This window comes from Schistosoma mansoni, chromosome 4 (assembly GCF_000237925.1).
Source record: "Schistosoma mansoni strain Puerto Rico chromosome 4, complete genome".
Taxonomy (NCBI): domain Eukaryota; kingdom Metazoa; phylum Platyhelminthes; class Trematoda; order Strigeidida; family Schistosomatidae; genus Schistosoma; species Schistosoma mansoni.
The window spans coordinates 15843605-15915693 of NC_031498.1; the positions used below are offsets into that span (position 1 = coordinate 15843605).

The following is a 72089-nucleotide window of genomic DNA, read 5'->3' on the forward strand; positions in this document are numbered from 1 at the left end:
CTTATGTATCTTTTTACAAAAGACAACAATAATAAACAAATGAAAAGAGATAACAATTTACTGTAGTTAATCAGTAGTCTATTTACTTTTTTTTAATTTCATCTTCTTACCAAAATAAAACCAGTATACATAATTCTTCTTATTTTACTTCAATTAATTGAAAAGTAGTTTAGCTTTATCATCAAACTTATTCACTACATTTTTTCCATAGTTGAGACCATGAGTCAATTGAAACTAGACCACCAAGGAAAACCTGGAAGCACTGGACGGCCGTTTTGTCCTATTATGGGACTCCTCAGCAGTGCGCATCCACGATCCCTCCTCGCGAGCGAGATTCAAACCCAAAACCTACCACTCTCGCTCCAGAACACCTAACCGATAGACCGAAATAATAATCAACTGAAATCTCCACGAAAACCCCTTCTGACTATTCACTACAGTTATTTTCAATATTCTTAAATAAATTAGTACTAAAAAGTTCTTGAAAGAGTTAAATTTTATACTCCATTTAAAGTTCTTAATACAAAATAATCATGTATATATTTATGAAAAGAGCAAATTTATGCTAAGGTATGTAATCGTTATAATCAATATTTGTGGATGAGTTGACCAATAGGAGACCAGCTTAGGATATATATATATGAAACACTGTGATTAAAACGCCTATTACATTGCACACTAGACTAAAACTATTACAGAATTGTATCTGGCAGACATCCAATTACAATAATAATAATAATAATTAATAGAAAAATAAGCATTATCAGTCTTTCTTTTTCCTTCTTTGAACAGTTATTCCATTCAATGTTCAATGTTTTATAATTGATTGATAGTTATTTCTAATAACAATTTTTTTTATTTGTTTATAACAACAATGGAAAATGTAAGTATGGATAGTAAATTGAAAATGATAAATACAAATAATATTCATAATAACATGACAACTTCAATACAACAAGTAATGGAAACAACAGAAAATAATAATATGATGAGTACTAATGCCTTATGGACTGAAGTTAGTTATTATGTTTTATCATTTTGTTTATGTAAATATAATTGATTGATTTTCAATGAAAATCATTTAATATAAAGAAAATTTGATTATCTTTGGTTGACATTTAATTTTTGTTTTTGGCATAAATTAATTAAATATGTCCAGTCACTTTACTTACTTACACCTGTTACTCCCAATGGAGCTGAGGCCGCCGACCAGCATTCATTCATTAATTAATTGTAATCAAATAGTTTACTAAACGTATGGTAAATATTCTGAGGTAGCTAAAGTTTTTTTTGATAAACTCGAAAACATCTTCTTGATAGTTAACAAATTGGATGTTGAAATTTTTGTTTAAGGGCAATCACATAACTTATTTATATTAAAAATGAAGCTATAAGAAACATATTTGTCTATTATCTACACCAACTAGAGTTTGACACTTCAAATGTTTTCAGAGCTTCTTAAACAAATAACTCACCACCGAAAACTATATAACTTGATTTCTTCTGTTTATATGTGTGGATTAACACACACACACACACACTAACACACATGTGAACTAGTTTATGTAGAGTTATATGAAATCACTGTTATTTATCTAATACTAAAGTTTGTGTTGAAGCATTATCTATTATTTTGCTTAAACATTATTAAACTTGACTGAATTAGACGGATTACTTTCACCCTATTTGTGAAAAGAAAAAGTTAAATTTTGACTTTTTATAACCAAAAATATTTGAGTTCCGAAAATGTTACTCGACATTAAATATACTTAATAATTTGACTCGAAATAATTTATGTGAATAAGTTTGGCGTTAATTAAAAAAAAAACACCAATTTCATGTGATTGATTCCTTTTAGGCATTTGAACAAAACCTATACAATAATTGAGTCACCAAATTTTTCTTCGGAAATAAGTTCAGTTTGCAATGTTTAATTGTGAATTAATTTTATTTCTCAGTTGTTGTGCGAATATATTGAAAATTAAATGAACCTGTCATTTTCACTAAAATCTTTCCTTCATTTTTACATTATTAAGTAATTAAATAAATCAAAAGGAGTTTTTTGTGGATTTTTAGTATTTGCATAGTTGAAAGCATTAGTCAATTGAAGCTAGACCACCAAGGAAAACCTGGAGATAATTCCTGGAGTTCTAGTGAGAAGCAGTAACCAGTGGAGTTCAACCAAGTCTGTTGTAGAGATATCAACTAACTGAAGACAATTGGTGAATGGTTGCTCAATTTCGTGGATTGGTTGAAGTTAGATATTAACACCGTTGGATGCCGGCCGGCCCAGTGGTCTATCGGTTAAGTGCTCGCGCGCGAGACTGGTAGGTTCTGGGTTCGAATCTCGTGAGGCGAGGTCGTGAATGCGCACTGGTGAGAAGTCCCACAATAGGACGAAACGGCAATACTGTGCGTATTGCCTCGATATAGCCTAAATTCACAAGCATGGTAAGCAAAGATGGATAGTGGCTAACAGTGGAATCCAGGACTCACGTTTCGTCCTATTTGGGACTCGTCAGCTGGATGTACCTGCATCTTAAAGTTCACGAGCACTTAATCGATAGACCACTGAGCCGGATGGCATCCAACGGTGTTAATGTCTAACTTCAACCAATCCACGAAATTGAGCAACCGTTCACCAATTGTCTTCAGTGAGTTGTTACCAGTTAAGTGGTCTGGCGCGAAACTGATAGGTCCTGGGTTCGAATCTCGCTCGCGAGGCGGGATCGTGGATGCGCACTGCTGAGGAGTCCCATAATAGGACAAAACGGCCGTCCAGTGCTTCCAGGTTTTCCATGGTCTAGCTTCAATTGACGCATGATTTCAACTATTAGAATTTTCATTTTAAATAACTATAATGTGTGATTTTTCTCAGGATTCTAAAAGATCATCATTAGTTTAAAACATATTATACAAACGCTTCTCTATTTCTGTTGTCATGGTAATATCTATGTGTTAACCTTTAGTCGAGAAAAAAACTGAAATTGCTTAAACTAATAACCGTAACAAACTGAAGTATTTTTATGGTATGTTGAGGCCAAATAACAATCATTCATTTTTATTATCAATGTATGAAATTATTGAATTAATTTTCTCTAGAACATCTTACTTTAGTCTAATTAGTGTAAATAATCAAAATAAATAACTATGAAGTTACTAGTCGTGACTGAATTTCTAATTTAAACTTGGTCATTTTCATTTGTATTGACTTAATTGTGTCTAATTTATTAGGTTAGTTATGACCAAAATTAACTTGGTAATAAAGTATAAAAGTTACCATTATCCTATTGAATTACATTTTTATTTACATTACAGAGTAAACAAATAGTGAAGATATTGATTTTTTCTGTAGACAACATTTTTGACTAAAGTTTTTGCCAATACTTTATTTAGTATTTGTTTAATGAATAAATAGAAATTTTGATACAATGTAGCTTTGTATCATTTAGTTAAAATGTTTTTATGAGAATTTCATTGCATAACGATTATTTGTTTAATGATATACCTTTTTTAAATGTTTAAAATATTGAATCATGATTGATTCATAGAGTTCTAGTGAGAAGCAGTAACCAGTGGAGTTCAACCAGGTCTGTTAGGAGATATCAACGCACTGAAGACAATTGGTGAATGGTTGCTCAATTTCGTGGATTGGTTGAAGTTAGATATTAACACCGTTGGATGCTGGCCGGCCCAGTGGTCTATCGGTTAAGTGCTCGCGCGCGAGACTGGTAGGTCCTGAGTTCGAATCTCGCTCGCGAGACGGGATCGTGGATGCGCACTGGTGAGAAGTCCCACAATAGGACAAAACGGCCGTCCAGTACTTCCAAGTTTTCCATGATGGTCTAGCTTCAATTGACTCATGATTTCAACTATTAAAATACTGAAATCTCCACAAAAACCCCTTCTGAAAATTCTACTTAGCTCATAATTAGACTATAGAAATTAAAAAGAAAATTGAGAAATAATTTCCAACAGTTCAAAATATTTTCTTATATTTATGGTTTATATTTTGCTTCCCTTTCCTTACTCTGTGATTTCAGTTCAATGTTGTATTTGTAAAAAAGTGGTTCATTACAGATGATGACCTTTTTAAGGAAGCTGAAAGTATGTGAACTTACCAAACAATGAAAATAATTAACTAATGGTATCAGTCATACTTATATGAAAGATACACTTTTCATCGATCAGTAGATGAATTAAAGTAGGTCATTATAACTATATGCACTCAATGTGGTGAACATACAATGAGTCGTTCTTTTTTGGTAATGTATGTAATTAACAAACCTCATTAGTTTAGTTTGCAAATTTATTGAGCATTCATTTACATTACAAGTCCAAAGCTTATTTGATTATCGATGGATTCTTTAATAGCTACTTTCACATTACTGTTTAAAGATTATCCAACTATGTTAGATATTTCTTTATGAGTAATAAGTTATGACTAAAAACTTGAAAATATTTTGATTAGAATATATCTAGTCATTATTATTATTATTATTACTATGGTTATTATTATTATTTCTGTCATTATTTCTATTATTAAATGTAAGCATACGAGAACGTGACTCGTAACTAATGTTATTCTTTACGGTATTATTAAGTTATCATATAGCCTACACGTAAACATTCATACAAAGAAATAAACTAGTGGGTTCTGTTAAATGTTTTTGAATATAGGATTCTGACATCTTTTCATCGAAGTTTCGTCCTTAATGATGCTTATTTGCCCAGTTTATTAATAACCTAAATGAAAATGATTTTATTTTAGAAGATTGAAATGATATAACTCTATAAACTGTTTTTTTTTTGTAAAATACTGTCACTTAATTATTCAAATAAGGGATAATTCAGTTGTTCACTTACACTACTTTACTACTAGGAGCTAATCAGTGTATTCTCGATTAACCCCTAAAATCAATTATATTCTGTTGATCAAATATTGATTTTAAGCGCTTAGCTAAGGAGTAGTGTTGTGGTTAAATCTTTTTAACTCCTACTATTAAATGAAAAATTCAATGTACCTACTTCAGCTTTGGCAGCCAGCTAGTAGTATCATTAGCACTCATATATAAAATAAACTTCATTTTGGATTATAAGGACGTGTATATGGTTACTGAAATGCCTAGTATATTAATTAGCTTAACAAATGAGCATTTGAATAAGCTGCACAGGATTTCCTTTCATCATAAAAATACAGTACAAAAATTCCTGTATAAATTTAGCAGACCTTACACCAATCTACCTTCAGTAATACTGTAGAGCACATCGTAACTGGTTACTATGTCGTGTACATTGAAATGCTTAACTGTGAAGGCAAACAAACATGATGGTAAATCTTCCTCATTTCTAACTGTGTCGTCGGTAATAGAACGACTATAGAATGAAATTTTCATGCTCAATAACCAACTGTAAATACTTTTATGATTTACAAGTTATCTCTTGTTTGAAACTATTCTTCTTTTCGTAGCTTTAAAATTAATTAGTGTACGGGAAATAAACATGGAATTGAAACATTCAATATGTAATATAGATTTTAATCTGTAAGTATGTTCTTACGTCAATGAACTTAATTTGCTCTGTTCACTAATGTTTACATTGCTTTCTTTTCTTTGTTCTAGTTTATTCAAAAAGCGGCACATATATGGTTTTTTTGTTTTTCTACTTCCATGCTTATGCGACGATTTATAATTATTAACCGATTGACTTTTTCCTCTTGTTTATGATTAACCTATGAAAAATTTCATACAGACCTCTAAACTTAGATATATACTGTTATTTGATTCGCCAATAAATGGCTGATATTGATTTCTATATTCACTAGTAAAACCAATATATTATATAGTTTAGATCATGAGTCGATTGAAGTTAGACTACAATGGAAAACCTGGAAGCACTGGACGGCCGTTTCGTCTTATTGTGGGACTCCTCAGCAGTGTGCATCCACGATCCCGCCTCTCAAGATTCGAGCCCAAGACCTATCAGTCTCGCGCGCGAGCACTTAACCATCATGAATGTTTAATTTCAATGAAACATTTCTTTGTGGAATCTATGTTTTCGTACTATACACCATGAACTAACCTTAGATAACCTTTGATAACTATTGGGATCGTAAATAATCACTATTGAGTCTCATACTTCAATGAAAATTTTTTTTTGAAAACTTCCCGGTTTTTGATCGTTTTCTAAGTAAGATCAGTTCATCATGTTAACTATCAAATTCCACAATCATCAAGATACCTGTACACCATATTTTTATATTTGACAATATAAACATTTAATTAGTAAACACGATAACATTGTCTGTATTAGCTTCATAAAGAAGTCGTCTACATTAAAGATGGAATATCGATGAATATCTAAATCAAAGTTCATTAATAAAATTAATCTATTCTGGTTACTTTTAATAAAAGCAAATTTGATTATTTATTCAACGTATACATTTCTATAGAACCAATACATAATTTTTTATTCCAAAAATAATGAAACTTTCTTATGTTCAATAATAATATTATATTAAATATTATTACTGAAAAATCAACTGACAACTACGATTGTAAAATTTTAAATTACGAAATATTTTAATATTTTCACAATAGGGTTTTGTGGAGATTTTATAGTTGAAATCATGGGTGAATTGAAGTAAGAACACCATGGAAAACCTGGAAGCACTGGACGGCCGTTTCGTCCTATTATAGGACTCCTCAGCAGTGCGCGTCCCACAAAACCCTCTTCTGATACTGATCATGTGCTCACTAGTGACTGGCTCCAAGAGGTATTTTCTGGAATTCTAGTGAAAAGTAGTGACCAGTGGAGTTCAATCGGGTGTGTTGTGAGATAGTAACTCACTGAAGACAATGGTGCACGGTTGCTCAATTTCGTGGATTGGTTGAAGTTAGACATTAACACTTTTGGATCCCGGCTAAGTGGTCTAGAGGGAATATATGTAAAACATATTAGATTGTTAAAGAAAAATCTTTCAAGTCACCTTATTAACTAGTGAAATCACTTATATTGTTCATATATTTTTAGAAAATAATTACAGCATTTACGGAATGTATATTCATATATCAAAACATATTCAATAATGAACAAAATACATTTTGTGGTACATTTATTTTATAAGTTCATTATTTATATAAGACATTACTTGATATCAGTCTCTATCCAAAGTTATATTTAAAATAATATTAGGTAGTCAAATTGAGTGACATAGTGAATATCAGTGGATTGGGCAGTAAAAATCCCTTTTGATTATAATCAGGTTTTGATCACCTCTTATTTTGTACAGTTAACCTTTAAAAAATATAATGAAATATAAAGATATGAACAACATTTGATAGGTTTTTATAGCTGATAAAGGAGTAATTGGCAGTCTTGGGAATAAATGATACTCGATCAGATATTCAAATTTATGTTAACCGGTACAATTGTCATAGACATTCCCATAAGTCGTTTCGTCTAGGGACTATCGATTATCTCCTACAACTTTATACCGACAGAAGATGATGAGCCACAATATCAAATTTGATCGTTAGAATTTAATTAATACTGTTAGAAAACATAACACTGGATTATTACTACTCAGTGACATAACTTAAGTAATATTGATAGTTTGAGAGTTTTGTTAGCAATTGATTCATTAGAAGAGCCCTTTTATAATAGACTAAAAACATTTCAAAATTCTGTGATAAATATTCACATGGTCTTCAATATCATTGTTAAAGAAAACGTGGATACCAATGACCTGTGTAACTGTGAGACTAGATTCAAGTGACAGATTTTGGATCAGTTTTCAATATTATTTAACATATATTAGAAAATAAGCATACTAATGCGTCCCGATTTTATGAAATCCGTTCTATGGTTTCCACTCACTGACAAATTAAGTGACTCTAGAAGTATAATGTATTAATTCATCTTGAACAATAGTTATTCACTTTCATTTTTTGCACCTGATGATTAATCAAAGATAAAACATGAAACACTTGATCGTTTTCTGCACAAAAAGAACAGTATTCTATATACATGTCTGTATGACGTGATCACATGACTTGAGTGGGTTTGAACAAAGGAGATCTTTTCCCGTTCCGGTAAACACTGTTTTTTTTCTTTGAAGATCATTTCTACTGTAAATTATCAATTACTGAACGGCTGTTGTCAAGTGACACTGACCTTTTCAAAAGTAGATAATGTAAATTTTTACATATATGAAATTTTCAGTTTCATACTTTAAAATACAATTTACTGTAATAGTACATTATTAACATTCCAATAATAAGTGTTTTGTTTTCAATTTCATTAAACTAACACATCATATAGCACAGCTGATTTAATTGAACGATGTCATTTGATATGTTTGATCATGGAAGATTTAAACATTTCAATTAAAACTTTAAAACTAAAAAACTCCACTATTAGGATAATCAATTAACAGTAGATAATTGCTCAGAGTGATAGATAATTACAAACAGTCATGAAATAAATAAGTAGTACAGAACCATATAAGTGAAATTTTCTTCTTCAAAACAGTAATACTGAACAGCAAATGTATACAATAATCATGGTTGCTAACAGAAAGAAATGTATACACCTTGAACAATAATTATATTTTCAAATGACACTAGTCTTTAGATAAACAAATATTGTTACAAATGAATGCAATACTAAATATGAATCAATGTGGTATTGTGTGGCAGTCAACGTCGGTCATCAGTATAAGTGATTTAGCATCAAAATGTATATCTGATATTGAATAGTTAAAGGTAACTGATAAAATGTTTTGTATCTAGATTTATTCCTTTCTGTCACTCATTGGAGAAGCTGTTTGAATCTATACTTTATATAAGAAACAAATCTACATCATGTAAAATAGTAGTCGGACACTGACATACATACATTGATAAGTCTCACCAAAAAAACAGGGTAAGTTTAGAATCTTTTGTTGAAGGATGAATGTTTTCAGCTAATGATGGCTAGATAATTTTTTTGATTGACAACTTGCTATATGTCTAACTGGTATGTCAGAATATCTAGGTTTCATTATCTCTCTAACTGATGAGTATTTATTTTCAGATCATAGAATAAAATATAATTTATGTGAACATAAACTAACCAGCTCAGTTTCATTCATTTACAAATCAATACGAGTTTTACTAACGAAACGAACAAATAACTAATTAATACTATGAAGTCTATGATATTTCAATAGTTTAGATCATGAGTTACTTGAAGCCAGACCACCATGCAAAACTTGAAAGCACTGAACGACCGTGTCGTCCTATTTTGGGATTCCTCAGCAGTGAGCATCCACGATCCCGCCTCACAAGATTCGAACCGAGAACCTATTGGTCTCGCGCGCGAGCGCTCTACCTCTAGACCACTGAGCTGGCCGGGATGCAACGGTGTTAATGTCTAACTTCAACTAATCCAAAAAATTGATGGACACATCCACCGTTGCCTTCAGTTGACTCATGATCTCAACTATTAAAATTACTATAATGTCCACAAAAACCCCTTCTGATATAAATCCATGATAGTTGAGACTTATTCATTATAGAAATTTGTCAGTCAAATGGATACAAGTATGATCGTGAGTAAAAGCAAGTAAAACTAGAACACAAGGCCTTTTTTGATTAAAATAACATCTAACACTTTCACTGATACATATTTTATTCTTTGTGTGCACATGTTTGCAAATAAGTTATAATCCTAACGGAGATTCCTCGTCTTATTCAACTTATTTAGTGCAACATGTTCACTGTGAGTTAGGTCTAATTGTTGATTGCACAAAACGCTAATCCTAACTAGATAGAATAACTTATAACAAATTTCTAATGATCATTGTGATTCCTAAGATAATGACTGATCTTAACATCAGTGAATGGTTTGGATTAAGTCTATTGTTACTTTTATTCCCATAGTTCCAATTACAAATCAGAGATTTCTTTCTTCTAGCTATATGATAATCATGGAACGTTATTTCATTCTAAAAAGCTATATTTATGTTTTACCATGATTTACATGCGCAAACATTTTTCAACACAAAACTTCTCATTTGTTCGGTTTGAAATTATGTCTAGATATCTGAGTAGTAACATTGTCTAAGTTGAATGGATATGTTTTGTGATAAGGAGTAACAGTTAAGTAGTAAATCTTAACAGACATCAAAAGTTGTTTAAATGAACATCGAAATCAAATTATAAAACTTTACTGTCTTATTTTAAATTGTTCATTCAATTAACTTTAGTTTCATATTAAACCTATCTTTCAAATTGTTTAATTTCTAGATGTGACATATGGTGAATGGTATATAGTCTTGGTTTTATTTAAGATTGTTATATCAATTGCCTGCGTGAGTGCCATGTTTACATATGAGTGATAAGACCGCATAACAGAGAGCAGTGAATTATCGATTGGAACAGTGACACGCGAAAACCGTACGAGCAGTCTTCAGTACTTATCAGTCCTGCTATCTGCCTAGCCCAGCAAGCTAAGTCCAGAACACCAATACCAGCCTCTGCAATATGAACCATCGTATTTCAAACAAACTGAGTTTATATACCAAACAAACTGACCATATCGTACCATAAAATAGAAAATAATATTTGTACAATATTTGGCCAAATGTGGCTGTGAATAGGAGGAACAGTAATTAATGAACTGGGGATAAGTCAAAAATGATAAATCGTATAATAATAGTTCATAGGTCTAAATGAAGCTTAAGATAAGAGGGACACGAATACGAATAGTTTAGTTACTTAACAATTATACAATAGGAAATATACATATCACATTGGTTCATAAATAGTTCTCAAAGTTACCATTCACAAATCTCCACGGGATACAACAAAGATCTCTACTGAAAATCTTCTTATATATGATTAAGTCCACACTACAACTAACCACTTAAAAAATAAACCGAATTTACCCGTTGTTTTTATGTTTTACTACTAGTTCCGCTCTCAAATATCTGTTTAATTGTTTTATCATTTATATTTTTCTATGCTTAAACATCACAAGTCCAGCAAGAGTTCACAACCTATAATTCCATCAATGACGTTTACTTTGCCTCCATCGATCCATTGTTCTTTTGATCTGTTAGTTTTCTGAATGATTTTCCCAGTTATTGATAAACCACATATTCAGCACGTTGTTATAACAATTTTATCTTCTAGGGTTGAAGATTGAAAAATTCTCTTGTAAAATATCGGTTCTCCTTGTTTTTTTACAACTTACCTCAGTTCAGGTCAATTGAATTATCCCTGTCATATAATATTAGCATTTATTAGGTTTGCATATTTCTTAATTTTTAAGATCTCACTCAAACTGCGCCTTTAGAGACCATTACAAATATTACCAATAATTTTTGTAATGTAACATTCATAGTTTCACTCGAAGATCAGATAAACAAGATCAGGAACATAATACAAATATATAATTGACAATGATGATTTTATGTAACCAGTAGGCAGTAACTTTTTTTTTTAATTGCCATATTACATCACATAATTAATTATTTAGTCTACATTTCCTTTTTCTAAAAGAGAAACCTGAAAATAATTAGCTATCTGAAAGTAATTAATAAACAACGTAAATCTAATATGAACTGCTGGTGATTAAAGGAATACTCTTTTCCAAACTAAGTTTTTTTTTAAAAGCTATTTCTGACATAATATTATGATGTTGTCAAAATTGATAATGAATAGGAGATAATATGTACATCAACAAACTATATAATCCCTACAGTAGTATTTATAATTACTATTACTATAACTATCATTATTATCCATCAATGTAGTCTATATATATTCCCATTTAATCATCAGGAAATGATTATACATAGTAAAAAGTGAGTTATTACTAGCAGTAACAATCAGAATTGAAAGATATGATTAATTGTAATAAAATATCATATAAAATAACAGACTGCAATTATAAAAATAATTTCCTAAACTAACTATGATAAATGCAGTTTGTCTGTTAATGTACTCTTAGTGAAATGTTGATCATGAAAGTAGGCTTCAGAACAAGTTGATGTCATCTGAACAGCTGTTGAAAAATAGAGAAAAATGGTTTGTGAGTCAATCAGTTATTGACAGCCTAGGTTCTGGTATCGATACTTATTGATCTAAGTAGTTACATTTTATATCCTTAGAACAGAAGAGCAAATCAACGAAACAAGAAACGGAAGAGTAGAAATACTGTTCCAGCCAGCTTTTTTTAGTGCTGTGGATAGTGAGTAAACATGTGCAACTCATGTATCAACCTTCTTGGTCCATAGAGGTTCACAGTCTCGGAAAATGAATAATCACTTAGATCTGGTAATATATACCTGAACTTGACTTTACTTATTTGATTATTTCACCATACACAAACAATACTTCAATGATACCTATTATCAAACACCTGTAACTAATGCATATATTTACTTCTTTTGAGTACGTTACATAGTTATAGAATAATAAACAACCGATTGTTCATCAGTATACTCACTCTCTGATAGACGAACGAATATCTCACCTGTAAAGTAAGTCTCTGAAAACCAAGCAATATTTTCGAAACTGAACAATGAATAATCGTTTTGTTCTAGTTCGGGGCGTTTATTCTGTATCTACTCCTCCATTTCTTCATCTTACATTTTACTCTTACTATAATCAAATTTATTCAAATAATTTGGGGTATCTTAATCATAACAAGCTTTAAGGTGATTACGCTTATTAGATCATACTATTGTACTGATAAGAGGATTATCAAAATTTTATATAGTTGAGATCATGAGTCAATTGAAGCTAGATCACCGTGGAAAACCTGGAAGCACTGGACAGTCGTTTCGTCCTATTGTGGGACTCCTCAGCAGTGAGCATCTACGATCCCGCCTCTCGAGATTCGAACTCAGGACCTACCACTCTCGCGCCAGAGCACTTAACCGATAGATCGCTGGGCAGGCCTTGATCCAACGGTGTTAATATCTAACTTCAACCAATCCACAAAATTGAGCAACTAAAATCTCCACAAAACCCCCTTCTGTTAAGATTATTCGTCATAAATAGGCTGATTACTCATCAATAATAAGTAGCCACATTTTTAAAAACAAATTCCGGTAAATTTGAACTAGAAGATAGGGTTCAACTGGAACATCACATTCAATCACAGAAACTATTGACTGATTAGCTAAACTAATTAATTAGATGAATGAATATCTGACCTATGAATACAATACTATTATATTTATTCAACCAATCATTATATTAATTAGTTGATGAAAATTACATAACATGGCTATTTGTTCATTTCTTCTTTCATACTGTTATAACGTGGGAGTGCGTGTGTGCTCTGCTTAATATATGAAGTTAGAAGACCGCCTATCAGGGGAAGTGAATTTATTGATCGCCCAATCATACAAAAAAGTCGTATGAGCAGTCTTGAGTACTTATCAGTCCTGCTATCTGCCTAGCCCAGCAAGCTAAGTCCAGAACACCAATACCAGCCTCTGCAATATGAACCATCGTATTTCAAACAAACTGAGTTTATATACCAAACAAACTGACCATATCGTACCATAAAATAGAAAATAATATTTGTACAATATTTGGCCAAATGTGGCTGTGAATAGGAGGAACAGTAATTAATGAACTGGGGATAAGTCAAAAATGATAAATCGTATAATAATAGTTCATAGGTCTAAATGAAGCTTAAGATAAGAGGGACACGAATACGAATAGTTTAGTTACTTAACAATTATACAATAGGAAATATACATATCACATTGGTTCATGAATAGTTCTCAAAGTTACCATTCATATATCTTCACGGGATATAACAGATATATATTCTCATTACGTTAAAAATGAAACACTTAATGAATTCAATACAACCAAATAAATAAAATTGTAGAGCGTTTTCAGTGTGTTTCAAGTCCGTATTTGTGAAAAACAATGAACAAATAACTTTTATATATGAGAATAGAATAAAAAATAAAGATATTAATTATGTCTTGTCTGAAAAAGCGAAACAAATTTCTTATTTCCTGTAATGGTTTTGTACTCAAGAAGTTTTTTTTCCACATCATATGAAATCCAGTTATTTATTGACACCGTGTTTCAGTGGTAAGATTAAGCGATAGATTTAATATTCATTTATTGACTTCCTCTTATTTGATGTTTTTTTCACCTAGTTGATATATGAAGAGAGGCGAATAACTTATTAGTCTTTATCATATAAGCTTTCCTTAATTCGAAATAAATAATCAGTGAAATTGTAGAATAATTAATTAAAATATTTATTAAAGCATTGGACGAAAGATTTTAGATATAAGGAGCTAGTAGATAAAATGGTAATTAGTACCAGTTAGTTGACGATTACGTTATAACCAATGCCTACGTGTTTGACCTTTTATAACCATCTAATTCAGCCCTAAGGATTAAACAATGTAATATTAATCAATAACGATTGATCATTTAGTAAACTAAGACCACTTTTATAGGAATTGAACTGTAGCTTTTGTATTCAACATTTACTAGCATCTTTGACTATAGTTTTCATCAAACATAAAAAGTCTATATATTGAACGAATCTCTCCCCTTATCTGATTACAAAACGTCTATCAAAATAGTTAAATTATTTTATCAAAATAACTATTTTCCTTTAACCTGTAGTCAACAAAAACACGGGTAAGGACAATCGAATCTATTTTAGCACAACATTACAGAATATCTCAGTAAAATATGAGAACCATATAGTGAACAGTTAATTTGCAAAATGACAATCAATTGTCTCAATCTGACTGTTTCTTCTGCAAAAATCCGTCCATAGTCTGCGATTATAATTGTTCATGCATTTTCGTACCAATTGCGTGCCGTTCCCGTTCTCTCCATGTCGATCTTCTACTGAAATACATTCAATGTCCGACAGTCACCATATACTACTTATGTGGATATCAGTAACCCACACCACAACATTTTAATGTAGAAATACTATAAAATATATTATATCAGATAGCAGAACAAGAATTACAGACTTTTTACAAACCAGAAAATGTGATTTTATTTGCGTAAATTTCTACGAAACCTAATAGCCTAATACCAGAAATTTTAAAGATTCAGTAACACTAAAGAATACATTAGCTTAATTGTTTGAAAAAAATTAGGTTGATTATATATGTAAATAGGTAAACAGAACTAAATAGTGAAGATTACTAAGTAAATAACACCTGAATTCATTATATAATGTGTTACTTAGAAATAAGTCGATCATGAAGAAGATTCATCAAAGAATAGTTTGTGTTTAATATATAGTACGTAAAATGATGAATTAATCTATGTGAATAGTTAAATTACTCTAAGTGGATGAACAAACTTCTTGTGTACACAAATATATAGCTTATTCAAGTTAATATAACTTTATAACTACATCATAGTCAGACTTTAGTTAAACAATCATCGAAAACCAGAAACCTTTCGATTCCCATTTCTTCCTAAAATGGAACTACTTAGGATTGGACACCATAAGCACCAAGACCATCAGAATTTGCAGGATACGAATTACCTTTAGACGATTGAACTGGCATTTAATACTTCAAGTTATATTCTCGATGTTCCGATAAGAAGCCGTGACTAGCGATGTTTAGCTATGTAGGAGATGTGACAGATATCCTGACCAATAATGTGTGCAGATCACACAATATCATGAATTCAGGGAAATCGGGAATGTGAACCAATGTATTCAAAAATCTATGGTTTAAAGATAACAAATTAGTAGTGATCTGTGACTTTTACATAAGATGTCAGTATGCATGGAAAAAATAATTAAATCCGATTAATTTTATATAAATGAAGAGGCACGTGGACAATGGATGTAGATTTAAATCTAAAACCTACCATGAAATTGATCGTCTTCGATACTTCGTAACATAAATAATTAAAACAAGTAACAAAACTCGAAAAAACAGAAAATGTGCTATTTCAGATCAGTAGGTTAATACAAATTAGATTGTTAGAAAGGGGATTTTATGAAGACTCAATATAGTGTTGAGATACATCCGTGATTTGCATTGAGATCATGAACCGATTAATGCTAGACCACCATTGAAAAAATGGAAACACCCAAAGGCTGTTCCATCTCAGTATGGGACTCTTCAGAATTGCACATTTACGATACCTCACTTGGGACTTCAACCCAAGACCGATCTCGCGCGAGATCTCTTAACCTCTAGACTACATTGGTGATTGTTCTAAATCACTGAATCAGCTTCCAATTATGTAAAGTTATGGTTCTCACTGCTAAAGCTAGGGTTCTGGGATGAAACTTCTGACATCATAACGATTCCCGTATTAACCACGAGTCCCAAACTGTGACTTAATAGTTAACCAGCTCCCTTTGGTTTCACTTAAATCAGCTTTTTATGAGAATTATCTATGAATAACATGACTCATTTGTTCATTAACTCTTTTAAAACAGTTTTTCTACTATATGCATATACTGATAGTTGTAAACATAAAATATGTACATGAACTTATATGTGAGTTAATTATTTATGTTTTGTTTCATATTTTCAAAATATCGATATTATTTCAGCCAAAAATTTTTACTTTATTAACTAAACAAAGTACGCCATTCATACTGTTCTTGTATACCTACGTGCACAATTTATTATTATCAATAATAATTTTTATTCTGGTTAAAATGTGAATGTTTGTATTAGCTAATTGCTCACTATTGTTATTATGATACCAAATTTTGTGTAGTTAGACAATATGACTTTTGTTCAAAGTCTTAATTAGTTATTATTATGATTATTATCAATATGACTATTGTTCCTACGATGTTTATCACTCGGTTTAAATGATAATTTAATTCATACTTTGAATGATGTAGCATATAATTGCAAAAGTCATATCATATATAATTCTAGTATATGTATGTTTAGATAGTAATATTATTAAACAGGTTTAATTGTTGATAATCACTTAAACAGTTTGTATATCTTAAATAATCAAAATATAAGAGTATTTTTTGAACCAACAATACTCTAAGATCAAAATTAGTAAGAATTAAAGATCCAATCCACAAAGAAGAACAACAGAATTGTGTCTATGAAATCAGATGTAATGCAACGTATGTAGGTGAAACATCAAGACAACTGAATATGAGGGTGAAGGAACACAAACAATGCTTGAAACGCATTCCTAAGTCCTCAGATGATGTAAGGAAACTGGAGAACAAGTCAGCGATAATATTACACTCAATAGAATCGGGTCATACAATTGATTTCGTTCACACAAAAATCCTTCAAAAAGATTTCAATTCTTACAAAGAAAGACAAACAGCTGAAGCTCTATACATTTGGGCTAATCCAAACAATATTAATAGGAGAGATGGAATACAATTAGCAGTGCCATGGCAGCTAATCATTAATAAGTAAAAAAAACCTGAACTCCTTACCGTTTTTTATCTATCTCTTATTATCTAAATGACAACAATTACATTCAATGATTCTAATCAGTTGTCTTATCGGAATTTGTTAAACAATTAACTGGAACATTAAAAATGACACATACATTCAGTTTCAAATTACATTTTTCCTCTTCAAATTTCACTCTTTTATTTTTATTTTGTTTAATTATCTTCATTCTATACATGCTGTGACATATATGATTCATACCATATATTACAAATTGTATGTTTTCACCACTTACATATATATACAACATGTTATCTCAACACATTTCATTTCACATCACAAATCTCTTACACACTAATAAATATACCCAGTCTAGACATTTTTAACGTTGATTGGATGACCTATTCAGTGTACAATGAACCAGAGAACAACGTACCTATTTATATTCGAAAATTTCGATGTTTGATTATATTTCCTTGAAAAAGCTTGGACCAGATTGCCAGGCAAAACGTTGGATTCATTCGCTGAGATTTTACAAATATATTATTCCTAAATTCAACTCAGTATTATTTGTTTGAATCTTCCCATCAACTGAGATGCAGGTACATCCAGCTGACGAGTCCCAAATAGGACGAAACGCGCGTCCTGGATTCCACTGCTAGCCACTATCCATCTCTGCTTACCATATTATTCCTAGTTTGCATATTTGTTTAATACGAATGTAATTTCATCAAGCATTGGTATCAGCTGAAGAACCAATAATGACCAAGGAATATTAGATAGTTGCTCTATCATAGTTTTGGACTCTTCAACAGACTGGTCAATATGATATTAAGTCTAGAACTTCAGGATTGTACCGTGAGCACGTGTTTACATGGTTTAAGAATATATGTGGATATATAAAACTTCTATTAACATAACTGTGGTAAAAATAAGGAAACGATTATCTTTTTATCAATATATACTTTTGTACAGTTGCTCAGTTTCCTTATTAATTATGTTTTTTTAAAATGTATTTAAACCATTGTTGTTCAAATTCTTGGTAAATCCACTTATAAGTATCAATATGTGAGAATCTAAGAGATAAATACATTCAGTAGGATAAATCAATTGTCAATTGAAAGCAGGATATTAACAATTAGATATTTAATTAAAAAATGCTTTCAAAATAGCACTCTAGAGTCTTCTGGATCATCTGATCAACGGAGAGCTAAATAAAAAATGTCTTTGTTTTCCAAACTCATGTTTACTAAGACTTTACAGTCTATGCTGAAACTAGTTGAGTCAGACTTTTGAATGGACAGATCTACATAGTCTAGCAATCTATAAATACTTGCATTCACAACCTTTGTTTGTCTGATCTATAAGAAATGATTTGTTGATAATCCTAATGTGTATTATTAACAAATTGTAAATCAATTGTATGAAGTGTATCTTCACGTAAATCCTATGCAATTTCTTCCACATATTTATTACTTCATACGTATTTTATTCACTTAAATGATACTAGGAAGCATATTAATGATGATTTAGACATTTAAGATGTGATGTTAGGTATGAATCTACACTCTAGTGAGAAACCCTATGACCAAAATGTTATCATTTTTAACCACTGGAATAAGAGCAGTTAAATTTGTCTCTAAAGTATAGCAATAACCCAGATACTAGCCAGGCATGTGGTGAGTACAAAATTCCAAAGTGTTCTTAATTAAGATACATGGGACATTTATTGATAAAACTAACATTTACTTATACAACTATCAACGTCAATACTATTAATTAACTATTGAGATGAGTGTAATTGTGTTCGGTTTTCACCAGTGTATTAGTTGATTACATCGAGGATAATGCCAACAACGAGAATCAGCCTAAACCACCATGCAACATATTTAATGAAATGTTTACCAAAATTTTAATATAACGTGTAATGTTTCCCTATAACATTTCCAAACTATCTCACTTCTGTGAGCTTTAACGTGTATTTCTAAATAATCTTGAGGGTCAAATGCGGTTTGTAGATCGTAGTTCATTCATTGCTATTCTTGACTCATAAATTAAACCCACATGCAGGTTTAAAACCTCTGAAGTGTTTTAAAAATACTCAATACATAGAGGGGACCGCAGAGTGTTCATAATAATTTATCCAGAACATTTTTATGAGCCTTGCCGCAAACAATGAATTCTTGTAAAAGATCCTGGTAAGATTAATTTGAAACAGTTTACACAAAAGGGCATGATGTTACTCATTAACTACCATTCATCCGATTGTTAACATTGAGGTCTTAATTCCATAGATGAAAGTGTTTAAAAGCATTCGGTCCATTTTTCCACTATATAATAATTAATTAACTGACTCTCTTTCAGTGTTCTCGTTACTGATTATTGTATAATCAAAATATGAATAACCTTGAATTCAGTATACATTTTCTATTCACTTAAGTGTAGGTATTGGCAGTTAACATACCCTTGATATGAGAATACTAATAACTGGAAACTCGCTAACTAATGACTCTATTGATAAGAACTGGCTTAATCAGATATCAACATTTTACTATATTGGCTGATAAGGTTTAAATCCCGATACTTCGGTTTCGATGCATACTACTACGTGGTTCGAATATTCTTATAAGACAATCTGTTCTGTGGTTGAACCAAACACCATAAGCCATTCTTCTTTTGAGTATTTGGATTGGTTAAAACGAAATCATCTAAAAGTTGCATTTTTCACGAATAACAATTAATTCTTTATAGATCATTGAGAAATAAGGTGCCGGCGAAATTCAGTCATATTTATTGTCTATTAGTGCTAACTAATTGGGATTTTTAAACTGCTGATTGTGATTAGTTCATAGTTTCAATGTATCAAATCACTTGGTCACATCAAAAAGCTACAAAATGTAGAAAAAGATTTTAAGTAATCTAATGTTACTGCATTTTTACTGTTGTATAGTAGTGCTTTTAAAGTAATACTGATTACTGTCGAAACAAACTTCTTAAAATAATTTATTTTTTCTAAATTATTTCATGATATAATAGTAATTATTATTGCTGTTCTTTTTTTTCCTCAATACTTTACTTATTTACTTTACAGAAAGAACAAAGGGCTACAGTTATTATAGTCGTAGCGTTAGTAACAATTATCACAATTTGTGTAATTTTAATTATTCTACGAACATTGAGAAAGAAATCAAATAAAAAATCCAGCGGAGTAAGTTAATTGCTTAATTTAGAAATATCTTTATTTTAACTAAAAATTTTCACTTTAAACAGTAATCTTTTATCAAAGTAATTTATTAAACAAACTAATTATTTACATTACCATCTAGCAAGAAGTTCAAAAAACTTATTAGAAATCACTAAGATAGTTTAAAATTCCAGGAAGCACTCTATGGATTGATATTCAGGTTTCGAAATCTCAGTATGCAGCCAAAGACTGGCATTGCTTATAAATTGTATAGTATGTAATAACTCAGCAAACCATGAACGTCAGTGATTGTTTCATTGACAATTATTTCTGATGAAAACAATCCAACCTTAACGTATAATATTCAATAAATGACTACAACGCTATTGCGAGATGAATAGCAGAAAACGTTGAACACATGTTGAGCAACGTGCTAAACACTTGAGTTTGAATTTTACGATCAATTCAAATCTACAGCACTACAAAATAGAAAGAAATGTTTGTTCGGTTCATATGGATATACACTTTATATCTCGATTCATGTATAATTGAAATCTGTTACTTTCCATTTTGACGTTTTTAAACGACCAAAGTTAGATAGCACACATATAAGAGTCAATACATGGAACCGTAAATCACCTTCCTTACAAAGTTGGGAATAGTGGATAAAATAGCCAGTCGCATGAAAATAGGGTTATGAACTGGAATTAATCGACGACGTTTTTGAAGTAAATAACCTATTTACACATATTTTCTGTTTTAGCTTTCGATTAGGAACCAAAAGAAAACATCTCAATCCGATAAAATTAACAAAGTAAGTTTTATATATATATATATATATATATATATATATATATATATATATATATAGCCAGTTGTTGTTGACTACAAATATCTCTTCTATATTGCACAAGGTATGGGTTCAAGAACCTGTTATTCATTACGGAAACTTCATTCAATCTAGTTCACTTATTTGACATCAGTGTATTAACTTGTTGAGCAGCAGGAAAGAAACTCGGGACACGGTCTTCGTAACACTCTGCATTTGTCAGAAAACCTTACGTAGCATATTTGAGCCGCTGTTTTAATAAGATTTAGACCCATAATTATTACCTCCAGTCTTCCACGTCACCATTAGGCTATTCAGATAACAACTTACCTCCTGTAGGACTAAGACATTCACCATGATAGCTCACAGAGTAGCAAGCAAAGTCATGTTACTCTAATTACTTACCCAAATGACCCGGGTGTTTATCCCATAAGTAGCATCAGTTTACTTTCTTGACGAGTCCCATCTAGCTCGAAGAGCAAGTCTAAGATCAGCTGCAAATTATCTCAATCCAACCCAGCATTCAAGCACAGTACATGTTTTATTTCACTCAGACTGATTGCCAAACTGCAACTTGATTAATAGAATTCGATTAAAAGTGTAAAGGAAATGACGTTATTCACTACTCACTAACCAGTCTGTGTAAACACATAAATCTAGGGAGTTTTACTGTAGATAAACTATCGGCTAAGTTTATCTACGAGATTTAATTGCCACTTCTACTAACTAAAGCCATGAAAAAACTGGTCGTCCCATGAAGTTACAATCTGTGCATATTCTTCTAAAACCATGATAAGGTTACTTAACCGCGTACCGACGACAAGTCCATACTTTGAGTAAATATAGGACAGGAGAGAATACGCGAAAGACCGATTGAACTGCACAGACAACACAGGAATAAACAAGTACGATTGTTCACTCGGTACATTATGCTTCACTAACACGAAGAAACATCAGATTACAAGTGACCTTTAATTACAACAATTTACATACATCCCTACACAATACAAAATTACTTTGTTCAATTGATTAATATTGATTGGTAAAAAGAATAAGACCCTTTTAGATTACGTATCCGTATGAGTTGGTATCCAAAAGTATAAGATGGAGTTTAAATCATGTGACCTTATCTTTGACGTAAAGGCAACTAATCAGATATACTAGATGACTCACGATAGATGTACATGTAGCATGTTTCGCGGAGATTAGCAACACAATTTTGTTAAACGAAATGTTGCAAATCAAGATTAATGGAAGTTAAACTTTTTTCTCAACATTGTAGGTAGAAGAGAGAGGGAATTATTCGTGTATACTCAATGATAACCTCAGCGAACCTAAGTGGATTATGCAGCAACAATCAACAGTAGGCCGTACATCTGATAGGATTAGGAAAGTCCCGACAAGTAAGTTTAAGCGTAACTCATAAAGAACATTGGTATCTTTTTTTCCGATAGGAAACCCCGAAAATAAGAAATGGTACGATTCAGCAGCAATTCCTTTCATGGATGACGTCCATTCATCGATGGACAACCTGCACACAGATCAACGTAAGAATCAACAAATATGATTAGATGTATATAGTTTCAGTGTGTAAAGATAATTATTAATAACGTAATTTGTGCTACTTGAATCTTCTTTTATTGATTTATTTATTTAAACACATAAATATTGGTACAAGGAAGCACCAGATACATATGCGCCATACAAATCTCATCCGATTTGCTTGAGGGCTGTGATACTGCCCAGGTGCCCAAACTGAAGCAGGTGGTTTTCTTAGGGGGCCACACCCCGAGCCTTTGAACGAAAGGTCTGATCCACAAGGCAGTGGAGCATCGTGAGGAGATGCAGTCCCATGGTAGCCGTTGACCAGCAGCAGGTTCATTCGCCATTCGTTCCATCAGGATACTGGAGCCCATGTGCACCATTGGTTTGGAATCAGGGTTTTCCAACTCCCCTAGGTGGACCCTCCGTGTGAGCTCTCCCCACTCTCGGCCATACCAGGGCATTTGGGGGATCAATGATCAAACGTTTTTGTAAGGTAAGTTATTCGCATGAGAAACCAAAATTTGATGTGTGTATTTTATTCCAAAAAAAAGAACTATATTGTTACTGCTTATCGAGAAATCACAAATGTCTGTATTTTTTGGAAGAATATTATCAATGAAACAGTCAATTACACAAACTTGGATGTCTAACGAACAACGATCTTCATACAGAGAAATGTAAACTTAGCTAAATGCCGTAAGAGAATAAACAAGAGAAATTATTATACACAAACTTTAAAGAAGTCGTTTTAAAACTAGTCGATATGATTTTTCTCTTTAAATTCATTCATGTTTGATTCATTGACTTGATGATCTGAAATAAACGTCCGCAAATCCTCTATGCATCGTTGGCCTCTTTCATGTAAGATTTCTTTGAGCATCGGCATAAGACGGCTTTCGAGATCTTGATCTTTGCTGAAACAAATATAGATAGTAAAGATTAACACCTTTTCGGATGGGAGGAATAATCTATATTTAAAGTACAACCAGTTTTCTGGTAAACAAGTTAATTTCAAACATCTAACAATCTTACCATTATAACAGGTCACTAGAAAAGGAAAAATTCTGAATTCGTTATAAACAAAACAAGTTAATTGACTTGCAAAGAGTCGTGTATCAGGCTGGATGAGAAAATATATGGCCATAGTATGAATGTCGTCGTCCGAACAATGAGAAACTCAAATGATAAAAATGATGGGAACTCGAAAAACAACGATTAGAGTTTGAATACTAAAAACTAAGAGATATTCAATCATATAGTGTTTCACATACAATATAAGTTAGTACTACCCTAAAATATGAGATACACAAGTAGAAAAGCAGAAAGAACATAGGACCTGAGACAGGCATATTGGTTAAAGATGCTATAAATCACATCTTGTCTCAACATATCATAGAAGGAAATCAACAAGAGGGAAAGCAAAGAATTCGAAGAAATAATAACTAGTAGTAAACTGAGAAAAGTGAAAGAGTACAAAGAATTAGAGGACTTGTGTTGTAATATTACGATCAAGTTTTAAATGGGGATAGAAAGTAAGAGTGAATGGGTAACTGCAACCAATCACGAAGTCTGAATTTCCTAGCAAAGTTTGGATTAGTAGCCAGTAATTCAACACGAACACAACTTTTTAGTACCATTTTTTTAACCCACTTCTCTTACGTCAGTCAGCATAGCGAAACAGGGTGAGAGACGGTTGACCAGACGTAACCACCCATTTAATCTAGCATCCACAAAGTTACTAAGTGTTTGATCACTTTTATGCAGTACTCTACACCTAAAATTCAGGGTTTCTCATCAATTCCATAATAGGTTACCAATGCTGACTACACTGATAAAATAATTTTAAGCACGTTCTTCAGGTTTACAAGCCATGACTCACATCAGTAAGTTCATGCAGAACACAGCGCTGAACAATGTACTCGAACTTTGTCCGGATGTAAACAAATGTGTGCACTAAATATTGGGCTTAACATTGTTTGACATCACTTAGCTGAGTATATGACAGACAATACTGGTAGGAAATATCTTCGTTTATAATAGGTCACACCTACCACAGGGGTGGTTGGTGTTAGTAACTTTGATGAGCGTAACATAAAATACCATAGGTAGATTTAAAAATACGAATTGTAATCCCCAGGAATTCGGATTTTTGTCAAATTTTGTTTACGAGTTTAAAAAAATATAAGTGAATCGTCTTTGCAAAGGGTGATTGAGCATTGGAATTCATTAAAAGACTCAGCAATTAGTGCAGAAACTTTTCATTTACCAAGTGCAACAAGTATAGCCTCATGTTAATTAGCGATATACAGGCGTAGGAAGAGACAGCTACTGCGCAATGTAAGGAAAAATAAAAAAAGAATCTAGCCACTTACTTTTGTAGAAAACAGTAGTTTTACACATTGACATTAGAATAAAATGATTAATGCATAAAGTAGACAATGGATGGCGACAATTCAATAATTGCAGCATCAGAACGAGCAACACGAATAACGTGAAAATCATCAGCCAATCGAGGTAAAATATACATTATTGCCAGGTTCGATAAAACACGAACGAGGATGAAAGTAAGCACCCAATCAACAATTGTCTGACCAATCAAAACATTCTACAAAAGAACAAACGCCAACTGGAATTGTAGGCGTAGTTGAGTGTATATTTAAATTACACAACCAGCATATGGCCCGTTAACAGGTAGGCACCGTACGAGTCTCAGACATATTGGCTGGCATCTAACGTAATTATTCATATTAATATCCATTATTTATAAATCAATTCACTGTTCCATACTCTGAGGGTAAGAAATCAGCCCTTATCCGTAGGCAGAGAATATTGCCATGTAATGCTAAAATTGCCAAAGCACAGATTTATATTAGATTTAAGCGTAAGAGGAAGGATACATTACGGACGCAAATAAAAATTACCTTATTAGCATGCGGACGACTGTAGTGAATGCCTCGCAATCCCGTTTATAATCCTTTTAATGTATTAAAGCGTTAAAAGTAAATAGTTACCTCTGCCAGCGCATCTTTACGATCACGAATCAGATTCATTACATCATCTGAACAATCACCTGACTCATTTTCTTCATTATTGACGGATGATGCAGAGCCGACGGTAACTGACTGATTGTTATCTAGAATTCGAAAGCAATACATGGCACATCAACAGTCAATCAATAATCTGGTAAATAACACTAATTCGTCTCGAACGTTAGTATCAAGTCTACTTAAAAAATAAGAGACCCACCACCCACAATAAGATAAAGCACCAAACTTCTCGAATGTATACCACCAATGAAAACTAGTTTGATAATGGAACTAACTTAGTGGTGAAAACATTCGACCTTTAATCACTATCTCACAGGTTTTAACCAACTTATTTACTTCATTTAGGTAGTCATTTAGTACAACCAATTCCTACATTAAGTGTAGTTTGAAACTGTACCTGGTAAATAGGCTCATTAGATCATAGGTTTCGATGTGATTTGTGACGCTTAAAAGAAAATTTACCGATTAGATGTGCATTTTATCTTGAGGAAAAAAAAGTAGGACATGAAAATCAGATTGTCATACGATGATTGATAAAATATTATAGGGAAAATGCCTTGGAACTACAGCATTTGATACGACAGGAGATACTATTATATATTTATGTCCATTTTTATCTAGTTAATTTATAATGGATGTGGTTCTTTGGAATAATTTTTTATTGTGTAATATACAGCACTTTCATGGAACTGGGGAGTTTTGTGCATGTGCATACACACATGTTACTTAGGTGCTTAATGGACTGAAACGAAACGAAAACTGATGCAAATACGCACTGAATATTAAACTTAGCATTTTTTGTACGACAGGGAAATTGAGTGTGGCTTATATCTTGCTGAAATTAGTCAGTCATTTGGTTGTCTTATACACCGATGAATTTTATTGTGATATTATGGGGAACGAATTGTGACTACAACGAGTCAGATGTTAATCATAAACAACGCAACCTAAAAACGAGAGTTTAGTTCGTTTAAGATCAGAATATGCAACCATTTTACACTCAACAAAACTTATCGGCACAGTGTGTAAACATACAATAGCTAACTTTCGAATTTCTACTGGTTGACTTACATAAGTAGACAGAAAATCTGAAGGTCTACTGTGTCTATAAAACCTACCGAATGAATATTTCAACGAAAATTGCCATACATATTGCATGTTATATAATGTACGATTGAGTGCAGTACAAAATAAAGTACTGATAATAAGCTGCATATGCATTGATTTTCCTCTTAGTATAGATGAATCTAGCTTGATTTATAAACAAATAAAATTTATTTAATCAGACATCAGGACCAAAGTATCCGTTCATAAACCATTATATGAGGTATCGGATCCACTATAGTTTATTTATTTGGTTAAATGCACTGACCAATAACAGAGGTTTTAATATATTCTTGTTAATTTCCAACTGATAAATATATTTGATTGCAGAAATTTGAAAGTGGTTGGAATTTTGTCCTGCTGATTCTCATAAATGCTATTGTTCAAGTGAAACGATTAAAATACTAATGTTTTTAAAGTTAAACAAAAAACAAAGACCAAAAGTAATAAATGCTTTGCATCATTTCTGACAAAATATAGTCTAATTTGGAATAAAATCGAACTGAGTGGATATTAGTGGACGATTCGTATATTTGTTACAACCTACATCTTAATCACGTGAAAACTGGTTCCTATCTTCGTAGCTAACTAGGCAAATACATATTTGCAGAACAGGTTGTCATTTGTACACTAATTTGCAAAGAAAATCGTAGGTGAAAAAGGTATTGGGCCCATATTTCGTAAAATTAAATACTAATTAGATATACCAATTGGTTAAGCACCATCGATATTAAATGACATCGAAAGTATAAAATATTGTCCTATGATCATGTAATTACAAACTATGGTATAGATACGTCGTGGATAGTGTGTTATAATAGCACATTAAGTAGCTGAACAAATGATGCGTAGGAGCCTTTTGTTTAACTTTGAAATAAATTAATTCTCGTAGAATTCTATGCATTAACAATAGATTTCATGGTTTTGGTAATCAGGGTAGTTTGGCGAGATTTTTAAAGTCAATAGTTGCTACTAAATTGATGACACGTTGTTTGTCCGAGCAGAATCAAAATACCCTGTTTTAAGTAGTGAAAATAGTTTCCATCTGCTTATGTAGTCGATTATCATTAAAAAAACACTTCCTTAGGAAACTTCCGTCTGATTAACTGGAAAAACTTAATTATTGCTGTCAATCAAATAATCAAGTAAAGATGTAGGTATGTAATCGCATATTTCTTTGGGATACACGAAACAAACTGTTTTACGTTTCCTGCCTGAGATAAAATACTTATAACTTGAAGTGAGGTTGTAAGTTTCTCTTTTTAGGAAGTGATATCAGCCTTTGTTCTAATAAATTATCGTAAACAGAAAGGAAACCTGATTTTGGGAAATCTCGGGTTTTATACAAAAAGAATTAATCTTACGATGAAAAGCAAAGTAGTCAGATGTCTACAGAACAGAATATTTTGTATTCCAATAAAAAACTCAGGAGTTAATTGAGATCCTTGAACTACAATCACAAGTGTAAGGAAAACACACAACACGATATCAGCACAACTTACTGTTTGAGGATGAACTGGACTTTTTAAATAACGGTTTCAGAGATTCCTTTGCTGTTACATTGTTATTTCTTGAGATCGTCACTTGATTACCATCAACTTTCGAAGTATCAGAGTGATCATTGTCGCTAGAATTATTTGCAGATGAAATGGCAGACTTTTTCTTTAGCTTAGCCAATTTGTTGATAGTTGAGGGCCATTTTTCCTCTTTATGGAGATGGTCATCGTTGACTTCATCTTCTGGAGTTCGCCAACGTTTGGTTTCACGTGATGTTAAAGAGAGTGGAGAACGTGCAGTATCCGAGCGTCGAGAATTGTGACTATTCTTCGAAGTACTTTTTTCAATCGTTGGGGGAGAATCTTTAGTTGTAGATTTTTTATTTGCTTTGGCAGCACTCGGTCTCTGTTTCCGATCAGCATTTGCTTGACGTATTGTTGTTGAGTTTTCGGTTCTCGATGTTTTTTGAAGACTGGTTCGTTGAGTTTTACTCCGAGTATGGGGTGGCTCAGAGAGAGATTCTGTGCTGCTAATGAATTTGTTTAAAAACACGTCATAAAAGATCCGCGCAAATAAAACATAGTTAAGCCAAGGTATAGTACAATAAAGTGATCGACAACGGTTCATATCATACCAAGTATATCGTCGGAGTATACCAGCTGTTTTTCCTAGAGATGGTTTTACTGACGGCTGACTTTTATCCCCTGGTTCATCAAGCACCAATTATTGCTGATGCTTTTCCCATCTCTTTTACTTCTGTTGCCCACATCGTTTCACGGCCTTTGCATAAACCTAGTGTTAGACTACATTTCTTTTTATCGTTTCCCAAACCTGCCAGGATTTCTCCAAATAGTAAAATCTACTGGTATTTCCAAAACTTTCAACTAAAGTTGCAGACAGCAACCACTTTTGTATCAATCTGTTAGGATATCATGTCAAACATCAGAGATGAAGTCTCTCTTTCAAACATATTCTTAATGTTCTTGTACTTCAATTACGAGCTAAGGTGTTTTTACTTTTATGTTGAAGCAAGTGGAAACGTGTGCTTTCAGTAAAGCATTATCAGAGTCCAAACATGTACTTCCGTAGGACGAGAAGTCAAGCCTTTCTTATGATAGCTTATTTCTGGTGACACCCTATGGGTAGGCAGTTATAAACTCAACTATCAGTCCATCCCAACCTTGTGTGAAAATGTTTTACCTGAAAGTATTTGCTTTAAATTGATTTGATAAGTTATTTCAAAATCTTTAGAAAACTACCGATTAAACCCCTTAAAACTTATCTCCCTCAGTGATCATCACAGTTTATCCAAAGACAGTAAACTATCATAAGTTTGCCGATGATTCAGTCAGAAAATTTGAGAAAAGCGTCACGACAATTGGGGCACAAAATCTGATGTGAATGTAATAAGTTGAGGGAGATCTAGAAAAGCATTTAGAATAAATGTACATTAAAATATGACACTGATGTAAGACTTAATTGAATTTAATTACTTGTTGGCTGGTGAATGGGCATTCCTAGTTTTTCTACGTTTTTGAGATTCAACTGCAGGTTGGTCTTTTTCATCGCTATTTGAAGCGGCTTCAGCCTTGGCCTTGGAAGTACGATTACGAACGTCATTATAGGGCGGTGAAATCGAATGCACCCGTTTGCGTCCACTGCGATTTCTCGGAGAATCAAAAGCACCATTGGAACTGGCGACCGAGGCACCTGAGGATGAATTTTCTGAAGAATGTCGTGTTCTTCTGGAAAAACTGCCATCTCGGACAGATGCCTGTTCAAAACCCTGTCGAACATGGCGTCTTAGTTGTATTAATCCACTTACCAATGAAGATCCATCTTCCGGATTGGGAGCAGGAGCATTTGAATAAGCAAGGTTTCGTTCGCTCACTGAGGGTGACCCTAGAGAATGCGAGAAAAATTATTTAACGTAAAGTGAGTGGTGTCAAACTACGAAACAAAAAACATTGCTCAAAATGAGCAAAAATTGAAAAACCGAGGGCATTTGCTGAACGTTAATCTGAAAACACCAAAGAAAACTTGCTTGAAACTCGCTGGTTTCTTCGCGTTTGATAGTCTGGAGACGAGTTTTCATCTGCGCTTTGATCATATTGTTCATTATTTCTATTTGACGAGCGACGTTTAGATGAACCTTGACGCTTTCGCCCCTCTGAAGACCGACTACTGCTACTACTTCCATCATGAGAACGGCGAGAGAGATTGCGAGAAGCACGTCGATCGTCGTAAGCGTGACCATTGAATTCTGATTCACTTGCATGCATTGAATCACCCGGATTTGAAGGCAAAGAATGCCTGGAAGCAAAATATTCTTATCAGTAAAATCTTGGGACACATAGTAACATAATCACTAGTTTTTATATTACTCAAAATTCATTAATCTACTAAGTCGTACAGCGGTACTCCCAGAATGAAAAATTGTCGAAACATTTTACGAAGGTCGTGACATGAATTGACAATTTTCTTTCTCCCAGGCGGACTAGCTATAACATAGATCTGTAAGTTACCTGAATAGCTCATTTAGAGAAACTAATTAGTTTTTACATTTAGTTTCTACATGTGGCCCACTCAAATAAGTATGCTTGAGAATATTTGACATGGTATTCAAGGGATATAAACAGCTTATCGATGCCGAGTATTGGTAGGAGGGACGCGTAAGCTTTTGCACGAAGTATCTCTGGTGAGCCAAAGAATTACCATTTGCGAAAACTGCCTATGTAAACATGCTGACACCAAGAGCTATTAGTTTCAAAATAGCGAAGTATATTTCCGTATACGATTTTTAGTGAAATTAGGTTTTGTGTGCTAACACGACTTCAGTATGTTACTAAATCACCATCATGTTTTGCTGACAACCTTGTCGACAGAATCTGATACCACAAGTCAATGGCACAAACAATTCAACTAGTTTAATGTCGAGATAGAGGGCATCAGATTTTATTACAACTTGAATCAACTCATGACTTTCCTCAACCTACTACTGGATTTTCCAACACACATTCAGCACCTGCAACTCTAAATACTTCAAGACCACTGCTAACAAATTCGATCAATAAAGTCTAAGCAAATTTTTTTTACAACACTGACTTGTAAACAGATATACTGTTCGTACCGTACTTACGAAAATAACTTAAATAAGCGTCACTCAAAGCATACTGCTAGTTACTAAAACCATCCAGGTCTCCCGATGCAAATTACATACACGACTGGTACCACATGAAGTTGAAGTGTGTACGACAAATAAGCGAGACAAGTTACCTTGTACGAGATACTGATCGTGACCGAGATCTGCCCGAATTACTAGCGCTCCTTGACGATGACCCTGTGAATGATCGACTTCTTGATACACTTCTTCGTTCCGTGCTTCTTCTATCTGTACTTCTACGATCCATGCTTCTGCGGTCTAAGCTCCTACGATCTATGCTTCTACGGTCTCTGCCATTATCTCTATATCCTCGACCGCCTGAAGAGGAAGAGCCCGTCCGGATCCGTCTAGCATCACCATAGTTCCCAGGAGATGGGATACTCTTTTCTGGGCCTCGGAAACCCCGCTGGTTTGGAGGAAAACGTCTAACCTGACGCCGCTCTTCATACACTGGAAAAGCAACTTCGGATGAATTTTGCAAATTACTCTTTGCCCTAGCTTTTTTGAGGTCCTTGAACCAAGTTAGCTCTACAGGGTAACCAAACATTGTTTTGCCGTTGTGTCTGAAAATTAGATGAATGTAAAGCTTACCGACGAAGCATTTCGCTGGCAATCTCGTGGGACTTGAATCGTATGGCGACTGAGAATCTTTTCTTATCTTCTGAAGTAGAAAAAAACTCCACAGAGCACCTGGAATTTGTTTCATTACAGAAAAAGTCCCTGAACATTATCTAGGAAATAAGTGTCTTACTTCACTTTAGTTACGTCTGTCGTCCCTGGAAGCCCTCTAATAAATAGGGTGTGTCGACTAGGGAGGACATTACGAGGATTGAGTCTATCAAACTGCGGTCTACGATACATTCTTTACAACTTCAATCAGCAGCCAGTTATGCCGGAACGCATTAAAACAAACTCAGGGGATAGTCTTTAAAAACACCAAACTTTGCGGAGCGAAATTTCGAACCTTAAAGCTCTTCTGAGTGGGGTAAAAGAATACTTCCTTGTGTTCTGTGTAGGTGCTCCTTCCATATTTGTTGGTGGAACTTATTGGCTTATCTGGACGTTGAGTGATGATATGCCCTTCCTTACTTTACATCCAGTGATTGCACACAACCTGTGAACCAAATAGCGATGATCATTTTTGCTATGTTTTCCCATTGTTATTTTTTTAAAGATCATCAGACTGTTCTGTTTGCTTATATTCTATCTTTCCCTGTTCGGATACATTTATATTTTGTGGATGGTATGTTATGTGTCCTATTAGCTATAATTGTGTTTCTTTAGGACAACCTTTTAATGGATATGCACACATATTTGTTTTTATGATCGCTATTTCTTTATTCTTACGATCATTTCTGAAGAGACGATGCAGCAAACATTCGATTACAGCTTTCATTTAGACATTTGATAATCGGCTATCGTTTTACAACTATGATGGGATTATAATTATCAAAATTATCTATTATTACTGTTTGTGATTTCCAACCAGTCGTTAGCTGATTGCTCGTTGAGTGCTTGTATGTCTGCTTGTAGTTGCCTGACCCAACTCTTCTCATGAGCTTTTCGTATTTGAAGCTCGATTTCTATAGTGTCATTAATCGTTCTCCCTATGTTGGTATTCTTTCCTTGATCAGCTGTGTGCCATACGTCCAGTTTATTTTCTTTGATTTTCCCAAATAAGTTTGGTCGGTTAATGTAGTCTTTTGATTCATCTATTTTTTTGAAGGAGACTACAATTCATGGAGAAAACGATCAGATTGAAGGTAACAGATTTTGGATTTTGTGGCGAAATCAATTCATTCATTTGACTGAATAGAAATCAATTGCTATAGCTGATGTAAGTTCGTGATGAAAAATCCAAATGCAACTGTAAATCCGAATTCCTCACATCAATTTATAACCCCAGTTTAACCCTAGTACGAAGGTGGACATTCTAAAGATCACTTTAGGGTCACTCAAAGGTCGTCCATCAGTTGTAGCCTTTTTGTGCTGGTGGGTACCCCTCGTGACATCGATAGACGAAAACAGACTAGTGGTGAATAGGTCTTTATTTTGACCGTCCAACTGAACAGTTAGAGTACAAGGTTGCCTTCTTTATACGAAACGTCTTTCAACACTCAGTATATAGTGCCTATTGTTTGCTTATTGTTTATTTATTCGACCACACAGTATCCCAGAATATATTTGACTAATCGTGTCTGCTAGGAAAATACTTGTGAAGTAGTTTGGGTTCGTTTTATTCCCTTTACTTTTACATAGACTTATGAAATCTCCATCAGCCCAGCACTGTAGTAGGGTGCCTTGGTTTTTCGAGAGTTCATTCATTTTATGTAGAACTATCTCATTCAATATATTTCGCACTCTTTATACCATTTTAACAGTTACATCATTGTTTCACAGAGCGTTGTTATTCCTCATTTTCTATGGAAAAAAGCTTAGACCGTATTGCCAGGCGAAACGTTGGATTTACTTCAAATTCATTTGCTGAGATTTTACAAATATATTATTCCTATTTAATGTCTTACATCAACTCGGTGCCCAAATACTGTAAAACTATTCGCTCTAATTTAGACGAAAGTTCTTATATATTCTACGGACTTTGTTCCAGACCACTCAACGTGGGGGGAATGCCGTTTAAACTCGTTTTACTGTTTATTTTTTAAAATAATTCCTAATAACAATTTCTTAATTTCTCTCCACCTATCACTTGATGTACTCTTACAAATTCATAGCTTCCATTTCTGACAGTCGTTGGAGTAATGTATAGTTCCTTAAGTGAGTCATGATCTTTGTGTTGTTTGAAAAATATTTTGAGGTCTCCAAATTTATGATCCATGTATTCATCTTTTACCATCCTTATCTTTTAGGTGGCCTCATATTTTATATTAACTTAGTTTTGGCGTTTGTCTTCTCTGAGGTCATCCAGCCACTTTTCCTTTGATGGTTTTTCTCTTTTATTTCCTCTTTCGGCTGTTCGGCAATAATTATCTGCCACTCTACTTGGCGGTTTGTTTGCCTTCTGTGAGTTCTCCTTTGTCGTTTAATGATCCACTGCCTTGTATGTGATAAGCTGAATTCATCTTCTATAAACGTCGCTATGGCATGCTCAAATTCTGACTTTTTCCGAAGATTTTACGCACATGTTCGACGTCAGTTTGATCTTGTACGCAACTTTAGACTTCTCTTTAGATTTCGGCGTTTCGTTCTCATTTTTCGCGATTACACTTACAAGGTAGTGATACGAATTCGTTTAAGATATGATTGTATACACATCGCAGATCAGACAGATGGCTTGATTCTTCACGACATTTTATTTCAACTGAAGACTGATGACCCTCACTTATACAAAAGGTATATTATTGACGCTTTTATTATATGATGAAAACGGTGAACTCAACGTCATTCTGGATATGTTCAGTAGATGCTATTAATTAAACACTAATCAAACCCGAAATCCAACTCCCTCAATGTCCTGTTGAACAGAAGACAAGATGGTGCGCTACGACCAGCGCGGGATGGACAATATGCCATATATTGCAACTGGTTTCCTTTGGGCAGAAACTGAAAGTTCATTTAATCTCCATGGCCGACGTCTAGAAAAACATACACGGAAGACACGATAGCCAAAGAATTACTCGAACTCTCACAGATGTTCCTCAAAAACTGCTAAATATCCAAGTTTTCTGAGAAAGAAAGGGAAGTACGTTGAAAATATTTTAAAGAAAATTGAAGTTAGAGAAGACAAAGATGCGTGAATCAGATCCACGAGAAGAAAGGATATTGAAGGTGGAAAAATTGTAATTTTTTATGACTTTCACTAGAAAGGATGCATGTAATTCGCCAAAGAATCTGGTTTTCCCAGAGAAATCAATTCCATTGTCGTGGAAAACTATCAGGGAACTACCATTTAGTCATGTGCAGTGTACTATCTTTGAATACAGAGAGGGAGAGAAAGGTAAAAATTTCACAAGATTGTACGACAGAATGGCCAGAAAGTTAGAGAATTTATGCCTGAACCACAGAAACAGGCCACGGAATGAAATTTCGGAGACCAGTTGTAAACTGTTGATCGTTGGGATAAATATTCTGCATTCCGAAATAGAATTAAGTCAAAAACCCAGGACTCCATTCCAAGAAACTGACACAGTATGCATTGACTATGAAGCAATGGACAAATACAATTTCCAGTCAGTGAAAATTCCTGATACTTTGCTCAGTCGTCGTGATGAATCACATTCTCAAGGTCACCCCAAGCTCTCGTTCGGTCAATGATGTCTCCCATCCCAGTGGAAATATGGGTAATGATTCGACAAGGAGTTGCAAAGCAGTTCATAGGGTTTGGCACAAGTTTGGTAGATGTTTACCATGTGGTAAACGTTATTCATGTAATCCATGTACACCTCGTCATACTATATGTTTCATGTGTGGCTAAGTCAAACGCACCAACTCGGTGTGTAGAACTATTGCTCATTTCTTCACCAGTGATAAACCCTGTAATTAGGGTCTTCTTAAGCTTGATGATCTTAATAATCACATGGTATCTTTATTCGTAACTTCGGCTTGCAATTGCACGCTTTGTGAAGAGGGCAGCAGGATTTTTCCTCTTCGAGTGGATCTTTTAGTTTCGACTGTGTCCCAAGGTGCAAAGGCTTCTATATTTATATACGTTGGATCTTCAGCCTCAGTAACACAGTAGTCGCAGCCTTCTGTGTTGAGTGTTCATCACTTTAGGCGCCTTGAAAACACATTATAGAAGTCTGATTTTGTTTTCTCGCGTTTTAGGAGATTTTTATGTTGCTCCCTCTGTGAGTTCGCCGCACAGTTTTAATGGCATAAAGAAAAGGCCGTTGTTGTAGATCCACATGCTTCCTTTAGTCAAGGATGGAATGAAACGCGACAACTGTAACAAGTGGTATCACGTGTGCACCGGACTCACACGGGCTGTATATTAAGGGTGTTGGCTATATGAAACATGCCTCTCTGCAGTCTCTGGGGATTCTTGAGGTGATTGAGCTGATCAATTTATCTGAGAAGATCTCTCTTCATGAACATACAGCTCAAAGAAGATACTACCGTGGAAATTCTGAAGAATCGTCTGACGAAATCCTTGGGGAAGACCTTTCATGACATCGTCTTTTCCAGACGCCTCATCATTCGTGAATGTGTCAAAGACAAACTCTCGCACTGGCCAAATCAGTATGTATTTGTAAGCTCACTTGCCTTTTTGGAGAAGGTCACACTAGCCGCATAATAGAGAGCGCTATCCAAACGCATTCCCAAACGTTATTTCGTGTGGCTTTCGGAAGGTGATATTTCACCAAATTTCACTTTCATGGTGGTGGTTCTTCTGCTTACTTCATTGTATCCCGACACTTTTATCCCTTCACTTTCATTTTTGCTACGAAACCAATTTCCATATTTTTACTTTCATATACGACAGGATTACCACTGCAGTATATTATTCCAACTCCTATCTCTGTTACGATGGAATTTTATCTCGTTACAGTCAATATAGTTGGGCGGTATTTTCTCTTTGCCAACTGATCAATTATATGGCTTATATCTCGGTCCTGCTCATAACCACGGAGGTTTCACAGGCCAAACTTTGAGTTGTCGTGAGAATTTCGGGCTTTATAGTTTTTCTCTGTTGTTTAGAGCCAAGAGGATCTACTTTAGGCAGTCTATAGAGATGCCTTCCTCAAACCTCAGTTCGGTTTACCAGCTCCATTCTAAGTAGTTATGTATATCGTCCTTGGGCCTTTTGTAATCGATTGGGTTTTTAGAGTAGTAGATTGGCATGATTCCCATCTAGCCTTGCTGGTTCATGAGACTAGGCCCTGTTATCCAGGAGGCACGACGTAGAAGTGAGAGTAGACTTTAAATCTGTGAAGGTAGGTTTCATAATTACTGAATAAGACGACAAGCAACCAAATGCCTCTACATCGATATAAGGGACCCGAGAGAGAAATATAAGGAACCAGAAGCATGTGTTCTAGTTGAAGAAGAAAACTATAGTTCTAATTGGAACATAGCTCTCCTCAATTGAGTTATTATGTAAGAGATAACAAAACCCATATGTGACAGTGAACACAAAACAGGGGGTAGAGGGCGATATGCGTCAGCAACCGCTTCAGAGTCAAAGTACCATTTGTTAATTTAGATAGACTGGAGTGAATGAACTAGTAATATTTCAATTAAACGCCCACTACTTAAGACTCATTCAACCCCAGACTGTTTATTATTCTAGTTTTTTCAATTTAACTACCAATCATGAGATTGCACCAGTTATATGAACTCGGCCAACTCTTGTTGTTTATTCCCTTTTTATATCTCTTTGCAAATGTTCATTATACGCGTTTATTGTTCTCTTTGTAACTGACTACTATTTTGCGTTCTGTGCCGACCGTATTAGTCTACATTTTAGGGACAGATTATGATTTTTGGCTATATACATAGTTACCTGTTTCGACCACAGCCCTCCAAAGACTGTGTGAGGACTTATTCAAGAAATTCATCTGTAAGAAAATTTAATTGTACTCCACTTTATACCAAACCAGCTGAGTTGCGGGAGTCTGGTCAGAGTTATTTCAAAGCATATAGCACCGAATGCTTTATTGAAGGAATACATCATCATCATCATCCAGCTAACAGCACATAAGAAAGATAATCTACGTGATATTACTACTACCTCCTCTGGGGTTTTGCCAGATATACTTAACGTTTGGCTTCGACGCTATCCGAAAATCTCGATTTAGAGACTGTGATATGAAAAAAACTACATCTGTAGCCCTTCTGTTGTTACTTTCTGTTCCGAACCCGGATAAAGGGTTAAGCATAGGGATTAACAACCACAACGCTCAAAAGAGCTTAGCCAAAATAGTAAACAGGAGAATCATTTGAACTATTTAAACTCTGACCATGGAGTTAAAACTCTCGCTGTAGCTCTCCCAGAGTTACTGCCGGTCTCAAGCTCGGGTAAAGGAGGAGGGTTGGGCATGGGATTGGCGATCCCATCCCCCTGAAAACTAACCGGCTGAAAAAACGCTGACCAGAAAAAGTAATTCAAACCCATGAATTTAAAGGGTGCTGCAATGGTCACACTCTGCTCTTGTACCTATTCTTACAAAGGCATTTCTATCATAGCGTTATGTTTTGATCTTACAGCCACCAAAGTAACAGTACTTACTGGATACAACTAAAGAGTAATATACACTGAGCATTTCCCGGGAGGTGAGATTTCGATGTAATATGGAACGTCTTAGTTTTTTCGTCTAACTGGAACGGGCCCCTTACCATCTATAGAGATTACCCACGTCGGTGATATACATGTACAGTGAAGAGTTATTTTGCAGACCAGCCACGCTGAACCTGCTGAACATCGAAGTGGCACCTACGGATCTTCCTAAGGGCATCACTCTTCCAACAATCGAAGAAATCAACATGGCCACCAGACAAATCAATAATGGTAAAGCAGTGGGACCGGGCAACATACCAGCTGAAGCACTGGAGTCAAATGTAAACGTAACTCCAAAAATGCTTCGCGTTCTATTCAGAAGGATTTGAGTAGAAGAGCAAGCTCAGCAAACTAGAAAGAGTGATATCTGATCAACATCCCAACATTTCTTCTTCAGTCTTAGCGAACGTCAAATATCAGAATTTACCAAGGTATAGCCGTGCTATTTCTTCTTTAGGACTGTCCGGAGTGTAAATAGTTGAGCTACTTGATTGTATAACTGCCGAAGATAAGTCCATAGCTCTTCTGCTGATGCGCCTGAGTCAGTTTTCCAACTTTCAGTCGAGGTTGAAGAATCGGTTAGATCATATAGATTAGAGCGGGCTGGCACAACTGATTGATAGATCATATCAGACATGAACTTCAATAGGATGACCGAATGATCAATTCTTCCTATAGTTGGGAGGAAAGTCATTTGACTGACATCATCACCGTGAGCAAAGACCAAGATAGACGATGAGTTTTGTAGGTCACATCTGATGGGATCTCTAATGAGTTGGAATAAAGCTAGGGCAGTTGGGTTTCTACAAATTTGTAATCAAACGATTTTCTGATGACCCCACTTCTAAGTCACCTACTTTAAGACTTTTACTCCCGTTTGGTCAGAATTTAAACTTATTTAAGGGGAAGTCAACCACTACGCATTCTAGACTGCGGTATAATACTAACCAATGTCCTGCCCTTTATATATCAGCTGGCAACGCATCAGTTCTTATGTCCTCGACTCGTGTGCCATTGTTTCGACATCTCGTCTGGTTAAGGTGCTTTTCATACACTAGATAATTCCAACACCCCTCCGGCTCAGTCTATCATCCCTACAAAGTAGGAAATCAGGCAATGGAAATTTCACTACTATACATTTCTGAGGTGACAATGACGTCGGGGTTTGATGTGTCCACCACGTTTTTGAGCCTCTACACTTCATTTGCCAAGTCGCAAGCACTTGTATAGCATACCTTTAATCCTATGAGGAACTTTCCCGTATCACTCATTTTGCTCTGAACTTTTACATTATGAAAATCTTTAGACATAATGAATTTTTCGCCGTTTCTAGGGCACCTATTTATTCCCACTTCTGTCAATCGTCTCTTAATACGACCAATCAGATTGAGATCTTTATGGGCATATATTCCTGGTACACTTAGTTCATGTGAATTACTCAGCATTAGGTTTCTTTTATTAGCAGAAGCGAAAGTGACTTTCAAAAAGTGGCTTGCCTAGGCACTTTCGGAACCCACTGTTTGCGCTATTCCATAAAGCTTATGAATACTAACTCCTGCTACTGTTTCTGGGAGTAGCTCGCTCTTTGTGGATTATTGTGGCTACAGTCGTGTTAAAGTTGACCTATGGTTCCTTTTCCTCGAAGTCGAGCGTCTACTAAGCCTTTAATTTAATCCAACGGCACTCAGCTGCGTAGATATTTTATAACGTATGAGTGTAAATTGTTTTAGTAGGGAACTTATTACCAATATGACACTTGGTGCGCTTTATGATGGCTGTCTCCATTTGTCGAAGTTATTTGAGCCCATTTTTTGTTCTTAAATTTATAAGGTATTGAACCGGCTTCGTTTTTAGCGAATTGTCTGTTTGCCTGTAATAGGATTACTCGGTAGGAAGCGAAACCAATTCAGCGTTTTAAACTCGATTTGTAAAGGTATTTTGCATACGTCTATCTGGATCAGTACTGTTGGTTCGTGACACTCCACTAGGACATAAGGAGCCGTAATTAAACAAAATATTCTGCCCTACAGACACAGTGGTTTTAAGGTATTTCCCCACTATCATGTTTGCTGGTCAGTAAAGCCACCCTTACTCCTTTTGTAATGTTAGGCTCTTTTGCGTTTGTGGTATGTATGAATATTGCTTTAATCAAAGCCCATGGTTGGAGTACACTGTATACTAGTTCCATGTCACAGGCGAATCAGATAGATAAAGCATTTGTATTATGGGTTAGACATCCACTAAGTATATCACACTGCTATGAAGATAATTAATGGTATAAGCTATAAAAGATAGGTCAGATTTTATGTGGTTAAGAGATGGTAAGAACTAACAGCAAACCGAACGATATGAAAGAGTAAAAGATTGTAAAATTTTCAGGGCAAGAAAAGTAAAACATTGAGCAACTCACAGGAACTCATGGCATTTTGAGCTTCTTTTGATCGGCCTTAGTTGATCAGCGTCCATAAGATTGGTTAGTTATCTGTCTACTTGTAATAGAAAAAAAGACATAGCACTTGGGAAGAAGAATAAATCTTTAACCATTAGAGATTCGGAATGTGAAAGTGAGGGTTAGGAGCAGAAGCCCACGATTATTAATCACTGAAGAGGGGGTAAGGATAAACCATGTGTTCTGAAATTTGGTTATACTCATAATTATAACAATGAAGTTCATTATATTCTTATTCCCTCTAGACATGAGGCGGTCCATGAGTCATTACCTCCTTGACTAAAGGAAGCATGTGGATCTACAACAACGGCCTTTTCTTTATGCCATTAAAACTGTGCGGCGAACTCACAGAGGGAGCAACATAAAAATCTCCTAAAACGCGAGAAAACAAAATCAGACTTCTATAATGTGTTTTCAAGGCGCCTAAAGTGATGAACACTCAACACAGAAGGCTGCGACTACTGTGTTACTGAGGCTGAAGATCCAACGTATATAAATATAGAAGCCTTTGCACCTTGGGACACAGTCGAAACTAAAAGATCCACTCGAAGAGGAAAAATCCTGCTGCCCTCTTCACAAAGCGTGCAATTGCAAGCCGAAGTTACGAATAAAGATACCATGTGATTATTAAGATCATCAAGCTTAAGAAGACCCTAATTACAGGGTTTATCACTGGTGAAGAAATGAGCAATAGTTCTACACACCGAGTTGGTGCGTTTGACTTAGCCACACATGAAACATATAGTATGACGAGGTGTACATGGATTACATGAATAACGTTTACCACATGGTAAACATCTACCAAACTTGTGCCAAACCCTATGAACTGCTTTGCAACTCCTTGTCGAATCATTACCCATATTTCCACTGGGATGGGAGACATCATTGACCGAACGAGAGCTTGGGGTGACCTTGAGAATGTGATTCATCACGACGACTGAGCAAAGTATCAGGAATTTTCACTGACTGGAAATTGTATTTGTCCATTGCTTCATAGTCAATGCATACTGTGTCAGTTTCTTGGAATGGAGTCCTGGGTTTTTGACTTAATTCTATTTCGGAATGCAGAATATTTATCCCAACGATCAACAGTTTACAACTGGTCTCCGAAATTTCATTCCGTGGCCTGTTTCTGTGGTTCAGGCATAAATTCTCTAACTTTCTGGCCATTCTGTCGTACAATCTTGTGAAATTTTTACCTTTCTCTCCCTCTCTGTATTCAAAGATAGTACACTGCACATGACTAAATGGTAGTTCCCTGATAGTTTTCCACGACAATGGAATTGATTTCTCTGGGAAAACCAGATTCTTTGGCGAATTACATGCATCCTTTCTAGTGAAAGTCATAAAAAATTACAATTTTTTGGCTTTTAATATCTTTTCTGGTCATCCACCGAATTTCGATTTTCTCCATTTATTCGTCGAAGGCTTCGTTATTTGAATGTATATGCGGTTTTCCGTTTTCAGGCTCTTTCGCTGCGTCGACATTAAAAATAGTAGTCGATTTGGTGAGGTAATAAGGGTTCCTAGAATGGTCTAATTGAATGCAGATATAATTTGATGAAAACATCTCAACTTATTATGTTGAGAATTTGAATTGGGCCACGGAACAAAGTACAATGACGCATTGAATTTTTATTATGTTCATTAAACTCGTTTGGGTATCAGCATCCTATTTACAACAGTTACACAACAGCTCTTCCAAATAGTCAAAACTCGTGAAGAGGAATGCGGAAACTGCGCTTCTACCTAGTATTTGAAATAGACAAAAGAGAAAGTCAACGAATTTATCAATTTATGGTCATTAGGTCCTTAAGTTATTCATACGAACGTTGTTTTGGCTTGTCCCAAAAGAATTCACCCAGCGATCCAGGCTACTGCTAGGTCAATCGAGCTTGACTCAAAAACCTTAGGATGTCATGATTGATTGGTCACTTCATTTGGGATGTAGATGGAATAAGATTATAGCTTCAAAGCTTCTTAAAATGCCTTACAAACACACGGCACTTATTAAAGACCACTTTATGTTAACTTTAAAGCTTACAAATTAATTGTAATGCATAATGTATCTGGGCATGTCCAGCGTAGCGTAGTTACGGCAATTAATAGATTATAACAAATACCATGATTATTAAGTAATAAAGTCAAAACCTCTTTAGAATTATTTCAGTGACATGCTTCCTTTATCGATATTTATTTAACAACATAATTAGCAGGTGAGCTGTGACTCCAGCGGGATCATCTGGAGAGGTAGAAGTGAAACATCTGAACTGTTTCGGCGTCTAACGTGACTGCTAAACGACGATTTGCATCCATTGTTGACGTTCAAAACTGACGCAATCGGCATCATCACAGAATAATTACAGCAACATATTGAAGCCAATTCGACACAGACTTGTAGTGACCTACTTTTCATGACGAGAACGTGAATGGTATAATGGAAACAATTCTTATTATAACCAATTGTACTAGTGATTTTTTTTATTGCACTTGTTTTTCAACTGTACCAAAAGCACTTTTCCTTCCGTTGTCCATATTGCTTGTACGAACGAGCTTACGCTCCGCCGTTTTGCCTGTAATCTTTGGCATGTCTCGGTATTCTTCCAATACCACGAGATCGCCAATAAATGTATCTTATCTGGACCATTATTAGCATTCTGGTTTTGGCTTACCGAGGGATCCAAGTCGATATCTGGCATGTGGTCTTATTGTAATGGTGATCATAGTCAATCGCGACTCGACACCCTTCTACATCTGGTGAGCCAAATTTTCGAACGCGTTTCAACCTCTGGCAAACCTTCCAAAGAAGATTACTACGATGAGTCTATTATTTATATATCCACTTTTGTTGCACGTATTCGCATTGATATTTTTCAATATATAATATTCTGGCAACAATACAATATCGTGGATAACGATAAGAATAGCACTAATATAATAGACACTGAAGTACATGACGTTCGAACATTGATATCGATGCTAGTCGACCAACGGCTAATAGGGATAGGGATAACTGTATTCACACCCACCTCAGTTTTCGAGACCGATCCAATGTAGCAGAACCCTAGGTCCCCCGAACCAGGCCACGCTCTCGTAAAGCCGTAACAACTCGCCCTAAGTGGGCATCTTCCAAGCCACTCTAGAAGGCAGTTTCGGAAGCGAGTTCTGGTTGGTGCTAGTTCCACTGTACATTCGGGGCCGGTGCCCGCCATTGTCGAGCTCCCTGCTCATACAGGGAGGGAGACTCCCGAGCCGGCAAGTAAACGCGGCCGCAATCGCCGGCTCTTCACCTCAGGTTGGCCGTTTATTTTACGTGCACGATAGGTTCCTAATGGATACAGGTGCCCAAGTTTCTGTCGTACCTATTGGTAACAGTAAGTCTAAGGCTACGATGCTTCGACTACGCGCAGCGAATGGCTCAGTCATTCCTACTTATGGTGCACGACAACTTACGGTCAACCTGATCAACCGACGACAGTATCTGTGGACGTTCATCATTGTCGATGTTCCCACAGCCATATTCGGTATCTTGTCGTTCCTACTTACTCATTATAATGTGTAGTTAGGGTTTTGAATGTAAACAACGTTTGTTTTAGATGTTATTGCAGCAATACGGAGATGCAGACCGGCATCGTTAGTTGTACGTAGGTATATGGGTTCTATGTAAAGTAGATTGTAAAGAGGGGCATATTAGTTGACGTGTACTATGGAAGTAAATTTATATATATCCAAGCACTTCGTTGATTTCATGATGCTTATAAAAATAGGTCACTAGGAGCAGTGCATACACTTATATTTAAATATATACATTTAATGTTTTGGTAGTAATTTATTTCTACATAACAATATGTTACAGAGGGCACGTCAGTTTAAAGGCAAGATCAACATTTTACAAATATTACAGAATTTAAAGTAACAAGTTGCTCAATCGACTTGATATACAAGATGTGCTGGTTGTAGAAAAAACGGGAGGTAAATTTGCGTACATGAATGTTATAAGTAACAATAATATGTAGTCGGTACGCGCCATTTTACAGGCATGATCTATATTTTACATAAGTTTGCAGATAAGATATCACCTAAGGTTATTAGACGAGACTTTGAGAACTGCCATAACCAACAATAAAAAGTACAAGTATTTATAAATAGTTATCTATGCAAGATAATCAATGTCTGTTGGCCAGATACCATCATCAACAACTTTCTGTGGAAGAGAATAAACCGAAGTGCAGCTGAAGAGGAAATTGAGAAAAGATGCTGGAAGTGGATAGGACTGCATCATGAAGCTAGCGCTAACTTAGAATCCTGAAGGGAAATGGAAAAGAAGACCAAAGAACACATGGTGTCGAGAATTCGAAGCGGACACAAAAAGGATGAATAGCAAATGGAAACATTTGGAAGGAACTACCCGGTATAGAATTTGATGAAGAATCCTGGTGGGTGTCGTATGTTCCTTCACGAAGAGTAACGGGCGTAAGTAATTAAGGTTAATAAATAGATAAAGTCAGCAAACATTTACGATAGAATAATAATGTACATAAACCAACAAGTTAACACATGGTTTTGCGTGTTGTTACTATACTATGAGTTCAGAGTTGTTATGATCCCTTCAAAATCGCACATTGTACAAACTGCAACCTTGGAAAACGCATATTTGAAATAATCAGCCAGAGAAGAGTCGAGTGGTGAACCCAGTTTGTCCGTAGAATTTATTATCAAATCTAAATTCAATATTGAAGACATATTGTAAGAGTAATTCCTTCCGATAATATTTTATGCTCTAACTTTTGCCCTGTTAATTATCACGTGACAAAATTGCCAATTCAAATACCTATTTATATTACCTTGTTCTTTTGCTAAAGCGATGACACGTCTAAACAGCAGTAGCAACCTTCTGTCAACTCTGAATGTTTATTGGCCCTTCTCGCCTTGCCATGTCCGCTGAGTTCAGAAAGCAATCTCAACCTCGACTGCATTTCAGACATATGTAGTTTATATACAAGCAAACCGGACAGCATCACACCATAAAATAAAAAACAATAATTACACAAGATCAAGCTAAAAGTGGCTGTGAGAGTGAGAGTTTGTAACCAATAGATTGGGAATAACTTAATAATTGTAAATCGTATAATGATAGCCAATAGGTCAATTGAAAGCTTACGGTAAGAAATATAAATGTATATAATCTAGCCACTTAACAGTTATACAATACGAATATATGCACAATAACAGTCTACAAATGGTTCTCCTAAGTTACACACAGTTTCATCTTCTTCGAATACAGCATTTTGGAACACCAATATCTAGGTTCTTGATTTCAGTATCATGTGCACCACTTCATAGTGTTTTGAAAAATCTTCAGAGTAGATGGTCACTAGTATTTGTGCTATGCATATGATTATAGAAAGTGAATGTGATTAAAACCTCACAGCTTATAATTCAGCCTGATTTTAATTGTTTAAAAGAAACAAACACAAGAATTGAATACTAAGTAGCAAAATGGCAATCCATGCAGTTAAATGCAAAAATCCGTTGACCAGTCCGTTTTTTTCTGCATACTACTTATGATCAAGTTGTAGTAAGCCTTAGATACAATCTCTTATGGGTATCGATCTCAAAAGTTCATAATAAGTATAGGTGCTTTTGCCAGTAATTCTCCAAATATGGATAGATTGTTGGAAGTTTTAGAAATACGTTTCGTGCCAGTTGACACTCGTTACATTGCCTGTAACCTTGGGGGAACTGGTACTCTCCATGAGATTTAAACCTTACTACTGAATCATACAGGCTGCGATTGATCCACCTGGGAAATACAAATAAGTAAATACCTTTAATTTGTAATTAAATTAAGCTTTACTCGAAAAACAGAATGGTTAACAGTAACAGTTCAGTATTCAAACATTATCAAAAGGAATAACAAAGAGATAGAGACAAGAAGAAAAGTGGAAGCATTGAATATGACAACGAAAAACGGGATAAAATTTCGTACCATAAGACAAAAAAATAAATGAATCATTTATGAAAAGAAAACACACTATGTACGGTAAGTAAAACAGGTAGAAATGGACATAACAAATACTAAAACAGACCCACCGAAATAAACTCAACTATGGTTAATACCAAATTTGTGTTAACAGAAATAAAAGCTATGTAAAGAAATCAAGTGTTAAAAAAGAGTAAGTTTTATAGATTGACAAGAAATTTAAATGATACTAACAATGGTAAATCAAAATGGTACTCTCTCTCTCTCTCTCTCTCTCTCTCTATATATATATATATATATATATATATATATATAGACAAAAAAATGCGTAGCGTATGGTGCTTAATAATTCTTCTCTCTTATAAGTAAATTTTATTAATGAACAGAAATCTAAGCAGTAACAACAACATCAAATAAATACTTAATAATTTAAGCATAATGAATAGACCAGAAATGAAATGATTAAGATAACGGCAATCTGTTGTTATGAAAAAGTAGACCAATATGAAGAGATAGACTGTAACAAGGATGGCAATAATAGCAGTAAAAGTTGTAATAAAAGAGTATTAGCAATCATTAACTTGAAAATAAAATTGAAAAAAACTGTTAGGGAAAAATGTGTCCCTATTAATTATGACCAAATCGCTTTAATAGTCATTATCGTCATCTTCATCAAATTACGCTACTATTTTTGGTAAGAAAAAAAGTTGAGAATATGACATAAGTTAGGATGCAGCAGAAAGGGCAGAAAATTTAGCAACTAGATTTCGTGTAATACCCGGAGTTGGAAATTCACTCGTTTTACCATTTGTGCTATGGTACTGACCAATTTTAGCGCATTCAGTAGACTCGGAGGAACAGCTAAAAGGAAGTAAAAGATTTTTTGAAAAACAAGAAAACATATGAACTACTTGACTTACCTGTGTTCTCTTAAACCTATAATTGCTGGTGTGCGGTGAAAAAAATATACGAGAAAAATTATTCATATGAATGAAAGGATTATTATGAGGTGAGGGAGGGATTTAACCATTAACAAAATGATTTCGGGTGCTGATAGACGTATAAGGGCAGTTGTCACTTCCCGGTTTCCTTTACTTGAACCCACAATGGAATGGGATTTCTTTTTGAGGGACTAGAAAAAGAAACTCAATCAGTAGTGATCATAGAGACCTGTGAGCGTGACTGAAGAGTCAAAGAGGTAACTGCTTGAGGTCAGTCGCACACAACCTTTTTATGAGAATTTTTCGGTGTTAGCTCCGCACTTCAAAGGGCCTTGTCTGTGAAGACGAAACCCATGGGGTAAGGTGAAATGCGACATTTTTAATATCGACCTTTTTATAACCCCCTCCTTCCATTGTGAGAAGGCGGCATCGCTGCAGATGTTGGATGTTTGGAGGAGGGAAGAATCCCACTGTTGTCACAAACCTCTACACTCACCAGTACGATTTTACCCTGTGACCGAAAGTAACGGTAAATGATATAACTCACTGGGCTAATATTGTACGACCTGACGTTACAATAATATGACTTTAAACTGTGACACTTAAAAAATGTCAATACATGCAAAAATACGTGACAAGTTGATGAATTTGTCTGAGACAGACTGCTGGTGTGACAGCTACTGTGATAATATCCAATTTTTCAAACTGAAATAGATTGAACCGGATTCGAACTTGTAACTAACTATTAAGAGTCTAGAAAAAGACTTAGTGTGAGAATAAAGACAAGTGTTATATTAAATAATTTGAATTTCAGAGAAAAATCTTACATATGTATATCAACACTAGCGTATGGTATCACTCAACAGAGAATACAAAACACCACATAGTTTACACCGAAATTCATACTGTTAACATCAACAATGGAAGAGAATTTAGAGACTGATTACAGATGTTGTTTTCGTTTTAGGATATTTTAAACCGGAATTCTATTACGGCGAAAATTACAAAATAATTTAATAGGCGAGAATTGACACAAGATATGTTAATCTTTTCTACATTAATCTCGACAAATTTCCATTATAACTACTTAAATAGTATCACTACATGATGAAAATAATGACAAAAATTTCCTTTTTTTAAAAACTTATAACATAAATCAAGCACTTATAGCCTTCCCATATTATACAACGTTAACAGCGATTTTTCTAAAACCCTATGATAGAAAAACCTCTATGATGTATGGCTACTACTATCCTTCTTGCCCAAGCAGATAATTGACATGGGCTGAAGCTGCAGTAAGCGGGGAAGTATTTGGCATTATCTGACGACACAGGGGAGATTCTTGCAAACAAAGTTCTCAGTTATCACGTCTTGTCACCAAGTAGTGGCTAATGTGATTTTTGTACACACGTTTGCCTGGGAGAATAGCTTGATCAAAATAAACGGCGTGAGACTACTTATTTGGATGACTTGGCAAACACATAACTCATTCCTCAATGGTAAACATTTGTCTGGGATTTATTAAGTTTCTGTATGCAAAACCATACGCATTAATGGAGCTGCATAGTTTTACAAAAAGATGGAGCACAAAAAATGAAAACGACCCTACACACTATAAATAGACTACATTATTTAAACAATGAATTGTCCGATAGTACCGGTCGAATAGTGTCGTGCTACACTATGAAGTGAACTAAAGTTAATGTATCTTGTCTGGGAAGTTTTAGTGTCCAAAGTTCGACCGCCGCGTGTTTGTGTGCAGCCGAGAAAACCCAAACTACAACAGAACAACTGTCCGATGCTTCTTAGTTTTCAGTAATTCATCGTTCAATATCAAGAATTCATGGAGAGAACTACATTCAATTGATTTCTGCTAACCTATCACAAAAATAAAATGTCTCAAATCAAGGTTTTTTTCCTGAAAAAAGTCAATTATTTTTATTCATTCTTAGATCAAAATTCAACTTACTAAGCTTCATCTTCAGGTTTATGACTGAAATTTTGTTTTAATTCACTGACTAATTGTTTCGGTTTTTGTTCGACAGGTTTCCTAGCTGATGCTTTGGCTAGAATAAATAAATATGAAAATTTATAATTTTTATTGTTTTGCATAGAATCTTTTAATTCATGATAACGATATCTTTAAATATAGTATGCACATAGTATAGCGAAAATGAAACAGCATGTAACTATATCAATCGATATAGGTGACCAGGTGCACACTGTAAATTACTCATAATATCCTGATTATCTAGTTGGGTACTATGGATTTTATTTCATCAATTTGTCAGTTAGAAGTCAAATCATTATCAAATGCTCAATTAAGAATTTCAGTTCTATACGAGTAAACGAGATAAGAACTAAGAAATTTTTTCGATACAGTGAACCAAATAGAGAAAATAAACATGTGATAAACGGACGTGGTTGGTTGAGAAATAACTTTAATTTACACAAGGTTAGACACAAATAATCGTCTTGATTTCCTAAGGATGTTTATATATATATCATACTCTTTCTTTTTTTCTCCTAAGTAGCCAGGCTTGTGAACGGAAATTGTGTATCATAATCAGTTCTCGGTCATCAAGCGTCACAACAGGTCCACTAAAACTATGGTTTTTCACTTACGCATTGATTATTATTTTACAATTCTAGACTATTACCAATGTTTACAATTAGTAAGTTTACTATGATAAATAAACAATTCTCAGTTTCATAAACACGACCATGCTTTAAATACCTGTTTGACCAAAACAACTATGAAATGGACTTTTTAAATTAATGTCTATACGTTTTAAGCAAAGATGGATAGTGGTTAGCAGTGGAATCCAGTACACGCGTTTCATCCTATTTGGGACTCTTCAGCTGAATGTACCTGCATTCCAGAGTTGATGTTCACTCCGGGACTCAAACCCAGTACCGTTCGCTTCGAAGGCCATCGCGTTATCCATTTGGCTACTGAGTCCTGATCAGTCAGTCAGCTACAACGTAGGACCAGGCGCATATATGCATCGGTCCAAGTTACCATACCTCGTTAGCACAACAAGATCAACACCGGATTCATAGTAGTTAATTTAGTGTTGGTAGTAGTATATAAATTATAGGTTGTATATAAGGATATAGTATAGGAAGGAAGAGAGATATGAAGCAATTTTAGTCTCAAGGTTTAAGGGAAGATAAAGAGTGTATACACCTACGCCATTGTGACCGATTCTGAGCCATGTCACCTAGAGTCTCCAACCATTGGTTACGATAGTCACGCGGACCCCAACCAGGTAGTCTGCATCTGCCAACATGGCTCAGGCTAGAAGTTAGTGACTTCAAACACTGATGCCATGTTTTGGTTTGGCCGCCCCTAACTCTCTTCCAACCGTCCCCAATACTAGTCATCATAGCGCGTCGTGGTAATCCTGATAGCCACCTGCTTGTGTAATGGAATGAAGTTTAAATTCACTTGATGTTGTTTGCTTGTATCTTTGCTTAAAAAGAGCTAGTTACTTAAGGCAATATCGAGGCAATCCGCACAAGATACACATATGCCAACAAGAGACTGATCGATTGCGATCCTAAACAACGATGGAAAGATGCAAGCAAACAACACCAAGTGAATTTAATGTCTACACAGTAACGTTTTTTAGACACAAGTCAATAGAGTAGGAATATTTTCCCTGTAACTTTCGTAATCGTCACGGCCAAGAAATAGTGAATAAACTTGGATTATCAAAACACAACAGTATCATTTGAATAAATCTATAACATGACGATAATCAACGATTCAAGACACTGAAAAAGACCTATGGTTACAAAAACTAAATTAATGAACGAATAAAAATATACAATTGAAAATTATATATATATATAAACGTAGTTCCTATTCAACTTGTAATGTCCACATTGACGTAAATAAAATCTTTTGAACTCCCCAAACTTGACATTAAATTTTCTTTTTCACAACAATGCATGAACTACTTACAAGTAGTTAGGTTTAAAATGTTTCATTAATGTGTTGTACGATTATGCGAGGAATGCATTTCTGTTGACTTGAACATTTATGAATTTTGTGTCACAATTAGGAAATTGTTTGCATTTATTTATGGTATATATCAAACAAAGTGTAGTGTGATCATCTCAGATATGTTTATTTGTCTGCATATACAGAGTTTATCGAAAATAATAAACTGAGTCAGCTTCACATGTAGACAAAACCCAATTATTAAAACAAAGGGCACATGATCCAATATTTACAAAAGCAGCAGAAATATATAAACAAATACCAAAGAAAATGGTATAACTTACGTTCCACAGGAATGAATTTCCGTTGGTTCAAGACATGAGGCTTCCCGTTTATTTCAGACGCAACTCGACCAACAGTCTAAATTTAAGGAAGACTTCTATTTATGTATCTTCGAGTATGAAACAAAGTTAAGGAACAGAGCCTTATATGCAATTTTTTCGAATTACAAACATGAAGCTAAAGGAATGTAGAACCCAGCGATAAGAACAGTCAAACATCAAGTCAAGAAAATCATTCAGTGTCACTGTTGTAAGACTATGGTCCTAGTAATCAAGCATTCTAAAACCTATGAAGTAAGATTTGACTGATTTTCATCGTCAGTCGATACAGACTGGATATCTGGTAAATCTGCAACTGAGACGCCTATTGTTAACTTCCTAAAAACTTAAACAACTTCTACATATTAACTTGAACAACAGAGGAACGGCGCGAAACGTAAAGGCTTTATTCTCAGGTTAGTTTGTGTAAACAAAACTAAGGGTATATATGGTTGTATATGACCTTGGTATTCCAGGACTTTCTAGAAACATACTGAATACACTATCGGTATGGGTAATTATTCAATCAAAAAGTGACATGTGACCCCTCATTTTCTAGATGTTTTAGAATGGCCTCTATTTAGTGCCTACTGGATAAAACAATTCCTAGGGTTTTATGAACTTATAGTGACTTTGGCAAAAGATATTGTTGGAATCACCAACATCTTCATTAAAAAACATAGCTTATTTCTTGGGTTTACTTTTAGCCTGATGACTAGTTCCATTTTCTTCCGTGTTTCTTACCCAGCCCTTTCTTCGTTTTTGATAGGTCTTGGTGATTGAACGCTATACTCGGATCCTAAACTAGTCTCGTAACCCCCAAGCTAGAACTACACAGCGACTTGAACACGAGAGAAAAGGCACAAAATATGCGAGAAGCACTTTACTCCAAAGGTTCATCTATGTACAGAAAATATGGGGTTTTTATAGTATTTTAGAAGACCTTGGGTTTTCCTGAAAAATCTAGAATACTACTAAACATAGTAGTAGTGTAGTAATCAGCCAATCAGAACCTCTACATGTGACTTTTCATTTTCGCAATATTTCTAGCAAAACTTCTAATCAAACGCTGATTGGAAAAAAATGCTTCTTAATGTTTCCTGAGCTTGTCATGTGTATTGCGGGAAACTTTCAGGATCGCCCCAACATTTTTAACCTTTTGTTGTCATTCGAAGTTTCCATCTTGTATGTGTCCGTAAGTATATCCAGTGAAAGATTTTCGTGACCGATTTCCACTATCTTTTAGAAAAATCTAGTTACCACAAACAAGTGAAGGACTTCTAGGACAAACAGTAGACACATTAAGCTATAAATCATAGAATCTAATCAAATCATACACCATATCACGTTTTTATGGATCACAAAAGTTCATAAACCTGATAAACCACTAAGAGTTAGTAGATTCCACAAACACTCCAACATATACCCCATCTAAATATCTAAGCAGTATACTGAGACCACTTCACAGGAAATTACACAATACCATTAAAAATTCTAATGATTTCAAATAAAAAATTTCGAATCTGTCAGTCAAAAAAACGAAACCTGTTTCGTAAACAGGTAAAAAACGAAAAACTTGCAAGTTATGATGTTGTATATTCATGTACTAGTATTCTTATTGATAAATGCCTAGATTTTATTAATGGTTTACTAGAGAATCATGATATTAATCTACTTAGCAGATTCTAATTAATCATTAGCTTAATAATGACATTTCTTCAATTCTGAATTTGACCTGGTTTACATCAATAGGGACTTTGTATAAACAAATTAAAGGAGGCTAAGTAGAATCATCTGTATCACCGGTTGTAGCCAATCTATATAGGACATGGAGTTCTATACAGAATCGCATATTTTTCCAAGTGCCATTAGAACTATGCATTTGGCTCAGATATGAAGATGATGCTTTCATCATCACGAGAAAGTTTCTCCTGGGGAACTTTTATATTCTGAAAAATACTTTTTCTGCTCACATAAAATTCACTTTCCAAAATGAACCCAGTGAACTACTATTTTTGAAGTGTTTAGTTAAAAGAAATTCAAATGGATTTCTCAATCAAACCATCTATCATAAGCACACACACTCAGTACAAAAACGTTTTTGGCTCCAAATGTAGACAGACAAGCGTCAAACATCGTGACATCAGATAAAGAGAAACAAAAGGAACAGAAAAATATAATCAACATCTTACAGTTTATTAACTTTTTCATGAATATTATTAAACCTACACTAAAACGAAATATTATTTTGTCAATTATTAAATAAACTGAATGAACTATCACAAATTATTACACTGTAGTTCTAAGATACTGTCATGGCACAACAGAGAAGCTGTAATGAATCCTTAGATGACACAGAATTCAAGCATTCTATAAAATAATGAACACCCCTCGAAATGCTATGGTTCAAGTAGAAGATGAAATCCTTATTAATTCTACAGAGAATTATGCCTATTGACTAGGATATGTAGATTGTGATGCATTCTATATAGAAGCTTTCTCGCGAAATCACGACTCGGGACAAAGGACATCTAAGCTACAATAAAAGACCCCAAAATAATCATGTAGGTCTAGAAAATCAATAAATCAGATCGGTACACGCTTTTTTTAACAACCATTAAGTCGATATTATTAATATTAAAATAATTTAGAAAGAATTTCCCAATTATAAAGAAAGGCGAGTAGTTGAAGCTTTTCAGATTTTGTTAAACCCTACCGCATTGAACAAAAAGGAAGGCCTAAAGATTCATCTGCCATGGGTCACTTCACCAAATATTTATAGAATTGATCTTACTAACATCTCACAACACTGACAAACAGACGACTGTTCACAATCTTACTCTTCAACATTACAAATGCACTATTTTTACATCCACATGCAATTACACATAGCTATATCTCACACAATAAAAATCAACTTGACTGAAATGACATGATATGATCAAACCGATTTTAATGACGATTGTACCCAAAGAATTCTGCTTTGTTTCGTTTGTACTAATTGACCCTATGTTGATTCGGTTCGTTTATTTGTCTTTATTCTCTGAACAACTGGCTTACTATATTGGAAAACGTAAGAATTCTAATTTATTACTCATTGGGACTTTACAAATAATATCATTTCTATCACTAATATTTTTAGTCGTTATAATACACAAAAACGAGAAATAATGTTATATGAAAATTCTACATTTAATCTGGACATAAAATTAAAACTAGACAACCATGAAAACCTGGAAGCACTGAATAGACGTTTCGTCCTAGTATGGGACTCCTCAACAGTGCGCATCCACGATCCCGCAGTTACTCATTGAATACAGTGGTAGGCGGTGGCGCAATATCGTGGAATGGTTGAAGTTAGACATTAACATCATTGGTTCCCGGCTCAGTGGTCTAGAGGCTAAGCGTCCGAGCGTGAGACCGAAGGGCCTGGGTTCGAGTCCCGCGTGCGGAATCGTAGATGCGCACTGCTGGAGAGTCCCATACTGGGACGAAACCGCCGTCCAGTGCTTCCAGGTTTTCCATGGTCGTCTAGCTTTAATCGACTTGTGGATTCAACTATTAAATTCCTACAATCTCTACAAACTTCCGTTCTGATAAAATTAAAAGCTCACAATGGTAGACAGTTTCAAATATGGTGGCAATGTATTTTCGACGGCTCTCAGCACTGTGACTATCAATAAACAAATTAAATAAGCCAAAAATTCAACCTCAGAGATTGAAATATTTACATGAGTTTGTTGTTGAGATGTAAATAAAAAACAAATAAAGAACAAAGCAAAACATCCTGAAGGAAAATCATTAACATACAAACACACACAAACAAAATTGACTATTATACTTCACCTTAGTTGAAAGAATAGAGACTGTAGTGATTTGGATTACTCAATACCTACGAATAAACAGTATTGGTAAAAAGAATAAAGACAGAATGAATCTTTTATGAAAAAATTCAAGTTTACCTGTTGATTTTCCAGAGGCATTTTATTCCAACGTTCTACTAATTGACGAGCACGTCCTGACGACGGAAAAACATCACCATTTGCACTGGTTGGTCCTGTATGAGTGGAGTTAAAATAGATTCTATGTGGTGGCTACATGATTAACGCATGTGCACACACATTTTAAAGTGACCACAAATAAGAGTATTGAAAAAGAAAGCAAGAAGATAAATAATTTAAAAATAATCACCAGTGATAAAAAGTAAAACGCGCTGATTTATACAATATTTTTCACATTAACAGAAAAGTGATTTTGTTCGCCTAATTTCTTTAAGTGACATATAAATATACTTATACATATTTACTGAGGGAGAGAAGAATCAGATTCAATCCATATCCTAAGTCTAAGGTCTACCGATACTACTTAGTTGCCCAAAATCAAATGGATAGACTGGGATTCAAATCTGACATTTAGTGGCTGAAAATCGAACACCTTACCCACCGAGCAATCACTCTCAAATATAGTGGCTTTATAAACTTTATTGGCTGACAAAGGAATCTGTTGAATACATACATAATATTTTTACAATGAATGGAACGTTATGGAAAACAATGAAATACGTAAAGGTTATAATAACAACTCAATGATGACTATGAAAAGTGGTTAGAGGATAATAAAGGCTGATTACGGTTTATTTAATACAAAATAATAAAAAGGAAAAACAAAACCGAAATATATTGGAGAGTGTGATTTGGGTCAAAGAAGGATGAGAAGTTGGATTCATCAGTTTTGGACTCCCAATTCGGTCTTGGATCGGTGAAATGCCAGCGCCTCAGTAGTGTGCAAGCATTTTGACTCAACCGCTCTTTGACCAAATCCTCTTAATGGTATAAATTATTTTAAAGGACAACTGCAGATGCTCCTGTATTAAGCTAGTGATAGCTTCGCATTCCCCTTTTATACGCCGTGCACTGCTCAAGCGTTGGCGATTCACCGAGTCTAGACCAAACTCTGAGTCCAAAAACGATACGTCCAACCTCTCATCCTTCTTTGATTCAAATTACACTCTCCAATGATTTTGATTTTGTTTTTTATTATTATCATTTTGTATTATTTAAATCGTAATTAGCTATTATTATTATTATTATTATTATTATTATTATTATTATTATACTATAACAATTTTTCATGACTATCATTGAACGGTTATTGTGACTTTTACGTTTTCCACTTTTCTTCATTTAGTTCTGATGGATAATTATCTCTCATATTTCTGACCCGTAAATTAGTCTTCACCCCCCCCTATTTGTCACGAAGTCCATGATCGTTACATAACCACTTATTGATATTTGAAATCTTGGATCACTTAATGGTGCAATCCCTTCTATTTTTCTACCGACATATTTATCAAACAACTATGAATACTGATGTACAGCTTAAGTAAGGAATTTCGTTGAAAAAAGAATCTCCTTCGTTGAATCCTCCTTACTTTTATTCATCAGCTAGGTCAAGAAACTATTTCTAATATTAGCTTTACACACTCCTCCTATCTCACTCTCCACCCACTTTTAATTACAAGTACTTATCTAATATAATTTAGCATACATGACAAATAATATTGTGATAGTCATACCATAGAATTAGAAGCCTGCAAAGTATTTTATAATTTTCTGAAAAACAAACATATTAACTGACTGTGTAATTATGTGAATATAATGTATTCTGTTTAGTAAATAGGTATAACATAATCTAACGTTTAAACTATGCTCAATTTATCTTGCAAGAAATAATTTCTCATATTACTGGTAACATCCAGTTAAAAGATGTTCAAGCAGACGACAATCATATCTCAGTGAAAACTTAATGTATTTTTAGAATCATTTGAAGGACAAGTTTTTAGAATTTGGCATTTTCCTTATGGCCCTACAGTGTTCCTCTGTAATGTAATGCATTGTTTTTTATTTTACTTTTACACTGATATAACGGATGGTTTAAAATATTTTTCGTCTCTCTCAGGTATACTACGACAATACGCTAGTATGATAATGAGACTAGTCTTATTGATCAGATCCAGGATTCGCAACTCAGAATATGGAACCAGATTAACATCAGATAGTGCTTTATTCAACACAGTTACAAGCAGTCACACTCGAGGAGTCCGCAGTAGGAATCAATGGGAGGGAAGTGAATTACATATTTAATGGTCAGTACCTGTTTGTCCATACTCAGTGACCAGTCACGTTTTACTTCCACTACCACACAAAACACTTCTAAACTACAATTGTGTTGACAGCATTAAACATTAGACTTTATCTAAGAATTTAATGTCATTTTCTAACACTATTTGCTGAACTTCGTGTTTTAATTTTAATGTTTAAATGGGAATCATATTAGTCAGTCTATTGTGAATATAGAGCTTGTCTGGCATAAATTAGCGCTAGTCAAAGTTGTCAATCACATGAAAACGAAATAATTACTTTGTATCATCACTGATAGAGTCAATCAAACTGGAGGAAAATGAAAAAGATATTTATTCCCACCTTTTTTAAATTCTAAACAAGAGCAAATTTAATCATCTCTAATTAACTAGATTAGTATTTTTATAATGAATAACCAATGATTTTTAATAGTGTTTTAATAATCCTTAAAATAATTATGGATTTTTCTAAGAACTTGAGAAAAATAAGGGAAAGACATTGCTTTAAACTATTGAAACTTGACAAAAAAAACCCAGAAAACTGATCGAATCCCATCAACATTAAGCACTAGACAACATGAATGGAATGGTGACAGATTAGAATAAACATTTCAATCATACACACAGGAAATCACTAGTAGGATAAATGGTTTAGTGATGTCTGTTATTGCGAAAACTGAGGTTGTATGCTCGAATGTCTGAAGAAGCACCAATTAACTCAAGATTGCATAAATGCCTTGGTGGTCAGTTACACGCAACGTAGAAGCAAGGACATATGTACATCGGTTCGAATTCCCATATCCTAACTAGCACAGCCTTGGTAATAAGTATAAAGCAGCACAAAATCTACGTACAGAGCTTGTTAACAAGTATATTCAATCAAATACTACTAGACATAATTCATGCTGATGAATTAATTAGCCTAATAATGATATTCGAAACATGACTGAACATTGATAAGCACCAAGAACCAAGCGATGTGATATTGGCAACTCCTCAGCCAACTACTACTACTACATAGCTAGACTCATTGTTAAATTTATAAATGATTTATAAATGATTCAATTTATAAATGATTCCATCTCGACCGTTGCTGCTCTACCTTGGCGTGGTGGTCGGGCTTGCCTATCGTGATGAACCAATCGAGCTATACTGGCTGAAAAAATTGTTCCCCAAAGTCCTACCATGCCAGGCAAGTAGGCTGAAGAGCGGTAAGACTAAAAGCAGCAATCCCAAGGTTCGAAGGAGAAGACGTACTGCGGACCGTACAGAACTGTGACAGTAGTGAGGTGTTTCCTTCAGACAACCAGCATAACAGCGATGCTGCCTTCCCACAAGGAGGGGTGGGGTTAGAAAAGGTCGACCCATAAAAATGCACACCTCGCCTTATCCCACGAATATCCGTCTCCGGCGGTAAGGTCCCAACAAGTACGGAGCTAACACGAAGGCTACTCACAAAAAGGTCGTGCGTGACCGACCTCAAGCAGTTGTCCTTGGGCACTGGGGTCACGCTCTCAGGTCACTAAGACCACCTATAATTCAATATCCAGAAGAACCCTATCACGGTGTGGGCAACTGGGAAGTGATAACCGCCTTCATACCTTTAACAACACACAACATCGCTGTATTCATAATAAGTATCTCTCTACAATTCCTATTATTCCTCCTACCTCGACTTTCAACTCTAAACTTCCTCTTTTTACTTCTAGTTAGCGAAACACTATCTTGGCCTGCTGAAACCTGGCTTCAAAATACACATTGGAGCCTTCAAATTACTCACACTGTGTCAAATCGGCCAACATGCATCCTTGGGTAAAACCATAGAATCTCGTACCATCGATGTATGCTGGGTCTCCGAAACACGCATAAAGGATCCTAGTGTGGTCATTCACTTGACCTCAGCTCGCCAAAACGGAAAGCCAACGAGATACAACCTCCGAGTATCTGGTTGCCCAATGGCTAATTCTCGTGAACTAGCAGTTGTAGGCATAGCACTTAGTACGAGAGCAAAACAAGCACTATTGCACCATGAGGTGCAATGCTTGACTACTGTTGTAGACGGTTGGAAGAAAGTTAGGGGTGGCCAAACCAAAAGGTGGCATCAGTGCTTGAATTCACCGACTCCTAGTCTGAGCCATGTTAGTAGGTGTAGACTACTTGGTTGGAGTCCGCGTGACTATCGTAACCAATGATTGGAGACTCTGGGTTACATGTTTCAGAATCGACCACAATGGCGTAGAGGTGTATACACTCTTTCTCTCCCCTTAAGCCGTGGGATTAAAATTACTTTATACCTTTCTTTCTACGAACTAAATCTGTCTCCTTGCATTATATCCTTATATGCAATATTTCTTTTATATATTATTACCATTGAAGTAACTACTTCTATGGATTTGGTGTTCATCTTGTTGTGCTAATGAGGTATGGCAACTTGAACCAATGCATATGTGCCTGGTCCTACGTTGTACATGACTGACTGACTAGCCAAACAATCAGAAATAAATATTGAAAAACCTGAAAAATTATTAAATATCTCTCGGGGAAGAAGCATTGTCTCCATCATGTGAAAATCATATAATTTAGTTCGCAAGTTAGCAACTAGTATAAGCTTGTGGAGTTGACTTTATGTACACTTCTACCGAAAATCAGGGAGCATAGTATGGGACTGCTTAGAAGTGCATACTCACGAACCTATCGGGGATCAAACGCAGGATTTTAGGACTTGTTAGAGGGATATAGGTTGGATTAAAACATGTTCCGTGCAGGATAATTTTGGGGCACGCTGGTTGGCTATTTCTTAACCAATCAGCTCTAGCAAATACTTGGGAAAGACTCTAGAATCTTCTTGTGTAAAATTATAAATATACAAACGTTTGTTTTATTCTGATTTCTACTTCCATTCAATCTTGTTTATTTGGAATATAACTGCGTTTTTGTTAAATCGTGTTCTTATTCGGGGAATTTTCGAGTGCAACAGTGTCCAAAGAATACTAAGCGATAAGAGTAGCTGTGTCGTAATAAGAGAGGTCATAACAAGATTACTGAGCTTGAATCCAACAATTGACATTTAAAATTTTAGAAATCTTTAAATGTACGATCAGATTAACACACACGAGTCATTAAAGAATTCAGCCTAATCATATATGTATAATTTTATTAAATGAGGCAAATTCACTTGATTCTGTGGTAGAGAATTTTGTATACTAGTTGCATTATTTCCAGATTCTAATTCTTGAAATTTGGCTACTAACGTTTGAGTTACATTTGATGTTGACCGTTCGATCCTGGAAACTTCTTGCTGAACTGTTAAACAATAAAGGAGATTAAATTAAAAGAAAGAAGAATTAGGAAGAAATGACAACTAACATGAATATTATAGCACGAAATATTTTAAGCACAACGATAAGAAGCAATGAAATAATTGCGTTAATAAAAAAACGAAAGTGGGAAAAATCAATGAGATTTGTTGAGTGAATTGGGGGGATCTGTGGAATGTAATGAAGAAAGATTTCGTCATACACACTGATATCACATTAAACTGATCACCACAATCCACTATTTTACATAACACTCAAATGATCACTAATAACTAACTTCGACATAGATTACTGAAGTTCCAATGATGATTGATCATATGGAGTACGGAAAAATCATCAATGATTACACTAGATGAAGACCACGTGAATTAACTAAGAAATATGAAAAACTCGTTTGCAACTCTGTACTCTTAAGTTAGTGGTCTATAGGTTATACGTTCGATACCTGGTAAGGTCATAAGCGGTCACTATTGAAAAGACCACAACTACAATGAAGTAACTGTTTTTAGTCCTCGCTAGTTTTCGATATTTCCTCAGTTGATATCGGTGGGTGATGAACACCATCTTCCCATGCATATATAAGTAGATCATTTATACACGAAAAGTTGTACGAAATGAAGAAAAGAAAATGGAATTATTTGTAAATACAAATGAGAAGAAACGAAAGTCACTCTTTTTTGGTAAGGTACAATCATAATGTAAAGTGAGACAAATTCGTGTAGTAAAACAAAGATGTAAATATATTTTGAACTAAATTTAGAATAACAAAATATTACAGTAATGAAATCACTTAAACCTAATCATAAACTTACACATTTAAGCTGATAGAGACGGTTGTCAATTGTAAGAATAATATAGACTTATTCACAATGTCTTAAATAACTTAATGAATTTATTGGACTAGATATGAAATCAACTAAAATTTGGATTGTTCGATAAACGAGTTGTCTTATATTAGTAAAGCATAGTGTTTCAGTTTTTTTATTCAACAGTTTGAATAAGAAAATATCTTCAATCATTTGATATGAATTTGATATGGATTGGACAGGTAAAATGTTAATAGTTACGATACACATTTGAATAATGTCCGGTAGCCAGACAACATTATTAAAACATGCTTTTACGGCATACTTTTATCATGTCAAAGAGAATTTGAGAAAGATTGAACCTTCTTGTATTTATTTTAATATTCTGCTATTTGTTAGCACTTGTTTGACACATAAGCCGTTGTAATATCTCTTACTGTTCCAGATTTATTATTTATTAATTATTTACGAATTGCTCCGCCTTTGCGCCCATTATGACTGAATATTGTGCATACATAGTAATTTCTGGTTTGTGTTGCTCTATGGTCAGGTTACCTGAGGTATATTATTTTATGAGTTATGAGTCGTGAATGTACAGAGTAAAGTAGTGAATTAATGTGTTTGCTATATACATCTGATTGAAAACCCATGGACCAATAAGCATTAAGATTCCCCGTTCATTATTCAGGGTCACTAAGACATTAAATATAAAGGTCACTGGTCCTACAGATAATATAGAGGAATAAACTAACAACCAGACTAGATAATAAGGCTGTTCTCGCAATAAACGGCTTGATTACACTGTCCCAAATACGATGCAAGAATCTGCCATTTTTGAAGCATATAACTAGCCAAACCAACGTTTAAAGGTGTATCACGCATACCCGAAAGTCACATATTTTCATGTGCTATGATGCTGACTGATGTATATGAAAGAAGACAAGATAGGAAAAAGGTACTACATGCGAGTATATCTTATCAGTCAGTTGGAATTATTGACTTGGACTGTGAAGAAATGAAGATGTTTTCTTGTACCTTCATCAAATAGCGGATATTTTTAAACACTGAAGGTGTAAGTCATGTTTGTTCTCTTCAGGTGTCTTTCTATTCTATTGGGTGTATTAATTTGGTAATTTCACGTCATTAATGATCAAAATATCAACATTGTTATGTTTTACCAACATTCTGTAATTAAAGATGATAACAAATTACACTGAAGTATTGTTAACTGTATAGTTTGTATGGTAAAATGCTTGTTATTGAGGTGTTACTTACTCAGAATAAACTGTTTCATTTAACAATGTCATTAAACATTTTTATTGTTTATAAACCCCCAACTGACGTTTAATTAAATAAAACTTATTGCTATCCTGGATAATTCAACTAAAAATCTATACCAAAAGAGAGAGAGAGAGAAACACCCGAAAATAATATAGATCAAACGAGTTTACTAGTATATGAAATTAGTAGGAGGTAAGATCGGTTTACTGTCTATAGTTTGCAACTAAATTTATTGTAAACACCTTTAATAACACGTTGTAATACATATTATTTAACATGAGTAGTAAGAGGGAGGTAAAAGAGAAATACTTGAAAACAAACAGACAAAACCAAATAGAGAAGCGAAAGAAAAAAATCACTGACACATTATGTGTACTCAGTCATTTTCAAATTATCTTTATTTAGTACGTATCAATGCCAAGGTTGGACTTCATAGTTTCAAATAAATTATTATGATCTTTATTAACCAGTTATTGACAATAAACTACAAATGATTTGCTACATTTCACTAATTAAATTTACTAGTATTGTAGTGAACGGGAACACGAGTGGGGAAAATCGAATGCGTTTGAGCACAAAATTACAGAATATCTCACTAAAATCTGACAACCATACAGTAAACAGTTAATTTACAAACTACCAAACATTTATCTCAATCTTGAACGGTTCTTCTGCAAATATCAGTCCATCGTCTCGGATTTCATTGATCATGCATTTTCATACCAATTGCGTTCCGTTCCCGTTCTTTCCTTATCGATCTTATGCTAAAATACATTCTATGCCTGACCATCATCACATACTACTTATGTGGATATAAGTAACCCACACCATAGTATGGCAAAGTTATAGTTTAACAATTACTATTTTGGATGGAGATAATGTTTCTTCCCCGAGAGATATTTAATAATTTTTCAGGTTTTTCAATATTTATTTCTGATTGTTTGGCTAGTCAGTCAGTCATGTACAACGTAGGACCAGGCACATATGCATTGGTTCAAGTTGCCATACCTCATTAGCACAACAAGATGAACACCAAATCCATAGAAGTAGTTACTTCAATGGTAATAATATATAAAAGAAATATTGCATATAAGGATATAATGCAAGGAGACAGATTTAGTTCGTAGAAAGAAAGGTATAAAGTAATTTTAATCCCACGGCTTAAGGGGAGAGAAAGAGTGTATACACCTCTACGCCATTGTGGTCGATTCTGAAACATGTAACCCAGAGTCTCCAATCATTGGTTACGATAGTCACGCGGACTCCAACCAAGTAGTCTACACCTACTAACATGGCTCAGACTAGGAGTCGGTGAATTCAAGCACTGATGCCACCTTTTGGTTTGGCCACCCCTAACTTTCTTCCAACCGTCTACAACAGTAGTCAAGCATTGCACCTCATGGTAATCGGTAGTTGGGCAGGCGTAATACGTGACCGAACCGTCTCAGTCGATGAAGATTCACAACCTGCGTCTAACCTCACTATGACTTACCCAGTGATCCCCAGCAGGTGCGAGCAATATTTCTGAGACATCTGGGATGAAATACTAGTAACCTACGAGTATCTTCTCCTAATGGCCACGTTTCGCAGCTGTGAAGTAAAACAGGACGAACTGCTGAGCAGTATACTCATCCTTTAATTGGTAGATGGATATCTCACCTTCATCATAGGTGACTTAAGTTAGCGAAAACCAAACGAGCCTTTTGAATCCGTGTAGGGATTTCGTAAGAAACCAACACATTAGGGCCGATCAGACCTCTAAGATCAGTGAAGTTGTCGACGCGTTTGACTATTTCACTCTCTATCCTTAGTTCAGGTGTTGACGCAGGCCTGTCCTAAAGCAATCATTTGCATTAGTATAATTACTGTAATAAATATTAGAATGAATATGTAGATTACATCTGGAACATTATTTAGTTGGGAAACAATGTTGATATACAGTTTGTAACAAGTAGATTAATATGCAACTACATGATGATTACGTACATATTTCATCAAGAAAACGGGTAAATCTATAAGAGAACAGTTGATATAATTGTGTCCTAGTATTTTACACCTAATGCATAGCAAAGTATGATGTATAAAACTAGTACAGAATTAATAAGTATCGAGTACTGAAATTTAACTTAATAAAAAAATATCATGGTAAGGATGACATACAATAAACAATCACACACATCATTTATTACACTGGAAAAATAATACGCCATTGACGAAAATATATCAGTAGGTATTACTGCATTGTTATATCGGGAGTTTTAATCACTTGATTTTTACACTGAATGATCACTGAGTAGCTGTCAATCAATATATCTCAGTCATATAAGAGGTCATTCGCCGCCTGAACAGCTTGACGGTATAGTCTCAGACTGTAACCTGAGGTTAGGGTTCACTTTGGCAAACCAGCGCTCAGAAGACTGCAGATATGTTTGTCTTACTGACGAATGCCAACGAGTATGAGACCTACGTCCAGGATATCCACACAACTTCTTTCGACCACCTAACATCAAACACTTGACTTACCTTGGATAAAAATTTAAAATATTACCACACTACCTACATCAGATGCGGTAGTTGAATAAGTACGGCTATTCCTTAAAACAGAATAGTACAAGAGTCCCTAATGTGTTAATAACTTTCATAAGTAGTTTAAATATTTTCAACTTATCAGAATTACCAGTATGAAATTACATTTTAAAAGTATTTAACATTTTAGTTGGTAAAATCAAACCACGAAATATGAGATTAAATATTACTTTCCAATTACACATAAGTGTATAAAATTTAATTAAATGCATTTTTAAATTAAATTTGACGTTAATTGAATATTTACGATCATTGAGTATAGAAATACAGACTAACAAGGATGTTTTATATGAAATGCAACAGTTCAAGATGCGATATTTTTCAACGAGAGAATTCAAACCTATAAGAAGATAATTGCAGTAGGCGCTGATGATATTTTCCAGAACGATAATGAAGGCTTCTCTTAATTGAACTACCAAATGCAGAAAGTACGCTACCTCCTTCTTCAGTAAGCAAAAATCAGACATAATTTCACAAAAGAGTCCAACCAACAATTCATAATTCCCAATGGACGGTAATCATAAGTGTTATATCCAAACGAAGAATGAATGAATGGTAACTACTTGGAATAATTTATGGACTATTATTACATATATCATTATTGTATAATCATTAAGTAACTAGATTATGTATATTCATATTCCTTTTAGCATAAGCTTTCATTTAACCTATCAACTACTAATATACGATTTACCATTCTTAATTTATCCCCAATCTATAAGTGACAGTCTCCTATAATCACAGCCACTTTTGACTTGATTATGTATTATTATAATTTTTCATTTTATGGTGTGGTGCGGTTTGGTTTGCTTGTAAATGAACTATGTATATCTGAAATATACGATTCATACAGCAGATGCCGTTATTTGTGCTTTGAATCTAGTGGGCCGGGGTAGGCGCGGAGTTACTATACAGAGGACTAAAAGGACTCAACTTTGACTCAAGGGTGTACTGTTTGACACATCACCGGTTTAGCACAGGGACAAGGTCATAGACGTCAGTATTCGGATTGGCGACTTTGTCACATGATATTTGACGGGCTATATGACATAACAATAAGATTTACATTTTCTTACAAATTTCAAACCAATGGTTTGATTGTAATAAAAAACATGTTGATCTGATGAGATTAGGGAGACAACCAACAGAAGACTAAAACCTAAACTCCCTAGGGCGTATCTTATAGACAAATTGATTGTCTTGTACAAAGAAGCATCTTTAAAGTAATTAAAAACTGATAAGTATCCCTTTCACATTGCCGCCAACTGCATGTGTCCGCTAAAGCAATTACATTGGCAAAGAAAGAAAAGCCTATGTTCGATTCCAAGGACATCTGTTTGACACATAGCATCGGGTTCATACAATGAAATCTTTGACGGTGATTACATTAAAATTGCTTCATATCTGTCTTTCTTCCTGTCATTCTCAATATATATCAATTTATTTTTTTTTCTACCCTATTATGTAATCAATGTTGTAGAACCTTCTCTTCCGTACTGTATTTATTTGCGATAATGTGTTCCCTTTCAGTCTTATGGACTTCATTGAGATCATCAGTTCACTGCAACGATATACAATCACATAAGTATGTTAAATTTTGTGATCAGCCTTGATTTTTAAATGTGTTAGGTGGTAAGCACCCGCTGATGAGAACCCAACACAATAAAATGAATCTCATTTATTCTGCTCAAATCATTGTTCATCATTTTTTCACAAAAAGAACCGATTTTTAATAATCACAAAAAGAAATTCACATCAACAAGGTACGCTTAAATTTCCGATTCACGTGTTTACAATTAACTTATTGTATATGTCTGTGTTTGTGTTGAAAAACAATATGACTTTTATCAATAAATTAAAAAGCGATTCATCATGTAAAAGCAAAAATTATTTTCTAAAACTGATCTCCTTCATGCAATCAAAAACGTGGTAAAATGATTAGAAAACAGAGTGAAGGAGAGAGAGGTAGATGCCATACAAAATAAGAAAACGATTTCAGATGAAAGTAACAACAATGCGATGTGTTTCTATTCTAATTAGGAATAATACAGAAGTGCCAAAATATTATTCTAAGCTGATATTAGATTATCCGAAGAAAACCGTATCAATAAATAGTGATAATGTGACTTCATTAACTGACCAGCTTTTTCAAGATCATTATCTCACAGTTCTAGTAGAGAATCATAACATGTAGAATAAACCGAGTTGTCAACATAAAAATAAAAACTTATTGATCAAAATGAATGGTGGTGGAGTTGCAAATAAATTTGAAATTATAGGGATTTGTAGTTCAAGGGGATGCTTTGGGAATTTTATTGGGTTTTCCTAACCGGGAAAACGTTGGAATTCTTGAACGAGGAATCCTAAAAATTACAGGGAACTTCTACAAGTTTCGCATTCATTGACGCAAACCCCAATCTGTCAAACCACATGAAAAAAGTCAGTCAACCACAAGATCAGAGGTCAATAGAACAAGAAGGCCAACAACAGTGAAAAGACAAAACTTAAGACGACAACCACTCACAAATAAGGCCATCAGAACGAACTGATTAATGGAATAAGTAAAACATTCACTTTTATAGGAAATAGGTATTGACAATGAAAACTCCGGAATTAAGCCATTCAACAGGGAGAACTGAGGAATAACAAAACAAATTAATTCGGCCGGAAAGCTAGATTATACCTCAGTGGCTCAAAAATAACACATGGTAGCCGAATGTGGAATGCTTTATTTTTAAAAGGCCATGTTTCACAGTCATAAAGTAGAGTAGAGAGAACTGCCACATAGTAAACTTGTTTGTTAGTTGGCAAATGAACATCTCAGTCACGTTGGAAAAACCAACTAGACTTCTGAATTTGTGACGAGATTTCGTCAGACACCAACCCAGAATGTCTGATGAGACTTCCGAGATAAGTGAAGAGATCGAAAGACTCAATGCTTTGATAACTCTAACTAGTACATAACACATAACCTTGAGACTACTTACCATATTAGAAATACGCTCTGAAGGCATGGAAGATAAAATGCTAACAACCTACACGCATAAACACAATATATACGGTGAATAATAATAATTGAGGGTCAAATTTACTTTGTTATTATTATTTTACATAAATTCAGTAAAATTCAGCTATATACAAGAGTGGGGATTCGATCCTATTTATGAGGTTAAGCATTTTATTTGTTTGTTCAGGAAATAGCCTTTTATTATACATGCATCCAGAACCAAAAAAACCCAGGAAGTTAATAATTAAGTACAAATAATTACAACTATAGGGTGAACTATTCGAAAATACAAGCTTTATAAGTTAACATGACTCAAGTTATTATCTTTATGCCCTAGAGTACGTGGGCGTACCAATTCGATACATTTTTACTAAACATTAACTATACGAGAAGAGAGTGACTGCATCCACTAATCAAATCTCAACACCAACATTTTCGCTGACCTCGTTTCTATTTCCTTGGACAACTACAGAAAATGTTCAAGTCGGGTAGGAAATATATGTCTCTTTTGTCTAGTTGGGGTTATAATCTGAATACAAATATGCGATTGGTACAATTTAAGGCAGACAAAAAGCATGTATGCAACATAAAGTTACCTCTATTAGTTTATTTATTGATATGTATAATATCAAATACACTAAACAAGAGAAAATAATAGGGATAGAGGTGGACTACAAACTTACTATAACAATCAGGAGAGAAAAATCGATGAGATCAGTCTCAAATCTAATAATACTGATGAGACGTAGGGTGAGTCACATATGCATAAACTAACGTAGGCATATACAAAATCAATACATAAAAGAAAAAAAGCCTCAGTGATATGTATTTTTGGATTGGACGAACAGGAATTTTTATCCAAAGACTAGAACTAACGTTGTGATAAAACTGAAAAAAATCATTCACTGGAAGGTTGGTCCTGTTTAGACTTTGTAAAATCCTAACAACCAAGATGGTATTTTTAATAAAATGAGATTAAACTAGGCATGATTGATAGATGACAAACCATTTGAGTATTTGTAATTTTAAAATAGTTCACACATGAGATGAAGTTACGACTTGTTTTTTTCAATAGCTTTTCTAGGGTTCTTATATGACTATAGAGTGAGTTCACAATCTACTGAACCTCTCTTCTATAAACAAAAATCACGGACTGAAACAAAGACTTAAAGTCTTAGCAGCTGACGAAATTTGAATCCGGCTACTACCCTTAAGTACAAAATAACTCAAAGACTGTCACATGTTAGTTGATGACAAAAAATTTCATCTGTCTAGCCATCATGAGGATGAATCTTTCAACAATGAGATTTGAAGCCGGCAGTTACCGTGCACCAAAAAACACTATTCTCATTATGTTAGTTGGTTATCGCTAATTTAGTAAGCCTATGCATAGGGTCACGGATATCCTGTGTAATTATCATAATGTAATGGAGTTTGACTGAATTCTCAGTCTAGGGTTGTGGAGAATGTTGAATTTCGTTGAAATCACGAACTGATCAAAGTTAGACAACAAATGAAAATCTGGATACACTGGATGGCCACTTCTTCACTAGTGAACATATAATAATTGTCAGTATAGGGTTGTGCTCCTTAGTGACTAGCTTCTAGAGGAACGTTTAGATGAACCAGCGAGAACCCATGACTAGGACAACTAAACTATGTCATATGTGAGGAGAGTACTTACCAAAGACCAAATATCCTGGGTTCAATTCGTGAGTGTGGGATCGTGGATGCGCAGTCATAAGAAGCCCCGTACTAGGACGAAACGGCCATCCAGTCCTCCAAAGTTTTTAATGGTTGTCCAACTCTGATCGCTTTGCGATTTCAATGAGACTGGGTTTTGTTACATTATTTCTAGGAAGAAAACTTAATAAGTGAATCTAAAATACAAACTTCTGCTATCCAGAAGAAACTAATTTTACTCTACAATTGAATTCATATCACAACTACAGTTACATACACCACCAGTGAACTATTTTGGGTTGGATAAAAATCAGAAAAAGAATATAACTGGATAATCATGGCAAACATACAGTCAGTATATGATCATTAACAGCATCAGTCAGTTTACGCATCATGAAATAGGGACAGTTTGAGGATTCTGAGTCAAGTAATTACACCGTAATCCTACAGAGAAACAAACTGTTAGGCAGAAGCAGTTAATTTTTAAGGGCCATCTTAATACTCCACAATGCGAAGAATATTATTCACAGGAGGATTAAGTTGACAAAAGAAGAGACGTAGTGT

The 72089-nt window shown here is 34.6% G+C and overlaps 3 protein-coding genes across 7 annotated transcripts in view; 1 reads left to right on the plus strand and 2 right to left on the minus strand.

Moving 5' to 3' along the window:
* The first annotated feature begins 695 nt into the window (after positions 1-695).
* Smp_059200 (hypothetical protein) lies at positions 696-23044 on the plus strand. The gene is made up of 5 exons (XM_018796966.1): positions 696-1015; positions 20493-20609; positions 21349-21399; positions 22697-22817; positions 22869-23044. Exons 1-5 carry the CDS (start codon positions 875-877, stop codon positions 22979-22981), a joined length of 543 nt encoding a protein of 180 aa, XP_018652054.1. The 5' UTR covers positions 696-874; the 3' UTR covers positions 22982-23044.
* A 226-nt stretch (positions 23045-23270) lies between these two features.
* On the minus strand, positions 23271-32647 carry Smp_059210.1 (hypothetical protein; the record flags this gene model as incomplete). Of its 5 annotated transcripts, XM_018796969.1 has the most annotated exons (12): positions 23271-23873; positions 25332-25801; positions 25881-25933; positions 25971-26092; positions 28613-29136; positions 30101-30393; positions 30433-30509; positions 30748-30920; positions 31884-32220; positions 32257-32333; positions 32362-32490; positions 32522-32647. In XM_018796969.1, the coding sequence occupies 11 exons, from the start codon at positions 32629-32631 to the stop codon at positions 25762-25764; spliced, it is 1935 nt and encodes a 644-aa protein (XP_018652057.1). The 5 variants fall into 5 exon arrangements, with proteins under 5 accessions (XP_018652057.1, XP_018652056.1, XP_018652058.1 ...); XM_018796967.1 differs by lacking the exon at positions 25332-25801 and having other exon boundaries at positions 32522-32631; XM_018796970.1 differs by having other exon boundaries at positions 25332-25933; positions 32522-32631.
* Positions 32648-48161: 15514 nt separating this feature from the next.
* The window catches only part of Smp_153990 (hypothetical protein), a gene marked incomplete at both ends in the record, with an annotated part of 58932 nt that continues 35004 nt past the window's right edge, over positions 48162-72089 (minus strand). The window contains 5 exons of the mRNA XM_018796972.1: positions 48162-48297; positions 50347-50443; positions 52671-52746; positions 56669-56800; positions 62021-62148. Coding sequence (XP_018652060.1) covers positions 48162-48297; positions 50347-50443; positions 52671-52746; positions 56669-56800; positions 62021-62148 — 569 coding nt within the window. The remainder of the gene's footprint in view (positions 48298-50346; positions 50444-52670; positions 52747-56668; positions 56801-62020; positions 62149-72089) is intronic.

Excerpts from the sequence above, each read along its gene's own strand:
- Smp_059200 (XM_018796966.1), top strand. The coding sequence starts at position 875 with ATGGAAAATGTAAGTATGGATAGTAAATTGAAAATGATAAATACAAAT. Across the intron at positions 1,016-20,492 it reads CTAATGCCTTATGGACTGAA|AAAGAACAAAGGGCTACAGT; the intron begins GTTAGTTATTAT and ends TTTACTTTACAG. Across the intron at positions 22,818-22,868 it reads GATTAGGAAAGTCCCGACAA|GAAACCCCGAAAATAAGAAA; the intron begins GTAAGTTTAAGC and ends TTTTTCCGATAG.